Source organism: Melozone crissalis, unplaced genomic scaffold, assembly GCF_028551555.1.
Source record: "Melozone crissalis strain CALT ecotype California unplaced genomic scaffold, PUWL_Pcris_2 ptg000027l_1, whole genome shotgun sequence".
Classification (NCBI taxonomy): Eukaryota; Metazoa; Chordata; class Aves; order Passeriformes; family Passerellidae; genus Melozone; species Melozone crissalis.
Window position 1 is genome coordinate 23,441,971 of NW_026535805.1, and position 72,089 is coordinate 23,514,059.

Here is a 72,089-nt window from a genome sequence, read left to right on the forward strand (position 1 = left end):
TATTTAATTCCCTAGTGAAAAAGCAGCAGAAATTCATGCAGTGGGATGGCTGTTGTCCTGCTGGAAGGCAAAGCTTTGTATTGAAAGAGCACAGCAGGGAAAATAGCTCTAAGGAACAGATAAAAATTCTGGCTCTAGTTCCTATGTGGGATTACACATTTGACTTTCTGGTTTCTGAAAAAGTGAGCATGAATGCAACTGTAACTCATCTGTATGGGTCTTTGCCTCTCTGAACCACCTGTTATGGCAGGCCTGCTCATGTGCTTCACTAAAAGACCACCAAACCTGGTATGAATCACAAATAACCTCAAGTTTTACAAAAGGGTCAGCCCTGCCAAGTCTTTCAGACCAGAGAAGTTCAGAATAAGATTTGAGTGCATCTGAATAGCAATTTTTCGGGGCCCTGTGTGGCCTGCCTCCTTCCTTCTCTCCCTCATTTCTTCCTGGGGATTTAGCTGGAGGGAGTCTGGGCTGTTGTACCCTTTAAAATCACCACACTGTAAGAAAGACAGTAGTCAAAGATCTGGACCACAAGCATTAGGACTACAGGATAATAATGAATTTAGTAATATGGGATTTATCTTTTAAAGAGTCTCACTTTTCTGAATAAATCTAGCCTAGCAGATTTTGAGGAGAATAGCATTAAAAAAAAACCCAAACATATCCTTTCCATCTTCCAGTAAAAAATGAAAATAATGTACTGTACACTAAGTCGTTTCTTATGGGATATAAAACACTGATAGTAGTCCCATTTTCATAGTCCTGGCATCAGTAAACCTTTGTTGTGTATTAGAAAGAATCCAAAACCACTAATGCCAATATACATTCAGAAAAAAAAAACCACCTCAAAGAATTCTTGTAGGCAAAATTGGGGTTTTTTTGTTTTTTTTTTACAAGCTTCAGGACTAGGATATCTGTAGCTGTAGCTGTTTTTTAGTCTGCTTGGTGAGTGAGAACACATCCCATCCTTCCTGCAGAGCTTCTCTGTTTTTCAAGACCTCATCATTCAAGATCTACAAGCATAAGCTTGTGCAGAATGGAGCTGTTTAGCTGTGGCAGTAGGTGGTCTAATGAAATATTACAGTACCATTTCTTCAAGGGCTCCTTTGGCTTCTCATGTCATTTATCGTTCTCAGGATCACAGTGTTTACTTTGGACCCCTTTTCTGGAATTGCTCCTTGGTGCCTGATTGATTTGATGAATCACTGGGCCGGCACTGCCCCTTGACCCTGTTCAAGAACAGGAATGTTTCTGCAGGGCTGGCAGCCCGTGCTCACTCCAGGCGCTGCTCCAGGTCTCCGAGGAGGAGCAACTCTTTCATGACACAGAGTCTGTTTGGAGGAGTCCTGTTGACATCAGCAAAATTGGCTTCCCTTGCACTCAGGTGGTAGGAGATGCAATTCAAGGAGATGTGAAAGGCACTGGAGGATGGGGGAAAGAATGGTCTTCTTCCAGCCACATATCAAATGTATTTTTTCTTCACCAGAGCCAGAAACAGATTGCTTCGAAGTGACACTAGGGATTTGGGGCTGTTGGCCTGAGTGCAGCTGGGACTCCAGCTGAGCTGCTGTTGTTTGTTTAGGAACAACAATTGTTCTCAGTCACAACTTCAGAAAACAGCATGTGTTTGGAGAAGCAAGATGATGCTGCAGTTTCTGTGAAGTACCAAGTGTCCTCATGTCCCCACTCTGACTGCAGTGAGAGCTGAGGGCTCTCAGCACTTTGTTGGCAGTGATCATCACCTCATGATTAGGTCCATGGACAATTAAGGCTTTTGGATATTCCCACACAGAAGTGATGAAGATTTGCAAACATGAGGTTCTGATTCTCACTACTGTTAACAAGTGTGACTGCTGAAACATTAATTTCCACTTTGAGTATTTGTCCATATGTGTACTCCTCTACTGGTATGCACACGCAGTACAAGGTTGCAATTTGAAATCTTTGGCCAGCAGGATCTGCTGGGGACATTCCTACTTCTTCTATGTCCACCTGCTGTGATGCCAAACTGTAAAGGGCAGTTCATGTATAATAAATAGCACAGTTTCTTCTCAGCATTCATCTTCTCCCAGGAAAATCATTGGTACCATAGTCAATAGATGCAGAAGTGTTAGTTTAACAGTGCTAATTAGGTAGTTGTTCCCTGAAAGTTCTTTAATCATATTTAGTTTTAGACAGAAATCAAATGAGATTCCTTCTTTGGCATAAGCTGTTCCACACTGGGATTTCTGGATTGAAACAATGTCCATCTTTTAAGACAAAATTACTTCCTGCTTAAAGAAAGCCCCCTTTTACCCAGAAGGACCTCAAAAACTGCAAGAAGTATTTAAGGAGACCTAGTCAGCATCTGTAGCCATGTCTTTACCTAGTTATCCATATGGAGACTGGAATAAAAGCTAAGCTTTTTTTACAGAGATCAGAGGCTTTGTTAAGTTCAATAATAGAAAAGAAATCAACATTATATACTTTTGCTTCTTTGCCTTATGTCCATGCTGGTTCAGAAAGGAACTCAGAGCATGAGTAGAATCACATCATCAAAGGACATCCAGATCTTAAAAGAACAAAACAGTCCTGCTCTCAAAGGGGCCAACCATTCCTCCAATACACCCATAGAGGGGACAACTGATATAGACAAGTGGAAAAGAAACCCAACTGTCCAAACAGAAAGTAGGTTGCGCAGAATTTGGGTAGTACTGTATGTGAGAGGGGACCACAAAATAAACTTCTGAAAAAATTAAACTTCATACTGGATATTTACAAACTGGAGAGTGGTTTTGCAAGACACATGATGCAATCCTTCTTTTCTGCTTCTAATTTGGGGCATTTTTTAATAGGCATGTTAAAAAACCAGGACACCTGAAAATACTACAGTGGAAAACAAGAAAGGTGTTTTGGGTCTATAATGTGTTACTTATGAGAATAAATTGATACTGGATTGCATGGGAGGAAGTGATGTATAAAAAAATAGGTCTTCAAATATGTAAAAGGTTGCCACAGAGTTTGTCAGTGAAGTATTGTTTGTGTTCACTGTGGATAGGATAAGAAGTAACTGATCCAAAGACCAGCTAAAAATACTTCATGAATTAGGGAAATTCTTCTGTCTGTTGCTGTGGTTAAGCATAATATCTAGGGCAGTTGTGAAATTCCTTCTCTGAAGAACAGACAAAGAAAATCATCTCTCAGGAATGGGTTAGATAGAGGTTGTCCTGTCTTGAGGAGGAAGCATGGATTTGGATCATGGATCTTTCCTATTCTACAGCAATGATTTGATATAGAATAAAACTATTTTTCATTGAAATAAAAGCAGCAGACCCTTGAATGACATGATTTTTTTTTCTCCTAAGTATTTTCCTACCTTTCCCCCTGAATGCATACTTTTTAATTTTATCTGTATTACCATAGACAATTTCAGTGTCCAATACCAGGAAGGAAGATAAATAGTCTAAAAGATCGTACCTGCTAGAGGACAAACTAAACTGATTCCTCTCAGCTTTTAAAATCCTGCCTAAGACTTCTCATTAGATACTAATGAGAAAGAGAAAAACCTGGAATTTGGGAAAATTGTGCTCTGTTCCTCCTTCACCTTCTGTGAAAATCTGGGGAAATCCCCTTGGCCTGCCTATTACACAATTCTCCATCTGCCCTTCTCTTCTCTCATGACTTCCACACAGGTTTGAACATGTGTATCTTTAATCTATCTTGGGCACTTAACAGATTTTCCAGGACAGCAAAATGCACCTCTAACTGTGCTTGTGCAGTACCTAGCAAGTTACCCATTGACTAGTACTAATACAGAACAAAGGAATTGCAACTTGGTTTTGTTTATTTGCTTTAGTTCCACATGAATAGACAAATCATGAGGGTTCTGAAGTATTTCCAGGGACACATGCAATTCTGTGGGCACTAGAACTAATGACTGGTTTCCAATCACTCTTTTAGCTGAATTTTCATTCCTCAGGAGCTTTATAAGACATCAAAGAAAAAGAGATTACAGATCTGCTAATTACGGTGAAAGATTTCAGTCTTTTTTTAACTTACTAGTAAAAAAGAGAGAATACACATGGAAGAGAAAACTTAATCAATCCTATTGGCACAAAAAATCATGTGTACTTTATAATCTTCAAAATATCTGTCAAATTCAGCTCTGTCAAGTCAATTAAAAAACTTTCCAATAAGCTTAAAACTTCTGTTGGTAAGTAATTTACTAGCAGATGATAGACAGATGGAGAGCATGGTTGTGCCAACTTAATTTCTTTGAGAAACTAGGATTTATAAGAACCCTACTCCAGTTGCTAGTTAATTTTTCACAGTAAGATGGATACAAAGGATGTTCTGTATCCTTAATAGTTTACTTCTTTTGACTGCGTTTATTTTTTTCTGGTTTTAACTTTTCTTATTTCAACTGTTCTCAAAACAAATTATTTGCAGTCAGAGAAAAAAAGAGATTAAAGTCTTTGCAAAGATGCATCATCACAATTCTCTCCAAGTGTCTAATTTTCTGATGGAAAGCAGGTGTCTTGGGACCACTCAGGTAGTTCTGTTGGTGGTTAAAGCCAGTTCCAGCTCTAGACATCTACTGGTCTAAGTAGGACTGTATTCACCTCCTACACCTGTGTAAGAGCAGTCAGAACCCTGTCTTCCTTCCAGATCTGTGTAATTTGATAGTCTGCATGTGATACTAAATACAGGTTAAATAGAAGATAACTGTACAGCCTCACATATATTACTGTCTTAAACTCAGATTTAAGTTCACCACTGATTACAGATTTTCCTTCTCAGTCTAATTTGCTTCTGAAGCTTTGCCATTAACAATGAAGCACCTGAATCCAGTGCTTCTAGGAGTCTGTGTAAGAGCTCCTTTATTTTTCCATCATTTTCTATAGGGTCACAGAGCAGCTGAAGTGGGAATGGACTGCTGGAAAATGTCTAGCACAACCCCCCTGCTCCAAGCAGAGCCAGCTGGAGCAGTTACTCAAAACTGATTTTTGCTTTAGTGATGAGATTTCTTATGTCCAAGCAATGGCCTATATATCATAGCAGCATTACTAAATTTTTAGGAGGTGACTTGTATCTATTCCAATATTGTTAATAACTCTGAAATTAGCAATGTCAGGTGAGTGCAGCTGTTAGGATCCAGAATCACAAGCATTTGGGTCCTTCTGTCAGATCAGAGATTTTTGCTTAAGCTCAGAAATAAGTCATTTATGAGTCATTCTATTCAAATGCCTTAGTGCAGCGATGTGAGTCAAACACAAGGTCAGCTTGGATGAAGTCACTCCAGTGAACCCAGGCAGTGAATCCTCCTGATTCCACATAGTCAAACAAACACCTGCTCTCGTCTTCCTGGATAAGATTAAGTGCACCTTGAAAATAATGATTTTATTTATATCCCAGTAGGAGTTTGTAAGATAAATTTTCTCATTTAAAGGCTGTACCAGGAAGATATGGAATAATTATGATTTTATTTTCACTTTTGAGTAGATCACAACAGGAATGTTGTTTTCCCTCTGCATCCAAAAGAACAGTTTTTAAAGTCTTCTTTTAAGTCTTCTTTTGGCTTGGACTTGAGCTTTTCAGCTTTACTTGTCCTATCTTATACATCTAAATTAAAAACAAAAAAAATTGTTCCAGGAAAAGACTGTTTTTCTACACTAACTGAAAAGAATGTATAAGAAGTTAAGCCAGGTGTAGGTATCTACTCAGATTAAATGGTTAAATGCCATTTCTGGTTGGGTTTGGTAGTTGGTTTTCCTGCCTTCTTCCCTTTCCCCCTGTCTTCCCCCCTCTTCCCCCCCCCCGCATTTATTTACCATAACATCTTCTGTCTCACACATCTGGAAATAAATCTTTACTAACAGCTATATCTGCAAATGGGCTGTTGTGGTACACAGACCAAACGGAATGGCCAATCTTTTATGAGCTGCATTCCTTTGGGAAACTTAACAGTTGCCCTCAGCTCAGCATTAACAATGTCCAATCATTTCTGTTTTCATCTCTAACAACCCTCAGTATTTCCTAGCTATGAACATGGATCAGTGGCCTTCATACTGTTCTGAAAGTATTAAGAACAGTAAAAGAGAAAAATCTCCCAAGCAAAAGGAATATAAGTGAAGATTGCCATCTCTGTAAACTTACTCTGAGGAAGATAATGTCTGTATTTTATGCATACATCAAACTCTTCATCCTGCTTTTGCACAAGGGAAGCAGGAATTTGGCTTTCTGGTTTTATAGTTATTTAATAAAAAATGTACAGCAACAAGGAAAGCACACAGCCCAGCAGGTCCCCAGGGTATCCTGCCAGGCATCTTAGGTGGTTCAGACACTGGCTGATAGTCTCTGCAGACTAGACCATACATTTCTGCAAGTACTGAGTATGACCTGGGCAGAGGATTTTTCTACCTCTGCCCACCTCTTTTGTGTGGTTTGTCAGTTGCTATAAAATTTCGCGCAATTTTATGGCTGCTGCTTTTCCTGTACTCGTTCCTCTAAGCCACATCTGGAATGTTACATGTCTGCATCTGGCAGATTTCTGCTGGCTTTTCAATAGGTTTAGCAAAGTGATATTGGCATAAATGCTATAAAAACGTGGAGGCCCCTTTGCAGTACAAATCATCACAAAATGTCTCCATCTGCCACTGAGTCTGAAAGTTTAGTACTGATATTTTTTGTCTATGACAATTTTGAGTCAGCAGCTATGCTGCTGTTAACAGGAATTGTGCAATAAGTACATTTTTCTTTGTGAATTGCATGCTAAGCCCTGTGCACGTGAGCATTTACTTTGAATGTGTCAAAATACAGTTTTGTCTGTTTGTACATTGTCACAAGTGCTTTTTGACTGACTCACAGGGTGAGTAAAGTGAGTGAAGTTGGTATCATTGACTCAGTAATCAACATAAAACCTATATTAATAGACTTTATTAATTGAGTTTCCCAAGGCTTTATGCCTCAGAGTTAAACCACACAAATTCAGATGCACTCCCCTGCCCCTCACCGTGCATTATCTTAGTCTCACCACAAGGGTCGGACTTTTCCCTTCCTCTCTGGCAGCATCTCTGGCACTCATGAAGATCCATGACAGTTTCTAAATAAGCAAAAAAGCTCTCTCTGACAGTTAAATAATTCTCTTTGTAGTACACAAAATGCGTACAACACAAGTGTGTGAACATTAATGTGTTTCATTTAGTAGGAAAATAAGGAGAAATTTTTTTTGTGATTTACTCCCTGAAGCGAATTATCTTCAATAGAAAGAGAATGAAAAAAACTTTTGATAGATAAGGTTATATAGATTATACAACAGATATACTTGCATTCACAGTTTTACAAAAAAACCCTTGGCTTAATATACTTCAGGAAATTAAAGTGAAGAAAATTTAGAAATCCCTAAAAGCTCCCATCAGGAACTGTCATTTGATGCTGTTGGACCTGGCCAGTAGCAGTAGCAATTCCTACCATCGGAATTTTTTGTCATAATTTTTTCATTTTTTTCCTTCTCAGAACCTGGTGGTCTGTAATGCTGAGTGATTCCCATCACCTTGGCATTTCTATGGACTTCTGAGATTTGTGGCAGGTAAAAAGGGGGAGGATTTTCTGTCTTTTCTATATGTTACCCTAAGAGAAATATATAAACTTTTCCTGCAATAGGGATGTCACAGACATAAATCTGTGTCACAGCCCCAGATGATGAGATAGAAAATTATGGTTATGGTAGGAAATTAAAATGCTCTGAGATTGTTTCCTTTTGAATGAATAACTTTTTCACAGTTTCAGTTTTATTTTACATTTCAAATGCAAAACATTTGCAAAATAAGTGTCAAGCTTTTTGCTAAAAAACGATGTATGAGTCTCAAAATTTTGGACATGTCAATGGAAAACTGGCAGTCATGATAAGGCAAATTGCCAACACTGGCTTATTCCACAAGGACACTTCTATGCAGACTATTGAATGAACAGTAGAAGAGGAAAAGATACTTCAATTTATTACCTTATTAACCACAGTGAAATGTTTACAGTTTCTTGCAAAAATTAATCTTTATTCTTGAGAAATACCAGTTCTGTGTCTTGAATTGTTTAGATTTCACAGCCCAAAGGTTTTCCAAGCCATTCCCCAGTGTTAAAACTTTACTAGAATATGGCAGGAAGGGACACAAAAATGTGCATTGATAATGTCTTTTCCATATCCATATGGAAATGCAGCATCAAAATTGGACAGAAAAGTGAACTTGCTCTTTATAAGAAGGCCGTATGTGCCAACACACACATTAATTTCTTTTGAAACTATAGAAATTAATGCAACTCTTTTACAAAAATCTTTTATTTCTGAAAGTACTACAAAAAACTAGTGGCTGCAGTCTGTTTTGGGAATTGTGCATGACCTAAGAAGTTGATATGAAATAATAGCTGATATGAAACAGGTTGTGATTTACCAGCCTATTGCCTGCATTGGTAAATCACAATATTTAATGCTTTGTCAGGAGGAACAACAGAGGGAAGAAAGTATGTATATAATTAGGGAGCTAAACAATTCACACTCTTTGAAAAATAGGACCCACCACATTATGAACTTGTCCTGGACAGGAATGCAAATGCTCAAGCAATGATCCTTCCAGTACTATAACACTACAGCGGTTTGCACTGGAGTTTCTCTAAGAACTCTTTCAAGTCATTCCATGCTCTGGGACATACAGGAGCACTATGAAACCCCAGCTTGTAGAAGGAAAAAAAAGCAGTGCTGGCACAAATATTCCAGAAGTAAGCAAGACTCTTTAATTTTAGTCTGTATGCAACATTAAGAAAAGAAATAAATCTTAAGTGCAGTATTCAGGTGCTAAATCTGGAAGTAGATTGTACACAGATGCATTGGCGTAAGGCTAGGGGAACATATTTTTAGTACAGGCAACACAGAAGCCATGGAGCTGATCTGCAGACCTCAGTGGGTGAAGTGACTCTCCGTGCCCTTGGCACAGATTCCTCCCTTCTCTGTAGAAGACTGTACCCAGGACAGCTGTAAGCAGGACTTCTTGCCTTGGCTATTTCTTTGGCTGCCATGGCAGGTTAAGTGGATTGGTGCCACAGATGAGAGGTTCTGATTTCAGTAACTCAGTTGTACTGTACCTCTCATCAGAAGGCTGTTAATGCCTTCTGGAAGAGAACTGGGAGAGAACAGTTCATCCCCTCCACAGAAGAGTCAAATGGCTCTGGATAGAACATTCCTGCCCAGGGCATGTGATTTCAGTAAAAAACAGACTTCACATCTGCAGTTAAGAATGGTTGCTAATAACAAAAATAGTCTCCTCATTTTTATGTTACTGTAGATGGAAACAGGAAAAAAAAAACTAACCCTAAGAACTGAAAAGATTACATGAAAGACCCCTCAATCAATGCAAAAAAGTGGATATTATCCATGCATCGTCAAATAATATATAGTAAATATTTCACTCCCACTTTGAAAATATTCCATAGATACTATTTGTCTTAATAATAAACTCAGATAATATATTGAATACCAGGGTAATTTTTTTAAATTAGGCATTAGCTCCAGAACATTTTTCTGTACTGAAAACTGCAGATATGTTTGAAAGTCTGGACCTTACAGTGTGTTGGTCTCAACCTGCCAAATATAACAAGTTAGCAGGAAAGAGTTCTTTTCATCTATGCCTCCAGCATAGTGCCCCATGGCTGATTGAATAACTAGAAGGTAAGTTAAGATTGCCTATCTTAATTTCTCTTAAAGGGATGTCAATTCATTTTTAGAGGAAATTCTGAACAGGAAATAGCAGGAGCTGATTTTTTTTCATATTGTTGTCATAATGACTTATGCCTTCATGTTTTAAAACAGATGGTCTTGTGATAAAGTCATTGCCCTAGTGTTCAGCATCTCTCTGATCAATTTCTGTTCAGCTACAGCTTCCATTTATGTTTAGGGGCAAGAGGATATTATCTTCTCACACCACAGCAATGGCTGATGCTAGGCATGAAGAACAACAAGTTTCTTGATTGTCCAGTGGTGGACAATACAGTTTCTATGCAGAGTTGAGAAATCCTTCTATCTATAACCATGAATGGCTTAATTTCTTTCCATTTTATGATTAATACTGATTTAAGGTGTATTTCAAGTTCGTACACCAGTCTTTGGTGGGGAAATCAAATAAGCTGACCCAAAAGGATAACTTGTCATTGTTGGCCATTTTAATAGTGTTAAATAAACAAAGAAAACTATAAAGACTTCAACAAAAAGCAATTAATTAAATCCTATGGAGGAATTTGGAACTGTAGAAAAAAATAATTGTCTCAGTGTCCTCTGTGTAAAATTAAGTTTGTTTCCTTTTCAGATAAGTCGGAGCTTTACATTGATAGATAACAAATCTGAAAAAAAGAGACTCTTTATATCTGTCTTTAAAAAAATACTTAAAAGGAGGAACTTCCAAGAAGAAAAAAACCAAAAAAATGTGATCTATTGCCATTTTACTGCCTGTACATGCTCAATTTCTTTGAAAATTGTGCAGATCTTAATCTGAGCATTTAACAATGTTCTGGTTTCCTTCCATCTCCTTTACAAGCATTGGAACTTTTTAAATGGAGAACTGTTGCTCTCTAGAGCAGTGATTGACAATATCTTTGGAACTTAATCTCACTTGAGAAGGCAATTGATCTTCCAGCTGTCACTAGTTTCAGCTCAAAACACTGTCCCTATTCCTTCAGCATCCAGGGTGAGCTACTGCATATAGTTAAACCCACTGGATTACATCCACATGCAGATGGGTGGTCCTTTGCTTCTGGCTGCAGAAACCTAGACACTGAGCTGAATCTCTGAAAACTAGTACTGATTAATTTTCTTGGGCTCTAGCTCTGAGTACTCCAGAAAGGAAATACTCCAGTCCCACCAGCAAGGAGTGCCTTAACAATGTCTTTCTAGTGGAGGTTATTGCTATTTGCAAGAAGGCAGAAGCAGGAACTCCAGGAAGTACACTGGATTGAATGATCAGTCGAAGACTACCTTGCATGAAACTGAAACCATTAGGTTTCTTTTTCTTCATTAATATGAAGAAAAAGCATTGACCAAAAATTATCCTTTTCAGCTGCTTATGGCGCCTGCAGCTTGCTATCCTTTCCTTTGTTTTCTTTTCCATCAACATTATTTAAAGAGAAAAAATCAGTTCATAAAGGGAGTATCAAGACTATCTGCCAGAAGTTACTGAATGACTTTGTAATCTCAATTACTAAAATAATTTTCTAAATTAAAAGTTACCTTATTACAGCTGTTTCTAAGATTTGAAGTGTGGTTTGTAATGCAACCCTCCAGTTTCCAGAGGCTGGTGCATTTAACAGAGCTGAAAAGAATTCAGACATGACAGCAGTGTCTAAAAAGAAATTCACTTGCTTCTAAAAGAGAACCAAACGCTTCTAGCTCTAAATATATCAAGAAGAACAGGTAATGCTCAGTGATAATTGACAAGGGGAAAGGTTGTAAGAGGTCTGTCCATATCATTTGCCTGATTCCAACTGTGGCCAGTAGCAGCTGGCTAGGGAAGGCATTAAGAACAAGCCAAGCGCAGAATGATGCTTAACCTTTGCAAAATATGTAGATTTTTCTCTCTGTGTATGCATGTGCATATACATAACATATCTGCACGAGAGCTAAAATGATACATTTGGGGAAGGCCATAAACATGGGGAGCATCCTGTACCTACAACAAAATATCAACAACACAAGAGCTGATCTTTTCAGTAAGCAGAGGAAATTCTTCTACCTTTGATGTACCACATGAACCCATTACAGACACTTGCACAAAGCAGTAAAAGCAAAGTAGGATACTGTTTTTCTAACACACAGCTTTATGATGAAATATATGCTAATAATTCCTTTCCAAAGTCTGTGAGAAATCAAGCCTGTCAATGAAATTAAACAGCAACGGACCTGAAATTGGTAAAAAGGAAATTTATACCATACAGAATGTATAATCAATATCCAGAGCTCTCAATAGGAGAAGAATTGGAATTAAAAATCTGGGATATTTTTTTGAATAACAATATTTTCAGTTATGTTAGTGCCAAATAAACCACGCAGGCACAAAGGCAGACCCACCCATCTTCTGCCTAGGGCTATTATGTTTTCCTTCTAGGAGTGCTAATGTATGGTTTTTAATGATAAATACTTGACACCTTCTTCTAGTGAATTTGATATAGGCATCTTTCAAGAAGCAGGATAATAGATTAGAAGAACCTTTGGTTTAATCAGCACCAGGTTTCTTTTCCTTCAAAGCCCCCCTTCCTCATCTACAAGGGTGGTCTTCTCCACAATGGAAACAATGCTGTGCCAAGTTATTACATAGTTATAATTTTTTTCAAGTGGCTTTAGAGAGCAGATGTTCCCATGCAAGCATCAGAGCTCTTGCTCTGTGGATGTCTGCAGCACAAACCAAAGACTGAATCTCATCCAGCTATCACTCAAGCAAAACTCCCACTGAGCTGACCAAGATGAGGGTTTGGCCCTCTGACCGTGACAGTCTGCGCAGCTCCTGTCCCGTCGTGTGGCCAGCAGGGAGTACACACGTATGTTAGTATTCATGATATATTATTTGGGCTGCCTGAATGCAAAATCCCAGGTATAATCCTTGGGGGGAATTTTTTCTTTTCTTTCTGGAAGAAACTATGGCAAATTTTCTTCTCTTATAATGGACAAATCCTTAAATATTATGAGTTCATCTTAACTTTTCAGGATTCAGTGGCTTATCCAAAGTTTATCCAAAACCCCCACATTTTAGAAGGGGTCAAGAAGTCTCATCAAAACTTAATTTTAGGAGGGTTTCAGGATTTCATGATTTCCTGTTTTTCCTGAACCAAAATCAGTTAGATACACACAAGATATAACAAGTATTTTAAAGGTGAGGAAATGTATCACTAAATTTTAGTAGGTGGGAACATGATGCCCAGGGAAGTGAAAAAAATTCTACCTAGTATTACTCATATATTAGCGGCAGAATCCTCACCTGCTCTACTCAGCTTCCCCTTGTGAGAAAAAACAGCCTCTCCACAGGAATTTCAGACCTTCTTCCATATCCATCTCTTTTTGGGAACCAGAATGTGCAGACACTGTATAATTTTTAAATATGTATTTTTACCAGATTATGCAAATACTTCAGAGTACATTCAAAAGCCTTATAAAAGGTGGCTAGACCTATGGACACAGGTCAGAGGATGCCACTGCTTTAGGTGAACCTGCTCATTCCCAGAAATTTCGCTTTTTTTGGTCCTTCCTTCTGTTTTTCTGAGAGACCCTGTATTAGTATTAGTGCTAAAGTGCTGCTGTTATGTTTTCACACATTTCCAGTCATTTTATTTCCCTGTCTTTAGTTTTGTGGGTGGTTTTTTTGGTGCCATGAATTGATTTTTTTCCCAACAGAATCATAAATAAGTGCTCATGTTCAAAACTCTCATGAAGATCCATACCAGAGAGCTTACAAAACTCTTGAGAAAGTAGAGAATAAGTTCTTGATCATACTCTATTAGCTGAATAATGTCAATAATTCATGTCCTTGCAGATGCCTACAAGACTGAACATTTGTATCATTTTAAAGTACTCACAAAGAAATGTACTGAAGGCTACATGGCTTTCTTGTGTAACGTTTCAAGTACTCTCATGGGAATCAAAAGCCAAGGAAACCAAATAGTTGGGATATTTGTAAGGTCAAGAAAAGTTAGAACTAGTGTTCACAGTTCAAAACTGGCATTTGACATGCTCGGCGTTCTTATTTTTCCTAATGCAATTCAAATTCCCCTCCCTGTGAGTTGTTTATATTCATAGGAAAGATGTCTCATGCTAAGAATTATTTTCTTGTATTTTATTCTCTTTGGTTTGTGATGATTCATTGGTTCCTGAAATTCTCTAGCAGGAAGGCAATCCCCACTCACACCAACGAATCCCAATGACTCAGATGGGACTCAGAGAAGCAGCAGTTGCAAAATAAGATATATTTGTTCAAACACATGGGCCAAGACACAATACAGAGAAGCAGGACCAAAATTTCTCATTCACAACGCTATAAATAAAATTTGTGATTGTTTGCCAGATAAAGACTTCATGGGGAATGATGTCTTGTCAGAGATCCTAGGAAACCTGCTGTTTACAAATTTAAGACAGTTAGTGATTTTTTAGCAAAGCAAGAGATTTCTTGGTCTGCTTGAAATGAACTGGTTTCCAGCAAGGCAAGAGGCTTAGCTAAGGGCTTAGCAATATGGAATATTTTCTTTAAAGAAAAACTGTAATTATAAAAAAGGTAAAGAGATTTTGGATTATAAAACCTTTTAACAGTTTATTTCCTATTACTAATTTCTTAAAATATATATATAAAAATGAGGATCTGACTAAATGAATCAGGACGCCAATTGATAAATGTCTGTCCTTGTAAACAAATAAATAATTATTTACAATCTTTGGCAAAACAAAATGAAATTTCATCAGTCTCACTCTCTCACACACACTTGCAAGGAAAAAAAAAGAAAAAGAAATTTTAAAAACCCATCATAAATAATTTACATAGAATAGGAAAATTATGATACAGTCCAAATATTAACATCTTCATCCCTAAACTGATGTCTCTGTCTGACAAAACATAAACCCTACACAGTCACTACTCATTATATTTAATGAAGTCATCCTCCCTTCCACTTGGAAACTGGGGATGCCATTTGAAACACCAAAAAGAAACTGAAATATTTAAAACCTCATGAAGAGGATTTGTGAAAACAACAAAAAATCCAAAAGAAAAACCAGCAACAGAACAGACTGAAATAAAATAGAAAAATATTTGATAATATGAATACTATAAAATGTGCAATAAAGCCAGCAACTGTTGATTCCTTTCTAATGAATGTAGCCACAAAATCTATTTCAAAGGAGAAAAAGTTGATTCAACATTTAGCTCACTGTGCCCTAGAAGGCGGCAGAGGTACTGTATTCTTCCATCAGGTATCGCATCTATGAATAAAATTACACCAGCCTGTGTTCTTTTTGTGAACATACTCATACATCTTAAACAAAACAAAAATGTTAAACATGTCTATACTATTGTTTATCTGAGTAACTGTTGTATCTGTTTAGAATAAACACTGGTACCCCTTCAGCATTATTTAAGAAGTTCTATATACAGCAGACATAGGTAACAATATAAAAATATTAAAATTAGGATATATATTAAGGTTCCATTTGTAAATTCCTTATTATTATTATTCATTTAACTTTAAAGTATACATGACTAAAACCCATGGAACTATACTTAAGTGTAGGCCATGCTTTGACAATATCTAAATATTGTGATATGCTTTCAAAATTAGCTTTAAAATACCATTATTTGTGAATGTATTATTGATGGATTATAGGTTTTAAAATCAATTATCAGAGAAGGTAGCTTGGTGTGATAATCACAATAATTACTAACAAAATATTTATAAATGGAACCTTAAATTCATATGTTACCAAATTAAGTAATGGCAGCATTGCCACATTTTCAAAAACCCACATCAGGATTCAGGATGTCAAAGTGCTTTTTGCAGCAGAGGTGGAAAAGTGGTTCAGGTTCATTTTGCTCCACATAGTCACGGTATATTCTTTATTACAAGGCAATGCAGAATATGATGAAAACAGGGCAACTGGAAATAATTTTTTGGAAGTCAGACAATAGTGATAGCTTCAGATGTTTAAATGAATCACTCTTCCCTTTCTCCCACATGAGAGTTTCTAGTTCAATTCTGTTTGGCATAAATAAAGCCCCTACTAAAGAACGCTTTAGGTTGGAAATTTGACACTTTTACCAATAATAATTTTAAAGAGTGTTACTAAGAGCATCCTTATCAACTAAGCACCTTTCTGAATCAAGCAATGTTTAACATTGATCTTTAATAGCTAAAGTAATTTTCACTGTTGGTATGGCCCTCCATTACTCTGCTAAAATTAGACCCAGAAGCTCTGTGTTACTGAAGTCCAGCCTTGATCAGAGCTAGGAAGTGTCAACCATGCACCCAAAAAATAAAGACACATTTTTCCTCACTTAAACATAACAACTGACAATCATCATCCCCCCTCTTTTTCTCCATATATATAAATACATTAAGTAATTACATTTTTATATGTAAACGTCATTCTTTAAAAAAGACAAGTAAACAAACAAGCACGTTTTGCTAAGTTTTCACTCTGCAAAAGTGTTGTAATGTATCAATCTGCTTTTGCTTCAGTGGTGGGTCCGACGTTCACGTTTAGGTTTCATTGGTCCTGGCTGTGAGAAGGCACTTGGTTGGAAGGGTGGCTGAAGCACTCCTGGCAGCTGGGAGGGTCCTGGAGAGTGGAGCATGAGGAGAGAGGACAGGAGGCACACAAAAACAGAAACTGGGAGTACCAGGGTGTACTGAGGTGTCTGGGTTGCATAGCATCTACAGTACTTTGCTGGTAATGCAGCAACCACTGCTCAAGCATCTGAAAGAAATGGGAAAAATATATTAATTGTGACTGGGGGCTTTTTGGTTAGGAAGTCAATCAAAAAAGAACTCCACCATGATACACTTAAGAGATGCAGCACAACACTTTCTGTTCTTCATTTTCCTACAAATGGGAGGACATTTAGATAAAACCACATGTGCCTACATAGAGAAAGAGACAAGCATGTGTATGTGCAGCTATGTATCTAGCTGCACAAAATAATACAAGAAAACCTGGAAAAGCATTATCTGTATTTCAAAACATTTCAGACAAGGCATTTCAGACAGACATGCTCATTAAAGATATCTGCTCTCTTTTCTATGCCTCTTGAAAGAGGGGTGATCCAGAAGTATCTTTCTGCCTGCAGGTCATACTGAAATAGCCTACAGAGGACAGCAGATATATAGAGAGAATTCTAAGCAAGTCTTTCTCAGAAATTTCTACCTCATTTTTTCCAGGGGAATAGTATTAAACATCTGGGGTTTATTATTCAAATTGAGATTATTCTAGGGGCAAGGGGCATTCATGGCATTTCACCAAAGGTCTTTGCCACGCTATGATATGACAGATTGTTTTTCATTTACAGGATACTTTTCATTTAGGTACTAAATTATGAAAGGCTTAAGCATTTTCCAGACATTTTTTCTAACTAACCTCTGCATTCATACTTGAGGTCAGAGAAATAGACCATCTCTTGAGAGAAGACAAAAAGACCTAATCGTCCACCAGCAAAAGTTGTATCATAGATTGGTCCAGAATCCACCATGACTTGCTTCCCTTCATAAACCAGAACTCTGTAAAGAGGAACATAAATTAAACAAAGAGGATAATACAGTATCCAGTGTAAGAGCTGGTAACAGTCTGTAAAACCTGGAACAGAATTAATTTTATCAAGGCACCAGAAAACCCAACCTCATTGTAGGGATCGGTTCTCATCTCTATCTCACACCCACGTGGCTGGCAGCCATAACACATTAATCAGAAGCTGTGGGACTGCTCCTTTAGTGTTTTCATGCACACCATCTGCAAAAGATTTCCCAGTTCTTTATTTAGAACAGTCATGTCTCCTGGAATGAACTATGTCATGTACTAGCATTCACTGATAAGCCCCTGTCCCAGTGAACTCAGGGGTTAGCACACGGCCTTCCTCGTCACATCACTGTCTTTGCAGCTGTGTGAACAGCTGATTTATTTATCTTTAGGTGCAAGGTCAGCATGCGAAATTGGAAGAACCATCCCTTTAGATTCAAACAAAGCATTAAATGGAGACATGCTGAAACTCAATTTCAAGCATTTTAAGAGCTTAATGAAAGCTGGAAGGACTTGGACACAAAAAGCTAGACTAATCATAAATTGGAAAAGGAGAACTTGGTTTTTTTGGGTTTTTTTTAGTCTTCCAGGCATCGACCCTGGAGACAAAAGACCTCGAAAGTCAGCACTTCATTTTCTTTCTTTATCAGAGACTGCATTTCCACAAACTTGGATCCTCTGCTTCTCCTGGGAGACCTTGAGATAGTCTAGATTTTTAGGCTCTCAGTCTCCTTGGCCAAATGAGAAATTACTCTATAGTTTATTAATTAGACTAGCTTTTGGAGTCAGGGATTATTGTCCTGCTTCAACTGACAATACATTAGTTATACACAGCAAGATGGCTTCACATGAAGATGACAACACTTGAGCAGCTTCCTAGAACTCAGCAGTTAGGTAGGGGCAGATTTCTGTTTAGACAGAAATACATGTCCAGCACTTGTAATAAAGTGTTCTTTTCCCTGAAAAGTGCACAAAGACAATTATGGAACTGCTCCCTGAGATCAGTATTTAATGGATGTTGAAAAGAACAGTAAAAAAAATGACAGATTTTCATGTTCATGTAATCCTATTTAATATAATTCTCAAAATACCGAGAACGCAAAACATATGGAAAGAGTTTAATAGTTCATTCCACCCATCAAAAAATTACATAGCTCTTATCATGTTCATATGGAATTGATATTTCTGTACAAATAAATTGTTTCATGACTTCATTAGTGAAAAAAAAAATTAATTCATTTTCTATCAGAACACCCTAACATATGAAGGAATTTAACGCCCCAAGCCACAGAATTTGCCATGCTAGATTTATCTAATGTGACACCAGTGGTAACATCTTTTGTCTGACACTATGTAGATTCTGTAAAGGAAGTTACAGGTAACAGCAACATGAAGGAAAAAATAAAGTTTCTTTTTGACCTTTATCAGTCAATGCTTTGTACTGCAATACACTGAAGCATAAAGAAACTTCTGTCTTTACAAAAAACAGGTAACTTAGTCTATCCTAATTTGTCTACACTTTGTCTTTCACAGACAAATGAAAACCTCCTGCACATAAGCACAAGAAAGACCTTTGGAGGTAAGGTCTGACTCTACCCCATGAAAAATATCCTTTACAGTTCCAGTAGTTAGGAGAAGATAAAACTGACATGGGCAGTTAATACTCAGTCTTTGGAACATCAGCTAAACAGCTGGGCTATACAGAAAGTCATTTGCCACATCTCCCTGTGTGCATTACAGATGTGCTCATGGCCACCTCAGCAGTGTCTTGTGTAAGCCACTACGGGAGACAGGATGCTGAAGTAGACAGGCCCTTGGCCTACTTCCCTGAGGCAATGCTTATGTTTATAATTATTTTCATTCACTGAAATTCCTCAGGCTGGGGAGCAATCTCATGCTCTAATCTTGCTTTGAGTTTTGCTCAGGAATTTTTGGTCTCCTTACAGAAAAGCTATTGAGAAAGAGGCCTATTTTTTTTTTTTTAATTTAAGGGTATTTAGCTGATGTAAATATTGAACCATCCAGACTAAATTAAATACATCTGAAAAGAAGAGTAAATTATTCTGAAGATAATAAAATGTTCCCAAAATGTTGGATAAACTGTCACACAAGTAACAATTATCAGAAACAACAATGAAACTGGTAACAAAGCTTTTAAATCAACAGAGACAAAAGCATTGCTACTAGAAAATGTAGAGGTACAGAAATATTTCTTACTTTATTAATCCTGTTTTAGGCCTATGAATCAAGTGCCACCTGTAAGCAGTATAATCTTTCCAGCCAATGTTCTTGGGATCATGCCACAAAGTACGCACCTACAGCAGGAATACAAATGCTTTATTAGAAACACACCGTGTCCCAGTAACTCCACATCCACCACTGTAACTGCCAAAGCTTGTTTTCTGCAGAGTATGAAACTGAAAATAGTTTAACATTTGACTGTATCATCAAAAGACCTCTTTTATGGGGTGAAAGTAATGGAAATTTCTGTCTTAAACTGTTGATCAGTTATTCACCTGCAGTTTCATAGCTAGAGTCACTGAAGACGGTTACGGCATTGAACCTTGACTTCCCTTATGATGTCACAGAATTGGCCAAATTGGAAGAGACCCACAAGGATCATCAAATCCAACTCCTGCCCATGCAAAGGACCAGGAGTCAAAAGGACCACCATCATAAGTCACATCTTGTGTCCAAGAGTATTGTCCAAATGCTTTTGGAACGCTTTGGGTTTGCACATACACACAACCAGGCTGACAGAGCTGATGCTGAATGAATGCCTTCAGGGAGGGAGAGGAACTGCAGCTTGTACAGATGTTACTGCCTGTGGCTGCTACTTGAAAACTTCCTCTCAGTGACAGTCCTGTCAATTCCTATCCACAAGTGAAGCCCTACTAACCTAATTTCCAAAATGCACAAGGTTCTTCCATGCTTGGACCCTATTTGGAACTGCAGCAGTTTTTCTCTCTTTTTCCAATATCTTCTCTTTTTCTGTCACTGTACTCTAAACCATGTATAATTCAAACCAGCTGGAACACCAAAGAAGCAAGTGCCAATACAGAAGTAACAAAGGATTCGTGCATAACTGAGACATCTCTCTCATTTTCCTTTTGATCACACCTCATCTTACCTTTTATGATTGTCTTTAAAATACAATGCATGTGTTACTATTGACACTACTAATAAGGGAATTGAAGAAAAACTGATAAACAACTGCAAAAATTGAGGTGTGAGAGGGAATTATTTTTGAAAAATGTTTCTTATTTTTAAAATATTAGTCATGCACTGTTGGCCTAAAGTTTTAAATCTCTTACCTGTCCAGGGGTGTTTCCTGTGTGCCAGAGAGCATTTCGTAAGTGCTCACCAGTACCAGTTGTTGAATTCACTACTTTGAGTGACACACCAGAATAGCCGTAAGCCCTGGTGGGTTTGTCCTCCCAATAGGTCTGAGTGACCTGCTTCCACATCAGAACGTAAAACCGACTGCTGGACTGGTAGCCAAACACAAAGCCGGCATAGTCATCGTCACGGTCTGTGTTAACGTAGAACGTCCCGCTGAAGTCAACAGAGCTGAACTCATCGTAGCCTGGAGGAGGACAAGAGGGACAAACCACTGAGTTACAACGCTGGGTCCAGTTAAAAATTATTTCCAGTTACACACACCCAAGAGTCCCAGCTACAGCCTGAATTTTGGCAGGAGGCATAAATGGCATTTCCCAGTTTCCTCACCTGTAGAAGAGGAGGTGATTACACTTGCCTGCATGGAGGCTTCTGGAGAGAAATAAGTGGCTTACAAGGAGCATTGAAGACAGCAGGCACTATACTTACAATTTTTTTCAATTGAGTATTTTATGTATGTTATAGTCAGTGATGAGATGAATGGACAAAAAATGCAGACAGCATTGAGCTGTGTATACTTTGGGCATACACACTGCCTCCATCATTAGTCCAACGTTTCCAGCAGCAAAAAGGTGCATTTATGTACCCTTTTTCCAACCTTTTCTATCATTTTATCTACTTTTTTCCTCTTTCCTTATCACAGAATCACTTGTTAATTTTCCAAAGATGATTACATCTGATACTTACCTACAGCTATTCCAGGATCAGAGTTAGCAGTCTGCACCAGCTCCTTGCCTTGGTGGCGAATAACCCAGTTGGGATCAATCTGTGCTGTTCCCTTGGGGTCCAGAGGGACCATCTGGAACTTTCTGAAATCAGTTTCACTGATGGCATTGTTTTCAGGGCACACATCATAGATATCTGGAACATTGTCGTTGTCAAAGTCATCTTTGCAAATATCACCTCTGCCATCACCTGTAAGCAATGTGAATAAGCAGAGGCAATTGTTAGCAATTTATCTGGCCCCAGTTTATACACCACTTTGGAATCAGGGTGGGAAAAGTTGGAAGTTTGCTGTGTCGATGTAATTCACTAATGCTTGCATTACATTTTCAGTTTGATTTGTTCCAGATGTGGATACAATACCACATTTTAATTTGTGCTGTGCAAGTCAATTCAAAGAATAGCATTAAAATCTTAATCTTCCACACATCACTAAATATCATACACTACTAAATATTATATATTCTTGATCATACTAAACTATTTTTCAGACTCTTATCACTGTCTTAAGATTCCTTCTGCAACAACCCATCTAAGATGCCACAGATTGCAGATGTGTCACCTCTACACCAAAAGAAAGGGAGGAGAGTGTTGCAATAAAATATGCTTAGCCACTCTTTCACTTGTAGGTAACACAATTTGGCTTTTAAATAACATAGTGCTTCAGAAAATGCATGAGAAAAGAAGGCAGCACTGCATTCAACAGGACTAGCCTCAGAAGAATGAAAAAATTAAGTTTTGTTATATGGATTGCAGGAAGCTTTTTAGAGAACAAAAAAGTACAGCTCATCTATAGCTGTGCTTCTGCTCAACACTTTTACTACACTAAATATTTTTGAAAAGCTAAAAATTATTTCCTTTCTTAGTTTACCTATAATATTAATGGACACCAGGAGACATGACTTGCCTCAAATAGCAAGAAGTGAAAGGAGGCATCTATTAAAAAAACTCATGTCAATGACTCCATTATTCCATGGCATACAACAGCAAAAAGACCTGAAAATAATGTAGAAAAGCTTGACTAGACAAGCATAGAAACAAATTCCCAAATGGCTCCAACTTTTACAACAGAAACCGCTGGATCTTGCATTGGGTACTAATGCAAAACCAGTGCTGCCAACTAATTTGTTTCTATCCTCACATAGCAGAGCATCTGTTTTTTGGGGTTTTTCTCCCCAGTGTTTATGACTGCCCTAAGAACATGGGAATTAAAACCAACTCATTCAATGCTGACCTATTACTAGATGTTTCACAGCAAAATGGAAAGCTACATTACCATGACAAACCAACACAGCATTACCCAAGTATGGAGCTTTCAGACAGAAAGCAGAATGGGTTTTAGGCAACAGCCAAAAAGAAAAGAGTAATTAGAGAAAATTGAAACATCTAGTGTCTCAGGGCTCTCTGCAGCTCAGATATGTGGTAAAATGGTCCCATTTTCCACCCAGGATATCTGCCATAGACAACTCCAGACAGCTGTGTGTTCCTCCACCTGTTTGTCTTAGCACTCATTGGAAGAAAAGGGAAGTAATTTCCTATTTTGTTTCCTTTGCCAAATCAAGGGAGATAATTCACAGAAGAATCTAATTATTCACTAGAAGTCCAGCTGATGTTCATTTGGTAGTGAGTTGCTGCTGACAACATTCATTCCCTGTCAAGGGAAGTTAGAAAGTGTTTGTTTATCCAGTCACATCCAACAGCTCTCTCCAGGGCCTCCCCTTTATGTGCAATTTTTGGTTTTATTTACCCTTTTCCAAGATTTCTGTTGGACCTGCTGCTAATGACAGTGATGAGCTGGCTAAACTGATCAAATATATGCTTCTTCTGAATCATTAATCCCTACATCAATGTAGTTTCCTTTACAAGAACCAGGTAATGGATAACTTAAACTATCTCAGCTTGGGGTCACCCTTATTCTGGATTTATGAAATTAAGGGGCTATTCCAGGGACTACCAAATACAAAGATATCCTGGACAAATATTATGGGACTGAAAGGTCATGTAAATTAAGAGCTACTACTGACTACCAACCAGAAACTTCCTCCTGACAGCAGTTGTCTTACCAGGAAATCAGACAAGGCTCAGCATTTTATCTTTCTAAATGTACATAAAAACATATTGTGTAGGTAATAATTCTGCTTTCAATTTCTACAGCACAGCCATGGAACAGCTCCAGCAAGTTGTATAACTTGGAACAGAAATTGCTTACCTGCATTTATTGCAAGGGTCATTATTCTAAGCATATTTGGTGGTTTTTAAAGGATCATAAACATTTTCAAAATTACAATTGTAATTGTGAAACTATTTCATTATTTAAATAATGCCAAGCACAGAGAAGTATACTGTCTGAGGTGACCAAAAACATTTTACCAAAAAAAAAAAAAAAGGCTAATTACGTATCCATTTTTAAACTGCGGCATGTATATCATCAAGACATATTTAAAGCAGTCTGTAAAAAAATTTTTGAGAAAAGCTGCTCAGAAGTCAATTAAAAAAAAAACAATTGACTTAAAAAATCCTGAAGAAATAGTCTGTCTTTCAAAATAAAACCACAGTAAACCACTTTTTTTTCATTTTAATTTTCAGATGGAAAGTGAAACAGCTTACTTTTCATTTTTTAAGACATTAGTATTTCAAGCTACTTGAAATATTTTCTGACACTTTTAATATTTCAATTAAATGTGAAAATAAGAATATTAACAAAAAACATGGATTTTTTTTTGTTTTTTAAAAAATTTCTTAAAGGTTTTCTCCTGTAATTAAGTATGTGCATGTTTGAGCTCCTGTCAAAAACATTTCCTAATGCTCTAACCCTTGACCAAACTGAGCAGTTCAGTTCCATCTAACTCCTGGTGTCTCAAATGTCAAAAGCAGCTCGGTTTGATGTGAAGTCTCTCTTCACCAGATGTTAATACTCCAAGATCAAAATCAGACACTAAGAACTAAATGAAATTCATATGACCTTGCTCTTACCATCTGAGTCCTCCTGCTCAGGGTTGTATCTGAGGCGGCAGTTGTCCCTGTCATCTGGGACACCATCATTGTCATCATCAGGGTCACAGGCATCTCCTTTACCATCCTGATCATGGTCAGCTTGGTTAGCATTGGGGATGTAAGGGCAGTTATCCTGGTTGTTCTGGTGGCCATCTTCATCTATGTCCTCATTATTGTCACACTGGTCACCAACAAGGTCATTATCTGCATCAGTCTACCCCAAAAAAAGAATTGTACAGAGTAAGTTTATTATTTTTACTCAATACAGAAGTACAGCATGGTACTTAACTGCTCAACACTTCTCTTCAAGGGCTTCTGTAGTGACAAATATCACAATGACAACTGTGCTAAAACCACAAGCACGATCTCAAGCTAGTATGACAACTTAATTTTCTATCACTGGGTAAGATCTGGTCCCCAGATACTTGCAGGGCAGGGCTTTACTTGCAGATGGATTAAAGCAGTCATCACTGTACTTCCCTTTCATCTGATACAAAGGGATCTCACAATATGAGATGTAAAAATCTCATATTGTGAGCAATATGGACCCAACTTTTTAGCTGCTTAGTACAGGGACTGATAGCAATTGCTGTGGTCTTTTCTCTGCCCTTGTTTTGATGTTACCATTAAGGAAACAATTCATTTACCTGGTCTGGATTATGCATCAATGGACAATTATCACACTGATCACCAACTCCATCACCATCTGTATCACTCTGGTCTGTGTTGTAGACGTAAGGGCAATTATCTCTTTCATTAAAAATGTCTAGGGGAAAAAAACCCACCAAAATATTGAAAAAATCAAAATAGTACAAGATACAATGCAGACAGCCATAGACTGTAGGAATCACCAGTGAAGAAGCAAGGCTCTTAAGGGGCTCATAGGCTTTCTGATTGCTACAACATCATAGATACAAATAGTTAAAACTAATATTAGAAAAAAAATTATAGTATCAATTCCATTTTCTTATTACAACAAAATTTTCTGTATGTATTTACTGATGGAAAAATAAGGGCTGATTATGTCTTAAGAATTTAGGTTTTTTTAATTGAATAACAGGGAAAGGGGTGGGGTAGTTTTCTTTTAATAATTTGTTTTGGATTTTATTCCCCTACTCTAAGAAATGGCATAGAATGCACAGCTACATCAGGTTCAAACTTCTGAACTTTTGTATAGAAACAACTGTATTAATATTCAGCTGCCTCACCAGTAAATAACTTAATTTTACCAGAACATGTGCATCATTAATTGTATAGTGTGCCAAATTTTCAAAAGAAACTGTTCCTCCTCAGGAAGCTTCATTATAAAGCCAACAATCTACTTCAAAATTATAAGATGAAAAGAAACAAACACATGTCGGCATATCTTTCTGGGAAAGATACAAGGACTCTTCCCTGTATTACATGGTCCCGTAAATTTGGATAATCTTTCAGCCAATAACATATGATTGGATTTTTCTTCAAATGCAGAACTACTACAAGCACTAGTATGAACCTGATGATCAGAAGGACCCTGATGGTCAGAAGAAGGATAGAATATCTTCAAAATGTTCAGAACCTAAAGTCTGATAAGCATTCAAATGTTTAAAACATTGAAGAAAACCCAAAGCTAGATTTCTTCAACTTTTAGTATTTCTGTCTCCCCACACATTTGAAATGCCACAGGGATATGATTTCTGAACAATATTTAAGTGGTTTTCCCCCATTCTTATTCTGATCAAAATGGGGTTATATAGGAATGTACTGGTGGAGGAAAAAAGCACATTATTTTAAGACATAGTAAAAAAATGTGTATTTGGATTACTGTGGATTTTGTATACTTATATATTCATAGAAAAGCAGATTACTTTACTATGGATATTGTCTTAACTGTGTGAATGTTCTGATGTTTTTTTCCCTCCCTAAAAGGAAAAGCAAAACTCAACAGAAGTGTCATATTAGACCCTGATTACTTTGGAACACAAATGAAGGAAAGATTTTTTTTTTTTTAAGATTACACTGATAAATAAGTGCTGTGATTTATTCTTTAGTAATATTAATTGTAGTCATTTAGGGACTGCATGGGCAACCATACTACTCAGGGCAGATGAACCTCAGCTATTTCTGTCTTGTCCAACACATTTTTGAGCTGCTAGACCCAATATTATTCCACATATAAAAGCAAGTAGCTGATCTTATTGGCCATAAAGCAAAGTGCACTTGTGGAACAGCACCTAGTTCTCAAAAGTGCAATCATACCATCTCCATCAATGTCCACAGCACATGAGTCACCCTCCCCATTGTTGTCTGTGTCAATCTGAGCAGGGTTGTGCACATAAGGGCAATTGTCACAGCGGTCACCAACTTCATCCTTGTCATAATCAAACTGGCGAGGGTTGAACAGAAGAGGGCAATTGTCCTAGTAAGAAAAAAAATAGGTTTCACAACGTAAATCACAACTCATGAGAGCATACTATGAAGTGGTAACTCCTGTTCATCTTGGACAGAATTCAAAAACCAAATATTAATCCACTATTTTTCCAATGGGCAAGCTGTACTGAAGGCCTTGGTGGTAACAAGATGGCCAGCCTGTACAAAACTGTCTGTTTTGTACAAGACATGTGAATTGTGCTCCTTATCTCACAGGGAGAGTAACAGGCATTTGAACTGGATCTGTACTCAGACACTTAAATAAAGCTGTATCACTGGTACATGTACTTAAAAAATCAGAACATGTTGCAAAATCAGGTCAACTTCTGCTGCATTTTATAACTTTCGAAAAACAAAAAAGAAACAACTAGAATTATTACTCAGACTTTTTTGGAACAAACTACTGTGGATATTTTCAAGTTTATATCACATATGTTGATTTTTTAATTTAAACAAGTAGTGAATTTTTATTGATTGTGTTCTATTGAACAAAATAATAAAATGTAAAAAGTTTTTTAAAAATGTTAAAATGAAATACACTCATTTGCCAAAAATCTTTTTACCTGAGACCTTTATATGGAATTTTGAAAATTTCCTATCATTTTAATTGAAAAGTCCGCCAGAAGAATAATTCTTGTATTTCACACATTCCCAAATTGCTCATGGACTTTTTCACATGCACAAGAAAGTACTTAGTGTGAAATGCAAAGAAGAAAGAAAGAAAATCAAAACAGTAAAAGTGAGGGCTACATCAGTGGCATGGAATCTGAAGGGAGGTCATAAGGAAAAAAATCTTTAAACTTCTTTTTTCTCTGCTAAATAAAAAAAACCCCACATTTAATAGGAAATAATTTTTTAGCACAATACTGTAAATTCCCCAGAAATACATTTCATATAACCAACGGCAACATATGGAGGCAAGTCAAAATCTTATGCTGTTCATAAAACTATTTCTAGCTTCAAAAACTACTCATACTAAATATGATTTCTTTATCAAATTATTTTTTGTTGGGTTTGGTGGTTTTTTTTAAGTTTTCCAAATAGAGACCAAATGAGCACAGCTCTTACCCAACTTTAACCATCTGAAGCTCTAGCGCATCTAGGTTGCCTCTGAAGGAAACAAAGAGGAACAGTAAAATTCTAATAACAATTCACTCATCCTAAACATGTTCTGAAAAGCCAGGGTGAAGCAAACTCTCAAAGTGCCTCTATCTTTTTGTTGATTGTACAGGGCAACAGTTTTAGACTAAGTGGCTATCTTTTAGACTCTGCAGGTAAATGAATTTGTCTTCTGGGTGGATCTGAAGGAAAGTATAAACCAGGCTAGGTATTTTCCTCCCATCATTTTCCTTTGACACTGGGTGTGTGTGTTTATCGTTGTTTCAGAAAAAAGTTACAATGAATAAAAATAACATCATATATATAATATTTACCAGCTTTTCAAATACAGTAGACTTGTTATTCTCCCATTACAATACAAAAAATCCAAAACTACTTTCCATTAAACTGTTTTCACATACATAAATGAACTCAAAACTGATACAGAGAACATAGTTCCTGGGGTTTCCCAGGCTGCTTTGCTCTGCACAGTACTACTCTCTTTTGACTGAACACAGCTTCACTCTGCACTACCCATCATTCAGGGAAGGAAGTGCAGAATAACTCAGTTGAAGCTCTGAACAATAAAGTTCACATCTATTGTAATGCTTTTCTAGGTCAAACACACTGCAGACAGATAGCTTACTTTGTCATCTTCGACACCATCATTGTCATCATCCTCATCACAGGCATCTCCTTTGCCATCTTTATCAAAGTCTTCTTGGCCAGAGTTAGGCAGAAGAGGGCAGTTATCCTGGCCAAAAGAAATAATCAATACATTATGCTTACATTATGACAGGATAACTTGCCTGGGCAGAAGAGTAGATATGGTACACCAGAGACTATAAAACCAGAGCAATCAGCAAAGTACTTTTGAAAGTGCCTGGCTTTTTATTGCCAATTCATTTGCTGCTTTCATGTTGTAAAGTAAGTGAAATGCAGCTGCAAATCATTTTATTTCCCAGCTGCTATCAGTGTGACATTTCTAGTAAACTTTAGAGGGAACTAGCAAAGAACAAACACACCACACGCACAGACATGCACTCTTACAATAACTTTTTGTAGACAATTTGTGAGATATGTTTGAAGATTACAGAAAAAATCACCAGGTTTTGTTGCCAGAAAAATAAAAAACCAAGCCAAGAGAAGGTCTTCAGAAACAGCTGTTCATATGGAAAGTTACTATACAGCAATGGAAAGTACTACACATCAGTGAAGGGGAACACTCTAAGAAAGGATTTTGAAAAAAGCGTCTTTATACTGTTCTGCAAAACAGTACCTTTGCACTCCCATGGCTTTAAAAATAAAAGTCAAACAGATCTCTTTATTTTGTAACACAGCTTTGTAAAGAATGATTATTTTATATAAACAATTCTTAAGTTACACTGAAAAATAAGTAAAATAGCATGCCAAACTTTTAATATGCATTTTTTTAAATACTAAAATCAGCTAAAATGGACTTCAACTCTACCACTTGCTATGAATAAATACAACTATGAAAATACACTCTGCTATTCTCATCTTTACTCACATTCCACATCTACCTCACCCAAAACTGAATCTGTCAAAAGAGTACACATACTCTAGAAAATTAATATCATAGTAAGGTGTTTTCAATCTCAGTGGTTCTAATAGTGCAGAAAATTTAAGAAAAAGAGTACTGGAAATATTGTGATAAATATCAAATCCCCAAAATTTTTATCAAATACCTGTGAAGAGTCTTGACTATCCACCTCAACACTGGCTACCAGTAATACAAAATATTTTTTAAAAATAAAAGAAAAGAGTCACAAAAGTAAGTTAATTTTCAATCATTATCAGCTCAAGGAAAGAAGTTTTTTAAAATCAAATTACTCAGCTAGGATATTTTGTAAAGAAGACAAGGGCCTGAAAATTTGTGGTATTATTAAGGGATTTTTTTGGCAGGTGGAGAGGTCCTCTTAATGAAGTACTTGTGTCTATTAGATCAACACATATTACACAAAGCATTAAACAACCTTTGGAAACAGGGTTTTTTCTGAATGGGTTCAGCATGTTGTGTTTAACCAAAACTAATGCTTTGTGTTACATCAAGAGTGAACATGTGCAAATTCTGATGACAGGAACTGAAAGAAATATATATGAAGTGCAACAGCTAAGTCGGCTGAATCTACAATGAACAGACATCAACTGAAGTGAGGAAGACCAACATTTGAGGCCCAAATTCCCATCCATATCTGAAACTCTTTGGCTGATAGAGCCCAGATTCACACAAGTGACTTATTCTCTCAAACAGCCTGATTTCAAACTTTCCTAGTCTCTTGGTCTGTATTTGTTTTAACCACTATAGTAGTCTAGAGTTCAGTCATTTTTGCATTTCTTTCATTTTTTTTTTTTCAGAAGTTGCTAGAACCTCAAGAAGATTTATAGGCAGATCACTTTAACACAGAGAAGGAGAAGGAAAAATGTTTCAGGTCTGTGAAAATTTTCTCAGAGAAAATCTTACCCTTACAGCCATGACTAATTAGCAAAACACTTGAGCTTCTGCCTAGTGGTCATATGCAGGTAATCCAGTGTTATCAGTGGCCCCATAGGTAGGTGTTTAAAACTGAATACCTGCACATGCCTTCTTCTCTGACAAAACTCCTCCATCCCAGGTGCTTAATTTGCTGCTGCAAACAGTGTATGCTCCTCTGTATTGTGTCTGTCATTCAGCCATCAGCAAGGCCACCAGGGATCATGCAGCCATCAGCAAGGCCACCACTTGGAACTAGGATCCAGGGAATTGCCTGTCAGGTGGTGCCTTCACCCCTCAGCTATTTGAGCCATTGTTAAACTGGTGGAACTTCCAGCCTGGTTTCCTACAGCATCAGGACAAGAGCTACAAGGAGGCTGCTCACCATTTTTGAGCAATTCCCACTGGAAGGAACCTCAGACCATGAAACCAAGAAGGACTTGGTGTGCTTCAGATGAGCACAGAAGCAGGTCCCAGGGAGCATATCTGGTGGACACAACCTACTAAACCTACATGCCACCATTTTTAGGCTCCCTGATGCTGATTCTTCTCAGAGGTGTAGTAATGTTCCATTGTACACTACAGCAGCACAGCAAGATTGAATAGGTAACATTTGCCATGTGTAGAGCCAATGGGGGCAGGCAGGTCAGGTGATTCCCCTTGAGAGGGTGAGAGTTGGGATTTCACATCTCTGAAGGGCAAGAGAGGCTGAATCTCTCATCCTGCTCCTGTGAGCCTTTGCAATAAGGAGAACACCTCTAATTAGTCACATTCACTCCTCTCTTAGGCTCCTATTGTTAGAAATGATCTCAGGCTCTGAATCCAGTTGTCACAGTGTAGGGTCTGCTTAACTCTTTAAAAGGAAAGGTAGTCCAAGACAGCATTTTGAACTGTAGCCCTTACATGGTGTCAGTGTCTTTTTACAAGCCCTGCAGGTAGGATTTCACACGGGCCCGGTCCCTGAGATCCCTGTTTGGTTCTCACTAGCTCTGTGCCTCACACCCATGCTTTAGGCAACTCCTTCTCAGTGTGCTAACTCCATTCACAGGCACCCCAATTGTCCATGTGTTGTGAGTAGGAAGAAATCCAAGGCAGAGGACTCTGGATTTAATTTTGAGAATCCCTTACTGTATCTTAGCAGATTAAGTGAATACACATTTCACAGAATCTCCTAGAAAACGAGCATACTGTAACAGTCAAAGCTTACTGAAAGCAACCACCAGATTCATGAATTAAAAGGGTTACTCACAACTGTTTAGAAAAAAGTGGAAATGTTGTTAACACATAGCATTTTTATCAACCTTTTTCACCTACCTTCACACAGTGGTACGTTGCATTGGCAGCACAGACCAAGTTGTTATTAGGCCAGCCATCCAAATCTGAATCCTCACCACAGATGCGGCCATCACCAGCATAACCTGTCCTACATTCACATTTGTACATTGGATCACTGAAATGGCCCAGATAGATGCACTCTGCAGACTTGTGGCAGCTGTGTGTCTTGTCCTTGCATGGATTCTCAGGTTCACAGACCTATAAATGATGGAGCACATTCAATGAAACCTGATAATCACAGCCAGCTGTATGTGCCTCAGCTTTGTCAAAATCAGACCAGTTATTTAGAGCTCTGAAGACAGGAACTTTGTTTTGATTGTGGTTAGTAAATCATACTGCTCTCTCAGTTCACAACTCCAACAAATATGTAAAATGAAAACAATTAAAACAAACCATGAGAAAAATTGGACATTATTTAAAAGGCAACTAAAGTGGTTAACAATTTCAGAACTGTATCTGCCTTCTTCCAGATGTCATTAAACCCCAGAAATTAACTGCAACAGAAAGGAGATTTTACTCACCTCTTTTCTTCAGTGTTTTGCCTGACAGTATAAAAGGACTATCTTATTTTCTTAAATCAAAGATACCCTAAGTAATTCTTGTGTTCACCTTGTGTAAGTTTTTTTACCTCTTATCACTATATTTTTCATTGACAGTATTTGAGAATCTTACACAGATGGTTCACATGTAGAATTCACAAGCTGAGCTAACCACAGATTGATTCAACAGTAACAAAGAGAAGGCAAACCATGACTTCCACTTTTAACATTTTTTGTCTTTTCTAGGAAACTGTAGTCTTCAACCTCACTTCTACCTCCTGCTGTCCTTCACCACTGATAAGCTTTGGCCCAAAGGAATTTAGGGAGTGGGAACGTCAGACATGTGTCTGATAACACTGAAATTAACAGCGTCATACTTATGAAAAAAACAATCCTGATTCTTCAGTTTCCATTCTCCGAACAGGTATGTTAACCTCATAGAAAGGAATGCAAAGCAGGGAAATGTTTGCTCCTGGAATTTTAGGCTCATTTGGTACAACTGTGCAGATGCCTTCAAAAAAAAAAACCAAACTCTTAAAAAAGCCAATCCCAAATTCAGTGTTTTGTTACTCAAAACAAGAATATTCTGAAACAACAGTCAGTTATTTCAAGCCACTTTTGTTTGGTACCCAAGTTTACCTTATGCCATCATTCAAAGATATTTCAGATGAGAATTATTCAAAGCCATCAAATTTCCTTCAATATCACTTACTTGCTTCTCTGTCTTGGCAACTTCAAGCCCTACTCCATAGGGCTGACTTCCTTTATAGCGTGGAGGACACGGCAAGCAGTGGAAGCCTGGATTTGTGTTCACACAGCGATGGACCTGATTCACTTTAAAGCAAACATCTGACACAGCTATACACTGCAGGTAAAAAAAAGAAAAAAAAGAGAAACCAATTAGATGGCTGTAATTCCCAAATAATTAATTTTTCATGGTGATTTCCTGATGTTAATGGCAACAAAGCCAATACCTCATCAAGATCCTCACAGAAGGTACCATTGCCAAGGTATCCTGCTGGGCATGCCCCACATGACCAAGATCCATCCGGGTAACTGTTGCATTCTGCTCCAGGAAAGCAAGGATTTGACAAGCACCCATCTGGCAAAGATACACAAAATTAAGTAAGGAGCATAAAAGGCATATAAAACTTCATTTAAGAAACCAGTATTCTCTGATCATTAGCTTAAATCACATTTGATGCAATGGACTCTTATGAAACCCCTCAAGTTAGGGGTTTTAAGTGCATTTAAGACTAACTACTATTGATTTAATAAGAAAAAAATTACAGATTGCTACATCTGCTGCATTACAGCATATTCAATCCCTATTTAAGAAAGGCATACTTCTTCAAGAAAGTTAGTATTGCGAATATATAAAAAAAGCCCACTAAACAGCACTCAAAATAGTTCAATGTCCTCTACTGAAACAAAGGTATACTTAGCAGATTCCTGTAGAGTCACTTCATAATAATCTCTTTACCATTAAAGAGAGAACAGCAATAATAGCTAGTCAGACTGAGTAAAGAATGAGTACCAACCAATTGGGCAATCCTTCTTATTGCACATATCATGTTGCTTGGTGTCTCCCACACAGGGCTTTCCTCCATACTGTGGCTCTGGACTGTTACAGAGGCGAGACCTCTCACGAATTCCTCCTCCACAGGTGACAGTGCAGGCAGACCACGGAGACCAAGGACCCCACTGGCCATTCACTAAGATGTGCGAAAGAGCAGAGAATCGCAGGCATTAAAGTGGGGACATCTGGTGCCAGTGACAACAATCCTTCATCAGATCCCTGACTAGAGACAGTTCCTCACTATGTATGTAGGAAAATTATGGCAGATGTTTGCACTGAGATAGCAATATTTCAGAAACAAACCAATGAAAAATACCCAACTGCTTCATAGGCATTTTTGGGCCAATAATTCAAAACAGCCTGCCATGCCCGCTAGATATGCAAAGAGAAAAAAAGAAGGAAAAATTACATGAAAGGAAAGTGAAAGTGTATGGAATGAAAGGTCTCTAAAAAAGGTTTAAAAGTGTAGATGAATAAGAGAATTATAATAGCAATTAATTGTGTTGAATGTGTAAAAAATGTATTCACAAATATCAAAGAAACCTGACTATTGAGGGATTCAATGTCTACTCCTAACAAGTACAGAGACAGCTTCCTTATAGAAAGGAAGTGTTTATTTTTGATATACAGAGACATATCAGTCAATAGGAAATTTCTCAAACTCTTAGTATTTAAAGCCAAATTATAACTTGGAAGGTTTACAAAACCTCTGACTGCATTGTTGCCTTCATTTTCAATACACCCTTATGTGTTATTTCACTCATAAGATAAAATTGTATTTTCCATCATGGAAATTCACTGCCATTTAGATGTGAACAAGGAGAAGGAATTCAGCTGGAATATTATTGTGTTACTTTTGATTCAAGACCACAGACACACCTGGACATGGAGCCTTCTCACACTTCTCTGTTTCACGCCCATTTCCCATACAGTTTTTCCCACCCATCTGGGGAATAGGAGAATTGCAGAGGCGGATGCGGGTGATGTTTCCCACTCCACATGTAACTGAACAGGAAGACCAGGGAGACCAGTGACTCCAGCCACCATCCTGACGTACTGCCAGAGAAAAGAGCACAACTCAAGCAAACAGCCCACCTGCAGCAGTAATACAAGCTCACTTATGGGGTTAGCCTTCTAATGAGCCTCTCACCACATCTGATCAATGTCCCATCTCTTTCCCACCATTTCACTTACAAAGCCCAGGTACTGAAGAACAGCTTTCTTAGGAATTTCAGTAACCAACGTGTGACTAACAATTATGGCAGATATTTTACTTAAAAATAAACTTTTCCAATGAAACAAACACTTGTTCAAAATGCACATTTGAACATCTAGCAGTCTCAGCTGCTATATATTGCCTTAGGTATTATATTAGCCTGGATATCACAGGTAACTTGCAATAGCATTAACTACACTTCCGGAATATCATCCTTGTAAGTGCATTAATATAAAAGTAGTTTGATATTTTTCAGAAATCTTCCATGATTACTGTATTCCTAGACACAGCTAAGTTAATGGAATGGCCCAACAATTATTGAATGGCAGATGTAAACAGCCTTGAAAATCATTTTTACAAACTAAGAGTTATCTCCAAACTGAGTTCAAACAAAAGACTCTAGTTCATAATGTTAAAGAAAGGATCACTCATCTTTTTTTTTTTTTTTTAACATAGCTAAGCCCAGAATGTACATACCTATTAAATTGTCAGGAAAGGGAGGAATATTTGAGAGGGGAAAATTGGCAAAGAATCTAATGACAGCTACTTTAATTGTGCATATAGGATTTCTCAAGTACATACTGTTCTGACTAAACTTGGTTTTGCTTTGAGATGTCCAAAGAAGCTTTCAAAATGGAACAAATTTATTACTTACTGCGATGGTCACATTTCTTAAAGCTGCACATCCTTGTTTGGATGTGTGGACCTGTGCAAGCACTCCTGGTGACATCACATGACCTTCCTCGCATTTGTGTCCCAGAGCCACAGGTAACTGAGCACTTTGTCCAGTCTGACCACGGTGACCAGCCCTCCTCACTGTCATCAGCTGCAGAGCAAAAGGTAAAAAGAAGTGCTTAGCTTTGAAAGTTGCTCGATTATCCTATTTAGAGGATATTCTCTTCTCTTTTTCTGCAGAACATGTACTTTAACATTTAGATCTCTCCTTCCCTAATTTTGCTTTCCCAAGCTGCCACTGATGTCACAGAATTCTGGTGTAATATAATGAGAGGTTAGTTGAAATAAGAATCCTGGATCTTCATGAACTTGTGTGCAGTGTGTTTGCACAAAACACTGATCTTTGAAGGAAGAACATCTTGTCTCTAGAAAGGACCAAGCCAAAACCTGAGTCCAAACTGCCTTTGGCTTCAGAATATAGGTCACTGTGACATGTGGCCCCACCTTTGAAAGCTGCGTAATGGTGAACATGATCAAGAGCACATTGTAAGCATATGCCCTATGCTCTGAATGGGAAAAAAAAATGTGAAACATGACGGGGGAGGAGCATATGTTTAACATTTTATGCTCAAAGTAGCTAAGCAGGTTATCACCTCAATTCTAAGTAACCAATACAATCAATGAAGACAGACTAAATCCTTCTGAGGGTAACTTCAAGCACCCAAGTTATTTTGTATGATCTTTGTATACACACAAGTTCTATATTTGATCTTACCTGCCTTGACATCTAACTTGCTTTGAACTTTCAAAAACACTAGTAGTGATTTTAAATAATGCCAAATACTATCTATCTTTCTCCTCAGCCAAATACTCACAATGAGAGCAGACTGGACAGCATTCACCTTCAACAAAAACTGGATCAGCACAGGAAACTGCTGGACAGGTGATTTGATTGCACACAATTTTGGAATCCTAAAGGCAAAGAAATCAATTTACTGATTTATGCTCACAGAGAGGTAAATTAAGGTGGGCATCTGGGGAAGTTTCATGCAGAAATGTTTTGATTTATTCTATCATGGACATGGAGACTTTATAAACATCATTAAGTCCAGCCAAGCTGTAAGTAAATATGATCTGACACGGACAGTTGAGCAGGAACTCCATTTCTGCAGAGAATATTTCCAAAACCTTACCTGGCAAATGCACTTGGTGCAGCTATCCACAATCCAGCTTTCATTATCTGCAAAGACACGACCATCCTGCCAGCAAACTGGCTGGTTCTTCGTTGTTTTGTTAGGCCCAATCAGTTCCCACATAATTTGGTTCTCTTCAGACTAGAAGATGAATTTAATGAAATCAAACTATGTATTTCATAAGCAAACTGTTTTAAATAGACAAAACTAAGATACGATCAGACTAAATTCTTCCATCAAAAAATCTGGTTTTATGTCTGTAAGATGGTCTTGAGTACTGCAGTCCTGCATAGCAATTCTTGTAGGAATGGTACAAACACAGCCACATAACACTTATGGAAATCTGCTCTTAGCCATTTTGCTTTACTCTAACACAGCTCATCTTTAGGTGAGAAGATTTCAGTCCTGACACATATGACATACTAAGAAAATTTCTTCAGAAATAATTAGGTGATTCAGAATAAGAAGAGGGGCAGACTTCAGCAAAACATCACCGTCATACTACAACTATAAAAGTCCCATACATTTACCTGCAGTTTAAGCATCCCATGCAACCACTTACTAAGGTATTCATAAATGGCGTAAACATGGTAAAATGGCTTGAACAGTGTGCAGGCAAGGTTGGGATTGCTAGCTTTCAATTTCCAAACCTGTAGAAGGATTTCCTCTGTGTATGAGGGCATGTGTGTGTGTGTGTGTGTGTGCTCTTTTAAACCCAGTGTGTGAAAACCAAGCCTTGATCAAAGCGTTATACTCAAGAACTACCAAACTAGTCTCAATGAAAAGAGACTCTTTACTTTACCTGGATATACTAACAGGTGTTCATATGCAATACAGAAATCTCTATTAAATACCCCGGCATAAAATAAGGAAGGAAAGAGCACTGCACAGCAGACCTCCATCAGCCCTCCAGACTCGCAGGTACCTACCACTTTCTGGAGGTTGTCAGCCAAGTTGTTCACCACGATGCGCAGGCCGGTGAGCTCAGTGAACATCGACCCCAGCTCCTCACAGGAGCGGTCGCAGAACTCGGCCTTGCCTGGTTTCTCACCCACGTACTCCGTTGTCACAGCAGGGCTCAAGTGAAGGATTTCAGTGCTCTCGTTGATGGTGTTCACTTCAGCTGGTAGCAAGAGAATGAAAGAGAAGAGCAGCATATACAATGCTCTTCCACAGATTACAGATTCCTGCTGAAATCACAGACTGGCACCCATAGGTAGGGTTTAAACACATCTATTTTGGCACAGCTTCATGCTTATTATACCCATGAATAAAAGAGGGGTTAGATGTCAGCTGGTTCCAATTATAGGCTTTCCCTTTTCAAAATTAAGAGCCAAGTTGTGTCTCACATGGCCTTCACTTTAAAATTGTTGGCACTGCAACACATTCATTTATGAAGAAGGCTAACAAAAGGATGAAGTATCAAAAAAGCAAACCCATTTTATCCACTGAGACATAAAAAGTTTCAGATTTTTTCATGACCTATCACATTTCCTTAAGGCAGAGGAAAAGGCAGGAGAGTTTCCTTGCAGAAAGTCATTGTCCTTGTTCTTCCATAAATTCCATGGTTGGATCAAATTTGGACCATTATGCAATGTATACCAGACTGGGCTGCTCTATATTGCACTGCTCAGTGCTAAGCTCAGAGGAGCTGTTATAAAAACAGTTTCATTCTGAACTGAAATGGAGGTCAAGCTAAGATCAGACAGATTATTCAATTTGTCACTCCAAACACTCCTCCAAAAGGCAGATTGTAATTAAAACAGAATTTTGCATGCATTAGGCAGGGAGAACTGGACATATTCTAATATAATTTTGAAAGACTTCCCTGTCTACAGTAAATTCCTGAAAAATAACATAACAGAATGCATGGTTTCAATTAATAAAAAAAGCACAAAGCACTTAGCTAACTAAATAAAACAGTCTGTGTTCTGTTAAGCATTTGAATCTCCATCAGGTAAATAACTTATGGACTCCATGGACACTTCCTCTAAGGACTCCATGAGAAACTCAAAGGTGGTATCAGCTATACAGCAATTCATACTTCTCCAACTCTTAATAAAGACTTCTTTACCACATTTAGTGGCATTGGAATAGCTCAAGGTTACCGAAGAGGGAAGACAAGCAAAGGATATAGCAATTTAAAAAGAAAAAATCAGCACAGGAACATGTGCCATAAAACATATGTGTCAAAACCTCAATACCATTCAGTGTTGACAAACCACCAAAGGTGCCAAATTTTCAGAAATGTTAAGGGCTTGATTTGATGCTTTACCATACAATGTAAAGTGCTATATATAAATATAAAAGGAAATGAAAACAGGAGCAAAGTATTCTTCATTCATTTGGAAGGCTAAAAATAAAAGAACAAAGCATCAACACACAATATGACATTAAGTGATTACTTCTCAACCAAACTTAGAATTATTGGCTTGATGTGCTTTTAAATTAGCTATGAAACATCTGCCACTAGCCAAGGCCTACAAAAAATTGTTCTCAGTTTTCCAAAGTTGAAGCAATTGTCCAGCTTCACTTACAGTATGGGAGAAAACCACATAGCAGATCAGAACCCTGTGTCATAACAGCTTATTTCAGCTGCTTTTTGATTCCCTGGAAAGAATGCAATTTTCCTACCACAGTGAAACACTAGATTTTTCAGATCCCCCCCACAGCACTTCTCAGATCATTAATTTCATATTTTTCAAGCCAACATGGAGTATGCCTTGACCGGAACATTCTGAGGACATTAATAAAGTTGCAATCTCAGCAGGAAACATAAACCAAAACTATGTTAGAAGAACTAAATCCTCACTTCCTACTGGTACTTGGCAGTGACTGAAAGAAGATGCCTGGGGATCACTGGGAAATCAGTTCTCTGCTGCTGGCTTCCTGCTAATTTCCTAAGGACCAGATGATTAAAATGAGAAACCAGAAAAGTAAAATGTGCATCCTCTCACATATGCAAATATCATTCTATTGATATAACTCAAGAAGGGATTTTATTGATGTTCCTATTTAGGTGTGTTTTTGTCATCTTTCCTATCCAGTGCAGTGTATAAAACCTGCCTAAAGGATCAGCAGTCATCACACTACAGACATACTTTCCTACTCTCAACCAAACAGCAATCCCAAGCCACCATTTCACCATATGTCACATCCCCATATTAGGCTTAAAGATACATTGGGAAAACAGTACTGTCTCCTTTTGTGTTCTAGGGCTGAGGGAACTTCATTGGTAACATCAGCCTTGCTGTCATGGGACACTAACACAAATATGTCATCTTAATGCCTGTACTTCAGCTCAATGAGTCTGCCATCAAAATGGGAAAATATCTTGTGGTCAGTAACATCATTCACGGCTTTTCAACTGTGGAAATTGTCATTAGCGGCATTCCCCAAGTTTCAATACTGGGTCCAGTCCTGTTTAACTTATCCATCAATGACTTGGATGAAGGGACAGACTCCTCAGCAAGTTCACAGATGACAAATCTGGGAGTGACCAATACCCCAGAGGGCTGTGCTGACCTTCAGAAGGACCTCAACAGCCTGGAGAGAGGGGCAGAGAAGAACCATTCTGCCCCTCTCGTCATCCTCAGCTATATCTGAAGTGCTGTGTCCAATTCTAGGCTCAGTACAAGATATGGAGCTCCTGGACTGGGTCCAACCACAGATGACAAAGTTAATTATGGGATTGGAGCCTCCCCATTATGAGGGAAGGCTGAGGGAACTGGACCTGTTCAGACTCAAGGAGAGACAACTGAAAGGGGATCTCATCAAAGTGTATAAATATCTAAAGGGGATGGAGCCAGGTTCTGTTCAGTGGTGCCAAGCAATAGGACAAGAGGCAATGGGTAGATCCTGATGCACAGGAAGTTCCACCAGGATACGAGGAAGAACTTCTTTATTGTGTGGGAGACCAAGCACTGGAACAGCTGCCCAGAGAGATTGTGGAGTCTCCCTCACTGGAGATATTCAAGAAGCATCAACCCTGTGCCACATGCTCTTGGATGACCCTCCTTGAGCAGGGAGATGACACTGATGGTGCCCTGCAGTCCTTTTCAACCTGACCCATTTCTGTGAGTGTGTAATTAATCTGGATAGGCAATGTCAGACTCTGACATGCACATAAAAATGCACTCTCAAGTAATTTTGATGGCCTCACTGTGCTATTAGTTCTTTTCTGTTACTGCACAAGAAATTTCAATATTCTATTATTCTCTTGGTGTTGCAAAGTAAAAGGAGAATATTGTGAACTGAATTGTTTGCTAAATAATTCCCAGTAAGGATAAAACAAAAACTCCAAATCTGTGTAATTAATAGCACTGAAAATTTGGCAATTGACAGATGTGATAGCAATACGTTAAGAAAATATTATCTGTTGGTTATCGGCAGCTTACAGCTGTGCAAGAATTCCTCCTAAGGTATGCATTAGCATGAAGTATTCAGCTAATCCTTTAGGATCCCATTGGTTTCCTCTTCATCGTAGAGGTATAGTAACATTCCATTTCTACTTGGTGATATTTCAAAACATTTAGTACTCCTTTGAAGAAGTCAAGATCTGCTATATTTAATTTCTGGGTTTTGCATAAACAAGGAAAAAATTGAGTTCAAACTGCTTAACTGGTTTTCTATATACCACATATTTGAGCAAAGTAACAGAAATAATGGCTTTTCAGGTGGCAGGAGCTTCAAACAAAACCCTGAAGTCCTGTCTTGTTCACCCACAACATTCCTCTGACAGATTGAGCTGGCTCTGATTCTTGACTGAGTTCTTGTCAGCTACAAGCACTGGGAAGTAAAACAGTCAGCACCTCCAATAAACTCGAGTACAAAACCTTAGCACATATTTGACAAATAATCCTAATTCTTTTATGGGGAATCCACTACACACCCACACACAGAGTGCTCCCCTCCTGGCAGGGTAAGCATGAACTGGACTAACAAGAACACATCTCAGCCTGTAAGATACAAGCCTTCCATCTCTCTTCCTTTGATTTCTTATTTTCCTGAGACTGTTTTGATTAACAATACTTTGGGAGTCAAACCCAAAGCCTCTTTCAGCTGAAGGTATTGCCAAGGAATTCAGTGTCTTTAAGAATGGCAGACAAGTTTGTGGGCTCATTGACAGTCAGCAGGAGAATTCAGAAGCAACACCACCTGTCTGGTGCACAATGAATTGCAGAAAACTCATATAAGAAAATATGTATTTTCCTACATATGCTTTTTCCCCTTTCATTTCTACTAATTTATCGCTCAACACTTTTTTCCCCAGCTTTAAAACAGAGGTTCAGAGTTATAAACCTAACTAACTGAACTAAAATAATAGGCTAGAGAGTAGAAATGACATCATATAAACATATAAGTTCCCATTACTACCAAAAAGCAACTTGTTCTCCTTTTCATTTCAAAGGGATCTGTTGCCTGGTTTTAGGATAATATTTCACAACTGACATTTCTGATTTTCAGATTCAACTAAACAGTATTAACAAGATAACAAGAGCCTTACTTGACTGGCTTCTCTGGCATCCTTTCTTACGCAGAACATCCTCTATCGAAGTATCAAAGATTAACCGAATATTTTGCAAAAGACCCTGTAATAATAATTTTAAAAAGCAATTAAAAGCAGTAAGATCAACTTTTGAGTAACTAATAATTGATCTGTCTCAATTTGATGCCACTGACTGGATTCAGACAAAAGCAAATACATAAAAAACAATCTACAAGCATTAAACCTGACATACAGGAAAAAAAAAAGTGGTTATAGCTGTGTTATATACAATTTCAGTATTATAAGCCACAAATATAGGTATGTTCTGAAACATGCAATAATAAAAGATATTAATCTGCTACAAGCTCAAATCTCCATTTTCATAGTGAATTTTAGATTTGTCATAGGGTCAAAGCCAACTTTTCTGCACCATCAAACTTCCATCCTTAGCCAGTCATTTCCATGCACCACAGTTCACTGCCTGCTCAGCTGCGCTGACCCTGCTCTGAGACAACACTCTAAAACCAGACTGGTATCTATTTCACTTGGGAAAAACCCTCAAAGAAAAAAAAAAAAAAATTAAAAGCCAGGTTGTTTCAGTGAGCCACTTAGCAGTACAGCTTCAGAACCAGTTGTATGAGCACCACTGGTGGAGCAACATAGTCATGGAGGCAGGAATGGAGAGGCTTTGGGCAAGAACTTCTGAAGTCCTTGCCAAAACTGGTCATCCCATGGAGCCAAACTCCAGCATGTCAGGCTCTGGCTGAAAACTAGATGGCACAGCATGATGAGAAAGAAAGAGCTTTTTGAAATTTTTGGAGCCGTGAGTTCAAGTCTGACTTCAGCTGTTACTGAAAAAAAACTATCCTTAAAGCAGTTGGGCCAGATCACATCATCAGATTATGAGGCAGAAGGTTGCTTTCATTTGATAGGAAAACCAAAAAGCTTGCAATTACTTCATCTCAAATGTTTTCTACAAAAAGAAAAATAAACTGATCAAAACTTTTTGTTGTATTTCTTTTCTCAAATTTTTCCTCTTTAAACTGAAAAGAAACAGTCAAAATGGTAAAACGGAATGCTCTGTTACAGGATGGACCAACACCACATGCTTCAGCTTCATTAAAAAAATTCTTTTTTTTCTTCTTCTTCCAAATAGAAAAATAAAAATATTGACATGTTCTCATTACTTGAATAGATTAATTCAATGTAAAAAGAGTTCTTCAAGAAATTTGCAAAAAATTCTACAAATCACGGCAAAAACTCAACATCTCTAGAAGTCTTACATCTGGAAGAGAGAAGGGATGGTTGCACAGGAAACCCAAATATTGGTTTGCACGCTTTTTCTGGATTTAGACTTGGCTTTGTCCTTGCTTTCAGGAACCCCAAAATCACACAACACAGATCCAGCAATTAATAAAAGCACACTCTGAAGAAAGTCTGCTTGGGAACACCAGTGACCCCATCAAATCCAAGAGGCACTGGGACAACAAAACTGCACCCACTGCATCTTCCCAAACTACCTGCAGTTACCTTCTTAACCACAGCAGAGACCCAAGCTTCTGCAGGTCACCTACCCTGAAATGATTCTCCCGAGTGGACCCTTTCACCACGTACAGCCTGCTGCTCTCGGCTTTCAGCTGCTCATAGAAAGGCTCCTCCAGGATGAAACTGTCAATAAGGTCACAGCCAACATAGAGGTTGTAGTTCTCCCCCGTTATCTGCACGGTGAGGTTCTTCCACTGGGAGTCAGCAAGGTCCACGTCTTCCAGGGAAATCACGTTCTGGAAGCCATCCACCCAATAGATAAGGTCCAGGGTGTTGGCCCGGCCATTGGAAATGATCTCAAACTGCCTCTCACTGATGCCGGGACCCTCTAAAGCAAGGATAGTGCCTCTAGATTGCCTGTCCTGCCTCAGGGTGGCTGAGAGGATAAAGCCCTCATTCTGCTGTATTAGTTTTAGGATCTTTTGTAGTTTCTCGGGCTTACATGGAGGTATATGGTCAAACCGAATGAACCGGTACGCTGGCACAGTGGGGTCTGGGCCCCGGAACACCTTTGCTCCAATTGTCTTTCGGTTTATGTTACTGACTTGAAGTAAATCAAAGGTAGTCTCCTCTTCCTTGTCACCATCTGAAAAAGTTAACAGCGTGTGAAAATGTGTCTACAAAAAGTTTTACAAGAAACAGCACTGTTCAGTACACTTAGTAACTGCAATTGTATGACAGGCATGAAGGACCAGCAGAGTAAACCCAGCACTTTCTGGCCTCCACAAATGGAACTGCTCCTACAAGAAGGCAAGTGAATCATATTTTCTACCCGACATTTTCATTTACATGAGAATTCTCTCCATGTGCACAAACACTTTTCATTATACATTTGCTGCGGTAGCTTTGTACATTATGGCTTCATATTTTATAGTACCATATGGTACATACTTTTACACATAAATCTATTCTGTAGGCCATGTATATGCCTAGACATGGATGCATGCAGCAATTCATTCATTAAATATTCTTTTATATATGATTGGATAAGGAACTTGAGGCAATTTCTACATTTTGATTACCAGATAATGGAAAACCAAATGATGAGAGTCCATGTGCCTACATGATGACTAAAAAAAAAAAAAAAAAAAAGAGATTTACTTTTAATTTACTTTTAAAGACTGTGACCAAGAAATCAGATGTAAATGAGGGTCTGGCACTGTGCCAATTTGTAATCTACTTATATTTGGTCTGTAGATGTCTATTTCTTTACTTTTATCTTTTTAAATTATCGGTGATTCTGTTTATGTTACTTTCACCATACATTTCCATCACACAGAAAAGTATAACATTAATTATTTCTGGGATTATATACATTTTCATAAATAATTTCTAGAGAAAGCAATTTTGAGATATATTGAGAAATCTTCATTTAGCACTGGCAAGGTATTTTTTCTACCAAAAATATCCCAGGAACTTCTAAAAAACCTTTATGATTACTTTGCCCAGTGTAGTTCAGGTAAGCCAACTCTTTACAACTTTTAACTTTGGGAGTTAGTCTGTATCCAGTTAAGAAGTGTCTGAACTTACCCTGAGCATTTGAGGAAACCCACAGGGTTATCAAGACAACAAACCACAGCAATCCTCTCCTCTTCAGCATAACTTCTATGAATAAACCAAAAAGTAGTAAGTATTAGGGAAATTATATTTATCAGTTATAAACAGTGCCATTTTCCTCATGAAATGCCATAAACAGCAACTATACATATATAAAATAATTTTTTTAAATTTTGATTGATTCTTGTAATGCTTATTCTGGGTCTATTCTTGATGGCAGAAGTGAAATGTGACATCAGGTGAAGGGAAGAGGAATTATGACGATGTCCTTAATAAAAAGGAAAGGCATACAAAAAATATACACTATTATTTTCTTAATGAAATTTCAGTAGCTGGCATAGAGACCATACAACACTACAGGAGATACAGCTTATTGCTAGCACATCCTTACTTTGGAGCACAATATTCAGCCAAAAATCCTTGTAGGATAATGGGATCTAAACTGGATGTCAGTTTCGAGTAATAGGGGTACTTCTCAGTACATTTTTCAGTGCCAGGATACAAACACTCTCTTCCATATATATAAAAATATGTACAATCCTCTGTACCCAACCACAGCTGGATAAAGTGACCCTTAACGTGATGCCGGGCTTGCCCTGTAGCACTGTGTAGTTATAAACCACATAATTGCATCTCCATATGTGTCTCACAATGAATGGAGCAGAAGCATTCCCCGGAATGTGCAGAAATCCAGTTCTCTGGGTACAGCCAAATAACTTCAGCACTGCCAACTCCACACATTACTGCAAGGATCAGGGATGCCGCCAGCGCTTCGTGTCTACATTTTCTTTGTTCTACACGGAACTTTTACTACCTGGCCTCATCTCCAGGGTACCACCGCTACCGGCGGCCGCCAGGATGCCTCTCTCGCCTGTCTCACCTCTCGAACCCGGGGGGTCCCGGCGGGACACACCGTGCCTGGGGGCGGCCGCGGCGGCGGCAGGGCTGCCCCGGGCAGGTGCTCGCACACACCGCCTGCCCCGCGGCTGCTCCCCGCATCCCGAGTTCCTGCGGGGCCGGCAGCCCGGCGCGTGCCCACGGGGAGCTCCGAGCGGGCTGACAGCCTCCTCCGCCCGCCGAGCGGGCTCCGCGGCGGGCACGGCACCTCCCCGCCCTGCGCCTACCTGGCATCGGGGAGCCGACGGCGCGCTGGGCTCTGCGGTACGAGGCCGGCCGGGAGCGGAGCGGGATGGACGCGCTGCTGCCGACGCCGTCGCAAGTCCCTACACGGCCCCGCGCCCCGCGCCTTTATGGGCTGCGGGCCGGGCCCCGCTGTCAATCAGCGGCGCCGGGGCGCGCCCCCGGCTCGCCCCTCCGCGGCGGTGACACAAACCCCGCCGCCCCCTCCCCACCTCGCCTACCTGCGGGGCCATCGCCGGCCCGGGCCCGCCCCCGGTGGGCGGTGCAGGGGCGGTGCAGGGGCGGGCAGGGCGGCAGCGGCCTGCCCCCGAGAGCGGAGGGGCGGGCAGGGGAGCGGAGGGGAGCCTTCGGTCGGTGTGGCGGGGGCCGAGCGCGGCGGAGCCCCCGGGAGGCGGCGCCAGGCCCCGCGGCGGGGCAGGAGCGCGGCCCGGAGCCGCCGTCAGGGCGAGCCGAGCTCGATTCGAGAGCGAGAAGCGCGTCCGCGGCCCCTCCGGCCGGCCCGGCTCTCCCGGGGACACTTGTCGCTTGAGAGTTCGGTCGGTGCTCCTGCCGCCAGCGCGGCAAAATCCGGCCTTCTCCAGGGTTCTGTTATCACATTTTTATCCTTCTTACTTTTAAATTGTACAATAGCCTAAAGTCGAGACTTGCCGTCCCACGGTCAGTTGGCAAAGTGCTCTCTGGATGTCAGCCAGCGGCTCCTCAAGTGAGCGCAAGCACCTCGGTGCCGTTGTTCTACGCGAGAAGCACCATCCCCTTTTCATTCCATGGAGGGCGATGAGGGCTTACTGAGGCGTGCGCCGTGAGGAGGGAGCCTTAGCCAGGGCTTGTGAAAGAAACCTCACTCTTAGGCTGATCCTAGACACCTTAGGAGAGCTGGGAACTCTCTCCACAAGCAAGGACAACCATCGAATTTTAAAGGTCAACGTCCTGAGCGGCAGCCAGCACAGCTTCCAGCATCACGCTCCACAGAGAGCAGGAGGATGCATCCCTGTAGTAGGTCTACACACAGAAGCTGCCGTGACTTGTGGATACATTCATCAGAAGTCAAAGGAGAAGACCATGATCCCAGATGCTGAGTCCTGAGCTGGGGTTGCAGAATATCTGTGAAAGAATTCTGCTGCTGGTGTGAAGAGGCATGGATTTGGCTCAGTTGCCCACAGAATCCAAGAAATGTAGCCCTGTCAAATGCATAGGTGGACAAACTTCACAAATCTTAACACACAAAAAACCAAAACTCAAACAAAACCAAAACATTCCCCCCTCCCCAAAAAAAAAAAAAAAAAAAAAAAAACCAAAAAAAAAACCAAAACAAAACCCCGAAAAACAGAGCCTGGAAAGTCATTAACTTCACCCATCACAATTTGAAATTCCAATAGAAAAAGGTGTTGATATTTCAGAGCTCAGAAGACTTCAAAAGGCTCAGTCTGTCACTACAGCAGAAAATGCCAATGCAAGCATTGCTCCCTTTCCGTTTGCCATGGAAGCTCCTTCCAACTTGGCTGGCCTTGGCCTTGCAGGGTAGCAGGAGCCAAGGAGCCTTCCCCTTTCTCACAGGATCCAGGGGACTGAGCCAAGATAGGAGGGAGAGGGTTTTTTTGTCTTCCTAAGACATTTGGTTTTCAGTTTTGCAAAACCTCAAGAATTTTAAAAAATAGTTAATGATGTTCACAAAACCTCAAATTCTAGTGGGTTTACTCATTCCCCCTGCTATATTAAGACTTAGTCTTTAGAGCTATATATGTAGCTGTGTGGTGTGTTTTCCACTAGATTGAACTGTGCTGGGATAACTCTCATCAGGAAGCTGCTCTGAGATTACAGCTGGAGAAGAGAATGCAGCAAAGTGTTTAAGAGACCAAGAAGAAACTATCTTTGAGATAATCTCATTAATTACTTGTACATTTATATGGAAAGCCTTTATACAATAGGAATTTTTAAGTCAATAAAATAACAATAAAGAGACAAATTTTATTGTGTCACTTTCTAACCAGCTGCCCTATAGCAAATCATTCAGTCTCTGAGTGCTCTAGGAATGAAGGATCAATAGCATATTGTTTTGAGCTGAGTGGTTTATATATAGAATGATGACCTTTGAGAAGACAGTTTTGATTGTAGTCTTTCCACAACCATAAAAATGCTTGCCTTGCTCGCTTTCCCCCTGGCCACCTTGGAAGAGGTAAACATCTTCTTTCCAAGATTCCTGGTGGAAAGTCTCAAGGAAACAAACACACACACTGCTTTGCGCAGCGAGCCAATGTACACATGCAAGCATTGGAATAACATTCACGTGTCTCAATTTACCTGATTTTTCACTGCAAAGGGAAAGTGAACAATGGTAATTAGAGAGATTGTAAAGTCAGATTTGCTAACATATGGGAACACAGCTGAGGTAAAAGTAGATCTCATAGTGATGGTTTTCTGTATTATTTTACCCTTCACTGCTTCAGACCAGCACATCAGACATGAGCACAGGTCCTTAACTTCTCATCTCTTTATGCACCTCCCTTTGCCCTTTTCAGTCTGCTGTTTTCCTTCTGTACTAGCCCTTGGGACTTTCCATTATGGATCATGTAAACATTGTACAAGGTAACATACATTACTGAAAATCGCTGGAGAATGTCAAGATTCTGGTATGGCACTGTCTCAAAAAGAACTGTAATTTGATGGATGCCCACCAAATATACCATGGTTTTGCCTAGGACTTTATCGCTGTCATTCTGACTGAGCTTGACTTTGAGGAAGACTTGAACTCTCCTACATTAGAAGGAATCCCAATAAAGTGGAATATGCTTTACATGCTATTTTTTTTTCTTTTACTGTTTTTCTGATAAAATTGAAAATTTGTGCTTTTGGCATGATCCAAAAGACAAATTCTGTGACTTTTACTGTGTGAAATTCTGATCTTTTTTTTCCTTTTCTGACAAAAGCATCCCCACTAGCTGAAATAGATCTGGTTGCATGAGCATGGTAAGATCCTTCAGGTTTTATCCTGCAGTCCTGGATTTCACCTGATAATCATTCTTGCAGAAAAGCTGTCAAAAAGCCATGAAGAATTTTTCTTTTTTTTCTTCCTGTGGTGGAATTTGGTTTTCATAATTTGCTGTATTGAGGTTCCAAAACTGAAACAGGTAACTTCAGATTAGCATGCGACTCAGTCACTGAGTTTTTTGAATGAGCTAGTAGGAATGAGGAGAGAGACCTGAGTGCTTCCTCTGATAACATGTTTAAGTACTTCATCTAAATGCATATTTTGAGTCCTGGAATGGAATACACAAGGGAGAGTGAATTCATCTATGATGAGGGAGAGAGGTAGTTTTGACAAAGCTTTATGTATGCTTTAGTTTAAGTTCTGGTACCAGATAAAAATGAGTATCATAATTAGGTACTTAATCTTCTGCTCTTTGTTTCAGAGGAAGAAGTGTCTTGGTCTTGTTTTAAACCTCTCTTAAGTAATTTCCAGGTATAAAATATATCCAGACACAAATGCTAATGCATTTTATCCGAACAAATGGCCATTGACTGTACACAAGCACCAATTGGTATGCTGTTACAATAAACTTGTCAAAGAGGGAAATATTGCTACCACCCATTTGCAAACTTCTTTAGTTTAAAAAGGGCTGTACACAAAAACTTGTGCAGTGTTTCAGCAGGAAGACTTTGAGTTTAAAGCTAAGTCCATATCTGAGTGTGTTGCTACGTTGGTTCCTACATGATTTAACTGGTGTCACACAGCAAGTTATGGAAAGAGCCATATGGAAGTGGAACCCAAGACTCTTAACTCATGGTCAGAAACTTGGATCTGGAAACCCTTTTTATTTCCTCTTCGTGCAGTACATATGACAAAACAAATATCCATCTACAAACAGTTAACTGTGTCCTTAACCATTATACAGAATTTTTGTACTCTCTCCCCACGTGAGCTGCTGAACATACTAAGAGTGCCAAGTATTTTCAGCCTCCAAAAAGGAACATTCCTCTACCAAGTGCAGTGCAAATGAGCATTGAAAATGCTCTGTAAATCCCATGTTGCTGCTCTGGGTTAAAAAAAACCCAAACCTTTTACCAGATTCAGGACAGATTTATTACCAAAGACCTGCTTTATTCAACTTTGTTACACAGTTTCACATTCTATCACGCATGTATTGATGTGTTCAGTTACAACAGGAAAAAGTCACTAAAGCACTGACTTTTAAACAGCTAAGATTATCCTTACAGGCTGTAATATTATAATTCCTATTATATTTCCAATACCATGCTTTTTGTATGTCAAATGGGATTTGGTCTGTTGTATCTACATATGTTCAAAGCCAACCCAATCTCCAAGCTTTTAAATTATTTGGATTAAATCCGTATTTAGAAATAAAACATGCTGAAGTTGACAGTAGCTTTAGCTGAGGGGTATGTGAATACAACTAAAATTATGACTTCAGTGGTCCAGCTGGATTTTAAAAGTTGTTTGGGGGAACCGATGTCCTTCATTTCAGGAGGATGTAGTGCCAAACTACTTTTGAAGGCTTGGACCTAGTTTCTTTTCATTTAGTTAGGTGAAACAAAATGCCAAATGCTTACTGAGAGCTCAGTGAGCTATAACAAATGTTTGAATGATCTTAGTCTAAAAAGAATTTTGTATTACAATGAGACCCACCCTTTTGTTTCATCAGAATTATGATTGGTCCTTGCCTTACCTGCACAACTGCCCTGTGAAATGTGGATTATTCCCACTGCTGCATGTGCTGACTGTTGAGGGGCTCGTCCTGAGGGGACTTAAGGTGCAAATACAGGAGAGGACCCCTTTTCTTGGCAGACATGCAATCCCTTGACCAAAGGTGCTGCCTCTGCTATGCTTTCTCTCTCCTTCCAGCAAGGGCCTCGGTATCTGAACTCTTCTCCTGGGCCCCATTTTTCTACAGGTACAGCAGGTTGGCTGGCTGGCAGCAAAATGTGGCCTCACCAGGTACAGTGTGTCCCTGAAACATGGGGTTCACTGAGTCTGGAGAGACTGGGAGGCATAACTTGATAGAGAAACTGAATGGAAGAAAGCTCCAACAGGCCAAGAAAAAAAAAAAGTACTGAAAAGAGTTGAAATTGATTGCAAAAACTTTGAAAGGCCACAGAGAACAGTCTAGGGGTTTGATATCTCTCCATATGTTCAGAATTCCCACAGATGGAGTCATGAGTCCCACAGGATGAAGTGAAGAGATGAAAGAAGGCAATTCATTAAACTGCTACTGCTGGCTGTGTCTCTAACTGGAAGAAAGAACATCATTAAGCTGTGGCCTGATAATGATTATGAAGATTAAAGCTGAACAAATAATTCCCATATTAATTTTTTTGCTCTAATATGTTTTTGCCTCTTTTTCCCCCCCCAGAACATCCACACTTCAGACCACATTTTCCCCTAGAACATTAATAATCTGGGTGTGGTCACAGAGCTGTTACTTGCATTCTTGATAAATATTTAAAATCCAACTCATCTTGCTTTGCTGTAAATGGTTAGAGGAGTCAGATGGTAGCATTCATGCTCCCCAGTTAGCACACCATCACTTCCCAAACAAATACTTGGCTATACATGCTAAAAGCACCTTTTATGGTACTTATGCTTACAAACATCCATTTTGCTCTGAAATATCTCTGAAAGACGACATCCACATAGAATTAAATAATTTCAACCATCCTCTGAAAGAGTTCAAAGGTAAAGAAAGTAAGTTTTGCTATTACATTCTGTGTTCCACTGTAGTTTTCTCTGCTCTTGAAGAGGGAACAGGGAGAAATTTGCTCTGATGATAACCATAGACTACTCAATTTGGTTTAAGCATATAATGGAATGCTGAAAAAGTATTCCTTACAACATACACCAGGAACAAAGCCATGTACCTTCACACATATTCATTGCAGATTTGCCACTTCTTGCAAATTACTAGCTTTAAATTTATTTATTTATTTATTTGTGATTTGCTTTGTGTTTTGCTCTATTCAAGGACTAATTGCCTTCACATCAGTGATAGACTACAAGGAAACTGCAATTTATTGCCCTTGCTATGAAACATTCTCTTGCTATTACTATACTTGTTCTCTAACAAGAAGAAAATTGTAAGCTAAGCAACAGAGATATAATTCAACCTATACGTGGTTTACTGATATTAAAATTTTTACTTTTTTACTCACTTTACAGAAATTACCTGCATTTTTCCCAAGTGATCCTGCTTTCTTAGCATTGCTTCACTTTCCTTTCCATGAATGCTTACAACGAGGTGTTGGAAATGGGGACACAGCAATGGAATGCTACTTGGTCAGATGAAGAGGCACGTTAGTGTTTATTATCATCTTGCATTTTATTTAGTTAGCTATTTTATGTTTCTTAAGGTTTGCTTCTATGAAGCCCCAAGAAAAAAAGTTGGCTGTACTTCAAGAAAAGCTCTGCTAAGCATAAAGCTTCTAATTTTTCTTTCAGCTAACCACATAATGCATCTTAAATTTGCATGGCAATTTGCATGGTTCACAGCAATAAGGAAAAGAGAAGCAGGGCTGATGATTGTGGCTCTTTTGCAATTGGATGAATGATTTGCAGATGTTGGGGTGATCCTGTGTCGCATGTTGCTGGTGGTGGTGGAATCCTGCATGTTGTAGAGGTTTGTGTGGGGTTCTGTTAATGCATTTGTGTGAACACAAGTGTCTAACTCTCCAAAGTCATGTCCATTGCATAAATCTGGTAAGCTCCCTGTGTTACGCTATGTTGAAGATATTGAATTTCAGACTCAGCTTGGGGGCAAATATGTAGCTTTACTTCTTTTTGTTTTGGTTAAATATATACTACATGTTAATCCTGTCGTCCCCTTGTTCAAATACAGCAGAATGCCTTTCATACGCTTTTAATTTGCATTTAATACAATTTTTTCTCAAAAATGATATAGAAAACAAGCAATTATTCACTTAATTTTAATTGTTTGTACCGTTATTCCTCATTTTTCTGTGCCCACTTAAAAGTCTAATCCTTTGCATGTTTATAAAAGTCTACCCAAAAACCATCAGCTCAATAACAGCCATCAGAAAAAGTTGTGCCTGAGGCAGTTTCCTAGCTACTTATCTGCCAGCCTGGATGACTCATCATTCAAAATTCCAGCTCTTGTAGCAGTCTTTATTTCCTGCAATTTAATCGATAATTCTTCATTTGACATTGGGCTAACATTTGACATGTTTTGCTAACAACTGCAGAATTAGATATTTTGCATTTTACTTCTCTACAAGGTCTGTCTTAGCATAAAAGCCACCATTTTCCTTTGGTAAATAGATCTTAATTTTATCCAGTTTTTGCTCCTGGTTTCAGCATTTTAAAATTCATTGTGCTTTACTGAGATCTGATTTCCTCTCCTCCTTTATTTTTTAATTTTACCCATTTCCTGTGAGACTGTCCCAGATAAGACAGATTCAAATTACTCACTTCTGGATTTGGAGCCTCTGGTGCCAGTTCCTTCAAAGTCCTGATGCAGAAATTATTTGGTGATGTAAATTTTGGGAATATCTGACTCAGGGAGTTTAGCCTTTTCTTCTACCTCAGATATTATATTCTTTTTCAATACCTTTTATTAAATTATTTTTTCCTTTTTTTTTCCCTTTTCTTTTTCCTTCTTGCATTCAAAATCCATGTATATTTTTGAAATATGAACACCAGAAGCAGATATAGCTTTTCAGTGAAATATGTGATAAAAATATTTTCCCTGTTCTACTTGGTATTTGCCTATTTATGTGTGTCCAAGATGTAAATACTTTTTCATAATCCTGTTGTAGTTCTTGATGGATTATTCAATTAATTATTGCAGTGTGTCCCTTTACAAAGACTAGAGTCACCATTTCCTATATTCTCATATTTCATTGGATTAAACTGTGTGTTCTTAAGGGACACCACGTCAAATATTTATGTAATCTGAAGACCTCAGCAGTTTTGGTATTTTGTTTCAGGTGTATGCAACTAGTGAATGTGGCTGCAATGAGAAGAGCCCCTTGTAGGACCTCTCTGCAATACTCTCTTCAGCCACCCACAGTGAAGATCTTTCTCTTATAACTATTACTGCAATCAAAAGAGTTACTGTGCTCTATTTACTACTGCTTTTAATCTATGATGGATCTATGGTGAAAAGATTCTTGAAACAATAAATGACAAACTCTTAATGTAAATATCAGCAGAAGAATTTAAATTTTGCTCAGAAATGCCTTTAATTATCTTCTTGATCCTGCTTTCAAAGAAAACTAAGTTTCTGTCTTGGAGAACATATTTTTCTATTAACCTAGATTCTAGTAACATAGATATTACTAGCTTTCCTATTAAATTTCTTAATAAGTGCTCTCTTAGAACTGAGGTAGAAAAAGTCAACCATATTTTTCCTCCAAAGTAAAATACGTCATTTTGATCAATTATTCTGTTAAATTATGCAAATGCTCTCTCCTTCCATTGGGCCCCAGAATTACTGTGGCACTTTAATGTACTCAAGGATGGCAAAGGGAGGTACCCAACTACCACCCTCTACATCCCAGAAGTATTGAAGTGCTTTTTACATAAAGCTGGTTATATGTCTTTTTTTATTGTTTCAGACACATGATTTTGAGCGTGTCTGAAACAATAAATCATACTAAAATGCATTTGGCTCCCACATTAAAATAAACAAGTAACTGAGCCTCTGTTTTTTAAGCAACTCAACACACCTTCAGAATCTCTAGTTCCTATAGTGTAAGTCTGTGGAAATATAATTCTATAGTTCATTAGAAACAGGCTTTTATGATGGGTTGTTTTTCAATTTTTTTATAAAACTGCAGAGAAAGTGATATTCTTGCTACTGAATTTTGGATACTAAGTGAAAAACAACATGGCTGTTTGGAGTACTTCCTCTTTAGGACTTTAAGACTTGCTTAACATTTCAGTTTACTCTATGGCTGGCAACATATGACTTGTGTTAAGATGTTAGATAGTCTATAGTCCTGTTCAGATTTGATTGTGAAGAAGTATTCCTGGACAACTGTTTATGCATTTCTCTTCAGACATAAAGCAAATGCTAAGGCATATTCCCTGCATCAACCTTTCACTAAGAACTGTAGCTACAATTTTCAATAACTAATACCTGTGTGAGTCCCCTTGAGACCACATTCTTACATGTTAAGAGGAGCCATTTTCAATGTAATAAAGTTTATGATTTTAAAGTCAGTGGCAGTTTATAAGATATTTAAAAGTCGGTTATTTTTTACATCATGAGATGGTTAACCATGTCCTGTTTTGTGTTCTTTCTTAATTTCTCAGTACTCCTGTGGTTTTCTCAGATTAATTTCCAGTATAAGTAAGTTGTTGAATATTAGTTGTGTCTACATATTTTAATACAAAATTAGATTAATGTTCTTTGTTTGTTGGAAATCAAGTTGTTAGTAATTAATAAAAATCTAGCTGCCTGACCCTTGTTTAGAATTAGTAATTTAGCTTCTCGGGTTGAAAAGTAAAACTAGACACCACCTCTAAAAGAATGCGTTTCACTCTGTTAATGGAAGTGGTGCAATCTCTTTATCCAGCCTGGGGTTCCTTATATGGAGTAGAATATATTCAGCCAAATACTGCTTCCAGTCTCTTAAACCACCTTCTGAAGGGAGCTGATGGATGACACATAACCAGAGGATGAGGTTATTTGCACCACGTGTCCTTAGTGGCTTTCACAGAGTTGCATTTTTATGCTGAGGCGTAAACTTGTCTTTCCACCCTCCTTTCTCCTCAGAGGCATGCAGCACTCCAGTGTAAATAGGATGTAAATTTGAGTTATGTCTCTATTGTTATGTGTTGCTTAGAAGACTGCCGTGATACGATCTGTACACAGACAGCTTCAACACATCACAGAGAGAAAAAAACAGTTAAACTTAAAAGTTTTTAGTTCAAACAAGCTTGAAAGACATCTGGCTAATTATGTGGGGAGTGTAGCCATAGGTGTATAAGTTGCTCATTGTCCATTGCTACTGTCTCTGTTAAGAGGGTTTCTATTACCTTTTAAGCATACAGTAGTGTTTTCTTCTCTTGGTAAGACACAGTCTGACTTTGGCTGATAAATCTACAATGGTTAGTTTTAACAAAAAATCAGTAGCTTCTAACTGCCTTATATATATATATATATATATACAGTTTTCAAAAGTCAAATCTATGGAAGAACGCAAAAGAAAATTGTCTCTATTTATTGTTGAAAAAAAGGCAGTGAAAGCTGTTTTCTGAGGCTTGGCTGGTTAGAATGCTGATTTTCTTAGAAATTCAGTCCCAGATATAATTAAAATGTCATCAGACTTCTGCATCACTGAGGTCCGTGTTAGGTTGAACACACAGCCAAAAGGAAATGTGTTTTAGAACTTTCATAACAGAAGGCCAGCCTGAGATCTTCTTTGATCTTCACTGGATCACTTTATAGGCAACCTATTTCACAACTGCATTTAGTCATCTGTCTTCATGATAAAAAGCACATTTGGTGTACGTCTGTGCATTGTAAAAGCGGTAAGCAGGTCATGGCACAGCACCATGGAAGGAGAATTTTAAAACTAATGAGACTGTGCTTGCTGAGAAAGAAAAAAATGTCAAATAGGAAACTGAGATTTTGGAAAATTCCAATTGTGATGTATTGAGAGCTGCCATAACTATAAAAATATATTTTTTCTCAGTTAACTCAGAAGCTGGTTATACAACATTTAGCTGTACAACTTCTAGTCTTTCTGTGGTCAGCAGAGAGACACAGGCATTTCCAGAGGATGACTCTCCCCCTCTTAAAAGCTAGTCTGAAATGAACAAGATCCAAAATGCTTACCAAAGACCAAAATTAACAAAACATGACTTTAAAAGTTGCAGTGACGGTAAATGACTGAGTTGTCAGAGTTCACACATTGTTCTGATAAGCCTGAACACAATTTTTTTCTTAGTGTTGCCGTGTATCCAACATTTTGAAGGCCCTTTGGGTCTTTCCTGCTTAATCTCTCAGATAATAATTTGTTCTTTGGCTACCAAGTTGTTACCTCGTCTCACAATTCAACATGTGGCCAAAAGAACAAATGTGAAAAATGCAGATAATGAAATTTAATAGTGAAGAACAAAGAAGCAATGTCTAAAATCCCCAAGGGAATGAATGAGGACACTAAGTCCATAACACAGAAGCAGAGAATATTCTAAATTCAGGTATAGATTTGGATGTTTAAGTCAGTGCTGGACTCAGATTCTGAAGGGGAGTTAATTTCCTTCATTAAATGAAATTGGCCTTCTAAGCTCTGTTAGAGCAAGATAAACCAAGACAGACAGGCTGGAAGGGTAAAAAGTGCAAATTATTCCAGCTCTTGTACCACACCTCATTGTTTAGAAGTTCTAAAAGTAATACGTGACCCAATGAACACACCCAGGAATTCCTTTATGTCAAACATTTGCCCACAGGTTGGATCATCAGTACAGACTTCTGACAAAAATTGCAAATACCAAAGAGTGGGAAAAGCACTGGCTGAGTAGTGATGTAGGCTTTGAACAAGGATAGTCCTCCCCTTTCCTGCAGGTTTCACACAAATCTCTCTTGGGAGTCATGAACTCAAATTCCTAAAAGTTCAATTCCGCAGCGAGGGTGCTAGAACTCTCTATAAGAATTCTCTATCAAGTCAGTGTCTCTCTTGGATGTCATTTCTTATTTTCCTGCTCCTATACTCCAATGTCTTTCTCTTAAAGAAATGCCATTATCTGTCCCCCATGTGTGACATCAATCACATGATGTACTTCCTGCCTTCATCTCTCGTCTAGTACCCAAATGTCCTTCTATCTCCTGACCAGCACTACTTTCCCTGACTCCTGACTCCCCTGATCTGATCTTCAAAGTAACTCCCAAACTACTTTCTCAGCATTTCCAAGTAAAACTGCTTCTTGCTCTTTTAATTCAATTTTGATACTTTATTCCAAAAATGGGGATGCAAAGCTGCTTCTAAATGACGGTTTTTATATGAATTGAGGATATCAGGTGTAAGATGTGCTCATTCCAGCTTTATAAACAACCTTCCCAAGTTTTTTCCCTCAACATTTCTGAAAAAATATCTTTGGGGCAGCCTCAAAACCAGAAAATTTTAATTGAGAGTATTAGCTTAGGAAAAACTTAAAAGCTAACAAAAAGAGAATCAAATTGCCTCAATGCTGAAATGTCTACACTGCCTGTGACATTTCTATCATGTGTATAGCAGTTGTTACTGGATCCCTTGGGATAATCCACAAGTATCAGATTATCTACACTACCAAATATTAAGCAAACAGAAGAGATTTATGTCAGTAGGAAATAGAAGTTGGCCTTCACTGTGTAGGAATGTTCCTAGGAAGGGAGGATCAAGGAATTTTTCCTAGGCAGACCATGATCTGTTGAGTGATTATTCTAATAAGAAATTTATCTCTAAATCTTTGTCTACTCCAAAAGGTTGAAGTTAAGAATGGCTAGGGGGGAAAAAAACCTGACCAAACCAACACAAAAACTGACAAAAACATCCTTGAATTCTGTACTGATTAAAAAATCAATTTGGATTTATTTTAGACACAAACAGAACTGGCATCAATACAAATCTTAAAGCCTGAAAAAAAATCCACAGTAAATACACACACATTCCATATTTCAAGCAGGCAACATGAAGAGAAAAAGTGATCCTCATTGTATAAACCTCCCAAAGTAAAAGTAGTCTTGCAGGAAAACTTAGATATCCAAGAAAACTGGCAGGCACATTTCACAAAGTCATAGAATACTGCTCGCAAAGTGAAGCTGATCCTTTATATTGTTCAGGAACATTTTACATGCCAGACATTTTTTTTCTTGTCAGTTCTATGTATTCAGTTTGCATAAAAATGCTCGGCTACAAGTAAAATCTACAGGTGAAATGTCTGATGTTTCTTGCACCACAAACATAGAAGATTTCATTTTGTTGGTTCTTTCACCCATGAGACTTGGGTAGTCTCAAATGGTCGCTACTAAATTGTATCCTAGAGACCAACATGAAAAGAACTTCTCAACTTAAATGGACAGCCATAAGTAACTCCCCATTACAGCTGCTTTTGGCAGGAGTGGGAAGAGGTCACTAAGCTCTGCATCAAACTGGGAAGTCATGCCAGGAAAACATGCATTTCTGTAGTTGACACAGCAGTGTGCACTGTCTCAGCATTATGGTGTATGGAACAAATTCTGATGTCCCTACTCAGTTTTAATCATTTTTTAGTCAAAAATGTCACAGAATGAAACAGGAGCAGTGCCAGAATAAAGACTGAGTTACATTTGGGATTGACAGTGGTTTACTGTTTCAAAGATGACTATTCCAAGTACTCCAATATTCACATATAACCCTGGCTGTTTGGAAAATTGTTGGACTCCTGAGGCTGAAGGTAGGGTTTGTGTCCCAGGTCCAAGGTTATTTAAGCAATTGATTCCAAAGTGCCCCCCTCCCATACCCATGGAACAGCACACAAAGCCACTTGATCCTTCATTTTCTAAGTACAGCTGAGCCTCAAATCTTGGCTCAATCTTTCTCAATAATGAGCAAAGACCTTTTGGATATCTGTCAAGCACATAATAGACATGGCCTTTTAGGGAAAGAGGTGGTGGGAAGGAGTTCACATAGAAACTTTCTCAAGGTTCAATTTGGAAGTTCAAAGCCAGCCAGGAAAATGAACCAAAAGAAGCAACATATTCATGTTGAGGCTTTGTTTGTCTTGAGTAGCAAAGGAGCTTCACACATGGACTGACTCAGTCTCCATGAGGGTCAAAGAGACAGGTAACTTAACTTCAGTTTTGGTGCCTTTGGAGAGCGTGCAGTATTCCTGCCACCTGTCAATGGGTGTGTTCTGGGAAGTTTCCCATGGTCACGTACAACTGTACAGAATGTGCAGGCATCTGTGCACTGAGCCATGGGTTGTCTAGTGACAGAAATGAGTTATGCCTACTTTCTGGCCTGCAGGCTGCATTTCTTTTCCAAGAAAATGAAAAAATGAGAATACATGAGGTCATAAGGAAGGGCTAGAATTTGCATGGATGCTGTTTGAAACATTAACTACATTAAATCATATCATATTTTGAGTTTGAAGGGACCCACTCAGATCATCAAAGTTCAACTCCTGGACCTGCACAGGACAGCCCCAAGAATCACTCCATGTCCTTGAGAGCACTGCCCAAACAATTTTTGAGCTCAGTCAAGGTGGTGCTGTGACCAATTCCCTGGGGAGCTGTTCCAGTGCCCAGCTACCCTCTGGGTGAAGAACATTTTCCTAACAACCAACCTAAACCTTCCCTGAAACAACCTCAGGCCATTCCTTTGGGTCCTGTCACTTGTCACCACAGAGAAAAGGTCAATGTCTGCCCTTCCTCTTCCCCTCACAATGAGGTCTCCCCTCAGTCTCCTCTTCTCCAGGCTGAACAGACCAAGTGACGTCAGCCACTCCTCACAGAGCTGCTCCTCAAGGCCCTTCACCGTCTTCATTGCCCTCTTTGAGACACTGTAATAGTTTAATGTCTTTCTTACATTGTGGTGCCCAAAACTGCACAAAATATTCAAGATGAGGCTGCCCCAGTGCAGAGCAGAGCAGGACAATCCCCTCCCTTGCCTGGCTGTGATGCTGTGCCTGATGTCCCCCAGGACAGGGCCGGCTTTCCTGGCTGCCAGGGCACTGCTGGCTCGTGTTCAACTTGCCACTGACCAGGACCACCAGGGTCCTGTAGGTACCCTTCAGGATTCTGCAGGGTTGCTCTCCAACCTCTCATTCCCCTCTCAGTCTGCACATACAGCCAGGATTGCCCCATTCCAGGTGCAGAATCCATCACTTCCCCTGTTAAAATGCATACATCTGGTATGTGCATGCAGAGCTGAAAGCTTGGAGCATACAAAGATGTCATAATGTAGCTATAACCCAATGCATATAAAATCAATTTCGCATTTCTGGGCACAAAAGGCTTTTTCAAAGTGTTTGAAGATCTATATATAGATTCTAGTTTTAGAATTGCTTTCCAAGGAAATTAACACTGATGAACTTACTAGGATTATCCTGGCATACTTCCTGACAAACAGAGCTGAATATAAACAAGGCACAAGTCACTAAGTTGTGTGGTCAAGGGATCCATCATACAGATCCTGTAGAAAAAGCTCTTCATAACTCTTCCAGATGCTCCTCAGATGTTTTCTTGGGATGTCAGTGAAAGAGGGTGCTACAGAGACAGAAGAGAAGAGAGTAGGTACATTAATTACATTTCTTTGTTTTTATAAGTTGAAGTTTCTATTACATTGGGTAGCAGCTTTTGTGTTCTAAGCTCTTGAATAACAAAGCTCAGACAATTTTTATTTAAATATAGTTAAGACCAAAAAATGTTGACACTATATCTGTTTAGAAGTGTCTTGAAGGAAATTTGATGTTCTAAGAAAACGTATCATTTGTCTCTGAGTTCTAACCAGTCAGACAGCCACTGAGGAATTCCCATGACTCTTTCAAGTCCATGTAATTTAAAAATTACAAACCATGGAAAGTCGAAAGTCTGCAAATAGTGTAAGTACATCAATCCCCTGGTTGTTATGTAATGCATATTTTAATTGAGAAAAAATGCTATTGATATTTATCATAACTGTATGTTTAAATATTGTGGCTAGCCAACTGTGAAAAATATCTCCATCAGCTATTTCCTTTCTCTGTCATGGTTTGCAAAAAGTCTTCTGGAATATTTTAGACAAGAAATATGAAACTACTTTTTTACATAGTCCATTAGGACTATTTCCTCAATCCAAGAAAGTGATGGATGATAAGTTGAGCAGGGAGTAGACTCATCTAGTCAAATGTTTGTTGGCTTGTGTCAGAAATCTTGGGCAAAGTCTTGACAATTCTGCAGAAAAAAATACAGATGCATATCTGAAAAAAATTGCCTGGGGAAGGAATTAAAGGTGTGAAGCATTCTCTTTGTATATAGAGGTTCTTTGGCTGATGTAGCAGTACAAGCAATTTTTTCATTGACTAGCTTTTTGGATTTGGCACAAAGAAGTCTTTACTGACATGCAGTGATTGATGCTGTACATGACAACAGTAAAATTCCCTTCACTTTCTCTTCTCTGTCTGCATGAGTGATGACTGTAATGACTCTCTCTGTTCTTTTGTTCCCTCCTTGAATTGCTCCTTGCCGATGCCGAGTTGCTTTGCACCTGATTTGTCAAAAGAAAATCTTCTCTTTAGCACTCAAAACTACCAAAAGAAATCATCTGAGGTTGGTTCAGTGGTTTCCAGAACAAACCAGTCCTCTCAGGCTGCGTGTTGTTGGCTTGCCTTATTCTCTTGTTATAATCCTTTTGATTACTTCTGTCTCCTTTTCTTCTCTCAGTTCTACATGTCATGGTGTAAAATTTTTGAAATGAAATAAAATAATGCTTTTGGACCTGCACAGCACTTACTTCTCATTAAACACCTCTGAGAAGAGTCTGAGAAGTGAATTGTTTGACACTAAGAGGAATTCCCTGCTGGGAAAATGACAATAGGCAGAAATTACACTTGCAACTTCTTAGTTCTCCCCAGATGAGATCCTTCTCACACGAAGGGCAGGGTTTCCAGATGTCACTGTCTCCAAGGGAAATGAGAACTTCCGTTTACATGACCCATAAAATATGTTTCACTTCAGTGCACACTACTATGCCAGGAGTGGAGTACAGCATCAGTTCTGTATCCCATAGCCTTAGGGGATGACAAAATATAGGACTACAAAGAAAATCTGTGGTGGGTGAAGTACAGTTCAGTGGTTCAATTCATGTTACGTTGAATCTCAACATTTGAAATCAATTGAGGAGAGACTGATTATATTTAAACCCTGGATGCCCTTTCTAAGAAGAAAACAAAATGGTTCATTAGAAAAAAAGCCAAACTAACACCTGTGCTCTCTGAATCTAGCAAATAAGTGCTCCTTGATATCCTTGATAAAACCAATGAAAGATATGTGACTGCCATCTACTAGATGACCTGAAGGCTGTAAGGAAAAAGCACCACTTGTGTTCTGGATAAGCTCAGCTAAAGCTGTCTATACCAACTTAAATGTCAAGTGAGGCAAATGCACATTCAAGTGCTAGATTTTGCTGAAAAAAATATTGTAAATACAAGCCAGCATTTTTTTTATTCTAGTCACTGAATTTGAAAACAGGAGAAGGAGAATTTTCCCATTTAAAACCTTGAGTACAACTTATTTTGGCGTTTCTCTAGTGACTGTGTCAAGGCTGGGTCAGTTTACTACAACTGAGGAATGAACCTGATGTACATTACAGAAGAAGTACAAAAAAAGTACAGAAAGATTTCTTTCTTACAAAGCAGCACACATTTTCATTTGATGCCATTGGATCTCCATATTCCACTTAGAATGAGCTATTTATTAAGCACATCCCTCTGAGCCCATTTTTAAAATTAGCCCACAAACATGGTCTTTAGTGGGCAGATTTTCTTTGCTTCCTGCCCAGATTCAGGAGTAGTTTGGTCCCTTAACAAAAGGCTTCCTGGCTTTTGAAAAGTCTGGGGGTTTAGATGTGTCCAAAACTCATTTTGCCTCCTTTTTGGTTCAGACACTGAAATGAGATCGAAACCGTGATGCTGGCATGCACTTGCATAATGAATCTTGAGACCCCTGAGGGATGCGAACAGGAACCAAGAGTTATTGATATATGAACCAGCATGCTGTAGGTGCAAGGCCTGGGGTAACTGCAGTGCTTTCTGTGATACTGGATAGAGTTACCTCTGTATTTCCAGCTGTTTGTCCAAGTTTTGTGCACAGAATAATTTTAAAGGCTATATGGAGCTGTGGAAAGTACATTAAGAAAGTAGCAGCTCCTTAAGTACCTTCCCTGCCTATGCACTAATAAAAAGACCATTGCAATACTTTCCTCCATTTCCCTTCCTTCATTTGCTCTTAGTTCTTCTATCTGTAGTTGCCACATTGCCCTGCACATGATTAACACCCAAATCCTATTTTTTCTAAACATAAAAAAGGAAAATGTTATGAGTTGGGGCTGCTATTTGAGGAAGAATTAAAGAAGCTTGCTGAGAATTGCATCAGTTTTCAGAAGCTTACAAAGGGGGAGGAATATGCAGGAGAGATGCAAAGATCAAAGTTATGAGTAGACCAAACGTGTGAGAAAGGTACAGGGCCTAGGTCATTCTTCACTAGCAACAGAAATTTCTTTTTTTTAATTTTTTTCCTGAAGAAGCTGTTCTGCTACTGCAGTCCTAAGATTCAGCTGTTTATGAGCTAGGATCCTTTGCAGCCGGTTGGAATGGCTGATGCTGGCATTCCTCAATAGCAATGATAGTGACTGAAAGGAAAGGTGAGTTACAAACTTCTCCTTATATAATTGTAGGATTTGCAGCACAAAAGCCATCAGGTCATCTCTTCAGATTGAATTCAGCATGAACATCATGTGATGTTTCCTTACAGTGATGATCTACAGAAGAAATAAAATAAAATAAAATAAAATAAAATAAAATAAAATAAAATAAAATATGGACAGAAAAGGAAAGATTGAGAAGTTGGAGAGAGAAAATTGCAGAGAGGAGAAAAAAAAAGTAAGGCACTAGAAGTGGGAAAAACCCATTAATAAAATAGGTGCTATAAAAAGATCTCTTTTGCTATGCATTATTCAAGAAATATTTCTCTGGCCCACTGGAAAAGCAATGTCATTTTTGGATGGCAGTAATGTTCTACCTGAGTCAACCTGGTATGTACCATTACCCCGTATTTTGAGAAATGCCATGTCAGGAAGTAAAGACTTCATTTAAGTAGACATGGAAAGGAAATCATAAACCCCATTCTTTCCACTCATATTTTTGCTGAGTGGAATAAGTCTCCCTGTATCTTACCATCTCAGCCAGATAAACATTCATGTTATTTCACAGATCTGAACAGAACCCAATCTCCTCATGGGCTATTTGCCATACTGTCTGACCGTACAATCCAAATAAGCCACGAATACCAAGCAGTGAAAAAATAGAGAAAAGGATTCAGTGGAAAAGAGTGAAATAAGTAACTGTATTCTATTGTGAGGAATTATCAGAGTTTCTAATTATTTAGTTTCTCAGCATGGTGCTAGTGATGTTATTATGCTACAAAAGAGACATACTGCCAGTTGAAGAACCTGGCTGGTGTTTTAATAATAACATGGTAGCAACCTTTCCTATAAATTTGAGTGGAAAGACAGAGGAAAAACGTAAATCAATCTTTTCACTTAGATCAAGAAAGGTGGACTCACAGAGGCTTTCCAGTTCTAGGTATGACAACAGATCTGTCAGATGACAACAGAACATTACTGTCATAATAGCAAATGTGACTAGAACTAAAAAAGTTTTTGAGCAAATTAAGTAGTCATTATATGCCACCTTAAATCTCCCCACAGATAAAAGTAACACACTGGTTTGGTTTTTCCAGACAAAAGAGATTCAGTTTCTGAGGCTCTGGGTAAGAGGGGAGAGAGACTCTTATTTCTTCTTTTCCTTCTGCTCTTCAGTGATTTGTGAGGGAACAGAAAATAGCAGCATCAATGGGAAGAATGGAGTAGTGGCTCTTTCTGAGAACATTTCCATACTTTACATGGCCAATGAATGAAGCAACTCAATAGAATAAATCAAAATGCTTTAAAGAGATGCAGGACTCTCCCCCACTTATACTGAGTAGCAGTTATGTAGAGGCTAAGCATTTAGTATTCCTTAAAATATTTTTTCTTAAAAAGTTAGCCCAGCCTGAAATGAGACAGAGAGTGAGGGATAGAGTTTTTGTGAATGTATGCATGCATGCATGTAAATAAAATGAAAAAATAAATAAAAATTAATTGAGGCCTACCTGTGGAATTTGTTATTGGGTAAAAAAAAAAAGTATTAAAAAACATATTCCCTATGCTTGAGGGAAAAATTAATTTAATGCAGCTTTTCACAGCAATAGCTACACAGATCAAATACCCACACAGATCAGGGGCACTAGACATTGTTAAAATGCAGAAGTACCATGCCTGTGGCTTCCCTCATGTGTCTACCAAGAAATAGCAGGAACATGAATGGTGTCATAACTTGTGTAGAGTGAAGAAATAAAAAGCAAGTATTTCATTTTGAAAACTAAATTTTGGAGAGAAAAAAAAATAAAGATTTCTTGCACAACTTTAATATGTCTTGGGGAAAAAATTCTCTTGAAACCACAGGGTTTTTTTCCTCTGAGAAACCTTTTACTAAAAGTAATAATAATGAAAAAAGAACATTCCTAAGTCTGGAAAAAAACATTTAACCTTTCTAAACATAAATCATCATGTTCCCCCACTTCATTTCTCTAGCACAGAGCACCTGCTTTTGCTTTGTCCAGCTCTGGCTGCATATTAAATCTCCTGACTTTTCCTAGAGAAGGAATGTTCTCTGCAAACTGCTCTGCAGTCAGCACTTAGTTTGCAAGAGAAACATAATCTCTGAGAACCTTCAGAGAGCAATCCAACTTCCTAAATCACATAGGTCTAAGTGGTGGAATTGCTTTAAAATCCAAGTTGGTTCTTGTATTTGATTTGGTTAGGCTTTTTACTCTAAGTTTAATTGAGGAGCCTGCTTACCTCACTGTGAGTTGGCTTTTATATAAATTGCAAAATGAGAGCATGCCGACGTCATCAATAACATATTTGTGTTGCACATAAGTTTGATAAACCTTGTTATGGCTATAGCTCTATGCCATCTATAAAATGTCTTCATGCAGGTTAAAGGTCCTTTTTAGAGTTACTCTTCCAGAACAGCTTTTGTGCTTGAACATCACAAATGTTCTCACCTTCCATGCTCTGCAGATAAGCTTCAGACTCCATGCATTTCCAGTCCATATGTTTCCACAGAGGCAACAAACACAGAGTCTGGGAAGTAGAATTTGCTCTTTTTTTTCCTTGTTGCTCATGAAAATCTGCTCATACATTTCTCCGGTACTTTTTTTTTTAGTATTTAATTACAGAAAGGAGGCACACACCAGCAGTATTTGTGTACCCTTGTGTACACACAATTTCATTATTAAAAGCAAGGGCAGAGAGCACAACTGTCTTCCTCCTCCTTCAGTTTTGTAATGGACATTTTTCTTTTGTTCTCTCCACTTCTCCAGCCACTCTTCAATATGACTGGAGTGCTCCACCCCATATATATTGCATGCTAGCAATACCTAGAGTGCAGATGCCCCAGCATGAACATTATTTCATGGTCTTGGGTATAAAGTTAGTATTAGTGACACAGTAGACTGCAATAACTTTGAGTGATGTTTAATTCTACTACATCTCCATCTTCTGCCCCTTTTTTTCCTTCCATGTTATATTCCATTTCAGGAAAGCATATAAGCCAATAAATAAAAAACTTAATAGATTTATTGTTTTCAACAAGTTTACCCATGTGCATGAAATTTAACATGTGCCCAAGCACTTATGTAAAGCTGCCTTAATGGCAATATCATAATTACTGTCAAAAGCCCTGTGTTTCACTTAGAAGTGTGTAGTTTTATCTGTGATTCTTTTACTTGAGGGTTAGCATTTTATAGGGAAAAGAACAAATATCTGTGTAATCTCTAACCAAATTTCACATCTGCCCACCAATAAAAAAAACGGTTTGATTGGAGAAGATTCTGTGAAGTGGATTTTTCCTTGCTTCCAACCTCTCAAATTGCTGCTATATGAGGTAGGCAAGCCCTGGCAGATCAGCACATCCATCCATCCATCCATCCATCCATCCATCCATCCATCCATCCACTTTTGTCCCCTGCTTTGTAGCATTAAGATACATTTTCCTGTCAGATTTGCATCTGCTGAGTCAGATACAGCATGCCAATGTCAACTGAGGTCAGGGAAAGTTCTGTAGAAAATGCATATTGATCAAAAATACCAAGAACATATAGTGACTGATATCTTTGAGAAGGAGCACACACTCCTGTCGGTCACTACTGTTTACTTGAAATTAAAGTTCCAAGAAAGCCCCTTGTTCTATGTATCATTTTGTTTGTGACACTGTTCAGTGTGTTGGTTTTCAAGTTTCCTTATGTATATAAAAAGGGGAGAAACTGGCCCAGCTAAAGTTAATAAGAGAACTGCCAAGCTGCCATGCATTTTAGTACAGCTAGGAATTCAAGCAATATTCATAATGTGAATGCAAAATAACTTCCAAAGATGATAGTGCTCTTCTAATGTTACAAGTTAAAAGGCATAAGCCAAATAATGTGTTCTTTGCTGCTTTTAATAAGTAGTGTGAAAAAAGAAATGGCTAAAACCAAAAAGAAGATTAAAGGCATCTGACTGAACACTTTTGTCATTTGCTTTCTGTAATGTGTATGCTTTATCGAGCCTCAGGTTCAAGAGTGTTCATTTGGATCATACTCTATATTGCGCTTTATTCTGTCTGAACATTAGCTCTCATTTTCTGCAAATTAGTAGCAATGATGTTATTACACATTTCCTTGTGCTTTTATGTAAAGATTGCCTAACATTTTCTGATATATCCCTCTATTTCAGTTGGTGACATAATAATCTCATCCCATACTCACTTTATAGACCTAGTAATTGAAGGAGCAGATTAAGATTTTTCATACTGTAAGGTCTTTTCAGTCTCATTTATCATAAGCATTTTCAAGGAAAGGAAGGAAGGAAGGAAGGAAGGAAGGAAGGAAGGAAGGAAGGAAGGAAGGAAGGAAGGAAGAAAAAAGAAAGAAAGAAAGAAAGAAAGAAAGAAAGGAAGGAAGGAAGGAAGAAAGAAAGAAAGAAAGAAAGAAAGAAAGAAAGAAAGAAAGAAAGAAAGAAAGAAAGAAAGAAAGAAAGAAAGAAAGAAAGAAAGAAATAACAAGCTTCTGTTTGATCTTTTCCCCAGACATGCTTTTTTCCCAAATGGACTTGAAATGTTTTATGACCATTATGTCAGCCCATCATTTTGCTTTGTGGGTAATTAAGCCATTACAATGACACCTTATTTTACCATACAACAGACAAAAATGCCTGCCTTCTGTCAGGAAACTGTGAAAGGCCAAATGTTTCTAAGAGTTCAAGCAGTATCACAGAGTTATCACTAATCACAGGGCTTCTTTGTGTAGGAGAAAGTGAACCCATGAAGTCAATGTGAAACTTCCTACACAGTTAACCAACTCCATAAACTAAACTATGGCTTATCTTTTGAATTTAAAGTGACAGAACTTAAAGCTAGGCAGAGATGAGAGGTATTGGTGGCTTTCATGTCTCTCACATCAGATCTATGTACTGCTATTTCCCTGAAACATATATATCGAATGAAAAATCAATTCTGGGTAACAGTTTCAGCCCAAGTATTCAGGACAGGATATAGATTGCATGCCAGCTTTATGCTTTAAGCCAACAGTGTGCCAGCTGTGGGAGACATATGATATTCATATTGGCATAAAACTTGAACGATTTAGACAGAAACAGTTGATTCAATGTTAAACTTGTAAGGACAAAATTAACAGACTGGAAGTTTTTTGGTTAATTTGAATCAGAAAAATGAACACATACCAGGTTATTGCTTTGTATCCTGTGGTCTCAGCACTTATTAATTAGAAACCCCAGAAGCAGCTTATTGCTGGCCAGAAAGCTTGTGAATTCTAAAGGGAACAAGGAACATCTGAGCTTTGGAGCACTGATTGCTTACCACCTAGCATTCCAACACTGATCTACCCTTTGTGCTCCTATTTAATTAATTTTTACTTTAAATGGTTCATTATGATGTTGGGCAAAGAACATCGAGGATGTATCATGGTGAAATATCATTAAAAGGATTGGTTTCTACCTCGTTGTTAGCAGATATATGTGTTTACACTAGGAAAACAATTCACTCTAGATCTTCAAGTGATTTGGTTTGAGTTCTCCAGAACTTATAAAACAAACAACTACCTTGTGATAAGCAAATATTTTCAATATACATACTTACCAGGAGAAGAGGAGAGAAGGGATGCTTTAAAAACAGCTGCTTCTCAAAAAGATTCAAAGCCCCAAGCCAGAGCTCCAAAATAGTTGTTTAGAAGCCATTTCTCTTCAAACATGTTTATGTAGTTACAAATGTACAGTATTTCCATATGATGAAAAAATATTTATTGCTTTGTTTTATGCAGTAAATATTTCCATGTGGACCAAAATATTAAATTTCCAAACATACAAATGAGTCAATCAGCTGTAATTAATTAAAAAATGCAGGATGTTAAAGTTATTTTTGTCAATTGTGTTGTTTCTGTTGCTTAGCAGAAGGAAGAGATATTTTGCTTTCACTTGGGTAATGTGAAAATTACAGTGGCATCTGGATTGCAGTAACTTTTCCAATTTAAGGTTGAAGAGTGTTTTTCAGTATATCAATTGCTGGTCTTAGTTGCAAAGTAAGGTCTGTTGGTAGGCAAGAGCTTTTGAATGACAGCTGCCTTTGGGTATGAATGCAGCAAGAATTGGTAGTCACTGCTACCTATAGGGAAAATGTCTTTTCCCTAGCAGCTGAATTACTGTTTCTGATTTCTGACCAAAAATCATAGAGTCCTGTAATCTAGCAGTAGGTGCCCTTGGGGGAGCTCAGATTTTGTCTTCTTATGTGGTAGGATGTGCAACTTTGACAGACATTAGATAGGAGCAGGAGATGTGAATTCTGAGTGCTTCTAGGGAGCTCAGAAACACACCTTCACTTCTTTCCTTTTACATGTTATACACTGGACACAGCAGCAAGGCAATGAATTTTGATTTCTACACAGATGATTTCACTGGTGACATGTCCCTCTTGTTTCTTCTTCATCTATGTTTTCATCTTCCTGTTAGTATCAGAAACCTTGTCTCAGTGGGTCGCTGGTTCTGCAAGGCTTTTAGCAATGGCTGGAGCAGGAAGCTGAGGATGAAGCAGGGCCTGCACTGCACAGGGGCCAGAAGTTTTGGGCAGCACTTAGAAAGAAAACTGAAAGATGCACGGGTTTGTTGCCCCCACACTCCTCTGTTCCTCAGAATGAAATGCCAGGTTTTCCTTCATGCCCACAAAGCCTGGCTGAAGATGGTGTCTTAATAGTAGAAAGACAAAGTCAGCAAATCAGTATCAGATTTAGATGAGCCAAGAGCACAGGAACCTTATGTGGCTGGTGACCTTTTCCGTTCCATGCCCACTTGATGGCAGCTTGGCAAGACCTTGCAGGTGGAGCTTGGCCACAGATCATTGCCTGAGGAACTTTGCCTATAGCACTCGGCTACAGGAAATGGCCTGCCTTGCACATTGTACCAAAATTTGTCTCACTCTTTGCCAAGAAAATGCCTCACATATCTAAGGCATTCTAGAAGCAGTAATACCATACATGTTCTTGTTGATAGAGACACTGCTAGCAGCTGTTCTAGGGGTCCTTCTCAGGACTTGTCCTGAGTATGCCCCTACACCTTTGTTCTGCTGCAAAGGAAGAGCTGGAGACCAG

At 38.6% G+C, this 72,089-nt stretch overlaps 1 protein-coding gene across 1 annotated transcript; it reads right to left on the reverse strand.

The window, feature by feature from the left end:
* Nucleotides 1-14,635: 14,635 nt before the first annotated feature.
* Nucleotides 14,636-45,566, reverse strand: THBS2 (thrombospondin 2). Its single transcript, XM_054279399.1, has 21 exons — nt 45,496-45,566; nt 43,995-44,551; nt 42,439-42,523; nt 37,862-38,055; nt 36,933-37,073; nt 36,615-36,711; nt 35,720-35,890; nt 34,728-34,904; nt 33,811-33,984; nt 33,244-33,371; nt 32,982-33,134; nt 31,710-31,928; nt 28,548-28,655; nt 26,633-26,792; nt 25,042-25,160; nt 24,374-24,608; nt 21,365-21,592; nt 20,593-20,864; nt 19,496-19,593; nt 17,123-17,262; nt 14,636-16,465 (listed from the first exon to the last, which is right to left on the reverse strand). Exons 1-21 carry the CDS (start codon nt 45,563-45,565, stop codon nt 16,458-16,460), a joined length of 3,534 nt encoding a protein of 1,177 aa, XP_054135374.1. The 5' UTR covers nt 45,566; the 3' UTR covers nt 14,636-16,457.
* Nucleotides 45,567-72,089: the final 26,523 nt, after the last annotated feature.

Coding starts and splice junctions, on each gene's coding strand:
- THBS2 (XM_054279399.1), bottom strand. CDS start 45,565: ATGCTGAAGAGGAGAGGATTGCTGTGGTTTGTTGTCTTGATAACCCTG. Junction 28,656..31,709: donor CAACGTACCACTGTGTGAAG/GTAGGTGAAAAA, acceptor TCTTTTGGCCAG/GATAACTGCCCTCTTCTGCC. Junction 26,793..28,547: donor ATGGTGTCGAAGATGACAAA/GTAAGCTATCTG, acceptor TTTTCTTACTAG/GACAATTGCCCTCTTCTGTT.